The sequence below is a fragment of the Trachurus trachurus genome, assembly GCF_905171665.1.
Source record: "Trachurus trachurus genome assembly, chromosome: 10".
Lineage (NCBI taxonomy): Eukaryota > Metazoa > Chordata > Actinopteri > Carangiformes > Carangidae > Trachurus > Trachurus trachurus.
The window spans coordinates 12090561-12162649 of NC_139894.1; the positions used below are offsets into that span (position 1 = coordinate 12090561).

The 72089-nt window shown below is 41.8% G+C and overlaps 1 protein-coding gene across 2 annotated transcripts; it reads left to right on the forward strand.

Annotated features, from left to right (window-relative positions):
• Positions 1–1914: 1914 nt before the first annotated feature.
• rab28 (RAB28, member RAS oncogene family) lies at positions 1915–32859 on the forward strand. 2 transcript variants are annotated; one of them, XM_083980344.1, is made up of 7 exons: positions 1915–2377; positions 8027–8123; positions 11070–11158; positions 13175–13304; positions 26179–26282; positions 26371–26448; positions 31198–32859. In XM_083980344.1, exons 1-7 carry the CDS (start codon positions 2303–2305, stop codon positions 31288–31290), a joined length of 666 nt encoding a protein of 221 aa, XP_083836470.1. In that variant the 5' UTR covers positions 1915–2302; the 3' UTR covers positions 31291–32859. The 2 variants fall into 2 exon arrangements, with proteins under 2 accessions (XP_083836470.1, XP_083836471.1); XM_083980345.1 differs by lacking the exon at positions 31198–32859 and adding an exon at positions 28875–29144.
• The last annotated feature ends 39230 nt before the right edge of the window (positions 32860–72089 follow it).

Below are 72089 nucleotides of genomic sequence, written 5' to 3' on the forward strand. Positions count from 1 at the left end.
AACACCACATTATAAAAATACTCCATTACATATGAAGATGCCGGGCTCAGGATTTTGTTTGGATAGGACCATAAGCCATAGCTGGATAACCAACCAGGCTAAACGGGCAACTGACCAGAGCCCCCCTTAAAGACCCACGTTTGCTCCATATAATATCGCTGAACACAAAATTTGCTCCACTGAAGAACCAGTATTAACTGTTACTGGTCCCCCATGCCCTGTTTTGTCTTGAAGAGGGACCCTGCATAGCTTTAAGACCCTCATCGTTTAGGTTTCTATCTATTTCTATGTCGTTAATTAACATAAAGTGTGAACAAGGTAGAGTTCTAAACATTGTAGTAAGACTTTAAGGCTTCAAACAAACATAACTTTCACTATCAAATGATGTAAACTAACATGACAATTATTTTCTTTGATAATCAATTGCTTATGCAGTGTATAAAACAGCAAAATGTACATTATTATTTATTGAAGCTACAAATAACATAATTTTCTATCCCATGCCAGGAAAATAACAAATATCTACATTTTTGAAACCAGTGAGGTTGATTTTCTTTTGGCATCTTTGCCTTCAAAATTACGTAGAAATGAATCCTGAATAAAAAATATATAGCCATTTTATTTCTTCCAGTTGACTCGTTTATTTATCAATTAATAATTTCTGCTCTGTAGGCTACTGGATGTTTTGGGGTATCTGGGTAAATAATCAAACTGTCATGCAATGTGGGGGGGCCCTTAGGGGCCCAACAAAACATTTATTGCCCTGGGGCTGCTTAGGAGGTAAGTCCGGCCATGCAATTAGCAAAAGGTATATGGCTTTAGTATGAAATATAAAAAAAACTCCTTAGCACATGTAGCCTAACCTATGTCAGTTTGGCTGGTAGGCGTAGGCCTATATCCTTTTATTAAGTTGTTGCTAATGCTGTATTAAAAAATATAGGGTATTATTATGTTGTAGCTGGTTGATGTGGAGCTACTGTGCATACACTATACTTTATAGTGTTTTTTGTGTAGTCTAAGATGTAAACAGCAATGTGACTACAGCTGTTAAAGGTGTACAGAAAAGAAAATTGAATTTGAGCCCACTTTGGGTGATAAAATTAATGTGATAACTCATCTTTCAGACGTTGTAGGCCAAACTTTGTGCAAAATTCTATTTTTGAGTAAATCCGGGATGAAAGTGTGTATTTTTTTTTTCGCATTGGATAATGCAGGCGCACGGATTATACGCCAGCCTGTACACGATTCACCAGCCACTGATATTGGATCCGTAATCCGTCATTCAACGTCTGAGACACGCACACACACACGGAGCTCGGGCTCGCCCCAAGCTTTGAAAATCCCGCCCGCTCGATAACGACCAATCAAATTCGTTTTCCTCACTCGGGTAAACTCGTGTTGCAGCTCGTGACAACTCGGCGCGACAAACAGGACAAACGGCCATTTCTGTACACCTTTAAATAGGCTAGCCTACTAAAAAAAACTTTATTTATCTACATAGGGAAATTCAGGTTTCTGAAACAGCAACAGTTAGAGTTAGAGAAGAGCAGGAGACAGTCATTTAAAAAAGGCAAGCATGAGAGAGGCATAACCAGCTTCTGAATAAAGTATTACAAAGTATAACAGTGCCAGGTCTTAAAAAGAGAGACAATTCCATTCAAAAAGAACATGAAGGACATAGTAACATTTCCTGACAGTAAATAATTATTTCAAACTTTGCCCTTTAAAAAAACAAAAAACAAAACAAAACAAAAAACAGTTTTTAGGGTTATTCTTCTCATATCTATTAAATGTATAGTTTTTTAGTTTTTTCTTATGGTTTTCTCATGGACTCAAACTCTGACCTCCGTTACCAAGGCAACTGCAGCGCGTCACACACGGGACGCAACCACCACACAGCCACGGCGACTGGTGGGTTTCCGGTTCTGCTGTTTTCAACCCCCGTTAGCAGCAGAGCCGTGGTCGGGGGGGCGAGCGATAATGAAACACATCTACGACCTGAAATGCTAACGCGTGACCTACATCTCGTAGTTTGGTAGCTATCGGACCCTCGTTTTTAACCGAAAACAAATCAGCGCTACGTTGCGGTTATCAGCGGTTGTGTGAGTGGATCACGCCGAGCGGAGCAGAGCAGCAGCAGCAGCCTGTTGTGTTAGCAGAGTCAAAATGGCGTCCGTGTGCCCACTCAACGCCCGTTTAATCCATCTGTGATTATCTTGATAACCAGATAACAGCAACCGGTGGCTACTTTTTTTTTTCCTGCTGTCTTTTTTGGTTACAACCCATCGACACATTTAGCGTCATGTCGGACTCGGAGGAGGACAGCCAGGACAGGCAGCTGAAGATTGTAGTGATTGGAGACGGAGCCAGTGGGAAGGTGAGACCATCACACACACTACTTCCATAAACACAACGCCACTGAAGAAGAGACAAGAGACCAGTATAAAGCTTCAACGTAAAAGCAGATAGTGTTGTGTTATCTGTTTCATTTATTTATTTGTCCTGCTCGGTGCTCGCCGTCCTGACGCGTGCAACCTCTCCTCAGTCACCATGGTGATACGACGCTGATACAGCTAAGTTGGCTAACGTGCTAACAACACAGCAAGACAGTAGTGGTGGAGGAAACTGTCAGACCCGTCACTTTAATAGCTACATGTACCAGGACATCTGTGTCAATACAAACAAACACGCCATTGCATGAACTTTTCATTTGAAGACCTGCATTAACAGTCTATGATTAAAACCCACTAAGTAAAGTAAATGTATTTGTAGCTATAGCACAATTCATACACCAGGCAATTCAAAGTGCTTTACAGAGTCATAGAAATACATTGAAATCAAAAACAGAAAAATACATTTAAAAGAAAAGAAATAAATAAGACAATAAAACCCTGATAGAATGATTACAATCATTAAAATGCTATATTGAATTCAGCTAAAAGCTGGAGCAAATAATGATTTGACAGTTTGTGCAGTGCAGACCTCAGGTGTGCACTGTGCAGGCAGACTGTTCCACAGATGAGGAGCATAATAACTCAATACTGCTTCGCCTTGTTTGGTTCTGGTTCTGGGAACAGACAGAAGACCTGTCCCAGGCGATCTGAGGGGTCTGGATGCTTCATATGAATTTAATAAATCTAGAATATATTTTGGTCCAAACTGCTGTCCACTAGGCTACTACTTCACTGTTTGCGTTCGCCTATAAAAAGTACCAGTACACGTCCTGTAGTAAACTGTCCTCTGTGAGTGATGTAGCTATAGCTCCACATTTTTGTTGCTTTTTGGAGGTGGAAAGAGTTCAAACAGATTCTGCAGCAGTAAACAATAAAATACAGTGCCGTCCTTTTCTTTTCACCCAGCAGAAATCAAATGTTCTGATTCATCATTTAGGAGCTGGAGGCTCAAGCTTTTGCTGTAGTCAATTTTACATAATACTACTAAATTGACAGTTAATTAGGCACCAAATTGACTGCTAACTCCAGTTTCAGACATACACATGTATAAGAGAAATACAGTTTCTATCATTTTGTTGTTGAGGGTTAAATAGTCCATACTCCAAAGGCTTTAGCTTGAATTTCTTAAAATTAATTAATTGTTCTGTTGTTATTGTATTTTTTGTTCAACTGCATCAAGAAAATGATATTTAGTGAAATCCATTCTTCCTCTGAACATCTACATTTCACATTTTCTTCCTCAGCAATTAATACTGCTAATGCAGTTGTTAATGGCAGTAGGTCAGTTATGGAAACTGTGCTTAGTTGTACAAAAGACCTTTCTTTTGTAGGGCCTCCTGCTGTAATTAACATTGTTTAAGTTGTACTTTCATGAGAGGAAGACACACAGACTGAAGAAATAAGATTGTGAGTAAAAGTCCACATGACAAGATTTCATTTATAAATTTGCAGCTCACTTGATATCAGATGTTTACAGTGAGAGACATCTTTAATTGTCATAATGTGTGCCATTGACACTAAGGCATACATTATGTCTGAGCTGCTGGTAAGTCTTCTGAAACTAGTGATTTACATGTATGTAAATATTACATAATATAGTTTTCCTGAGGTTGCACATCCACACTGATTTTGTGTTTGTCCTGGCTGCAGCGTAATTAGGTATTTTATTTCACATTTTCTCTTCAATTCTAATTATGTAATATCAATTGTATGAACAAGTTAAACCTTAATAACTTTCTCATTTGCAAAGTTAGTCCTTTAAACTCAGTGGCCTGTTTAGAGAAGTTGATGGACATCTGCAGTTTTGATTCAGTCTCAAAGATAGCATAATGGATTTAAATCTGGCACAAATCCGTTGTTCTAAACCTATTAAGTCTACCCAGCCGTTAATCCACGTTGCGTGTGCTATTGAATGTAGTTGTAGGCTGCGTGCCTGTAGTGTCGTGTTTTATAGTAGCTAAGCCCACACACTTACTGTGAAGAAGTGATATATGATGATTTTGTAGTAATTTTTGTTACTCATCAAAATTAAATTATTGGCTTGGCCCATGTATGTATTGGGTAAGCTTATTATAACAGGTAAACTTAATGATTTTCAATATCTTCCCACACAGCCATGCCTTCTGTGTACAAACTGTGCAGATAATAAGTAACACATTTACAGGAGAAACAACATCAACTTAAGTTTTCTGTTTTAGAAAATCTTGTTTGAAGCAAAAATTCTTATTCTAAATGTTTTGAATAGGAAGCACAGCTGGATGACGAATTTTCACAGGCCCTTAAATTTATATTACACCTCGTGACTGCTGCTACTGCTCAATGAACCTGGGGTGAAAGTTACACACAGCTCTGTGCAGAATTACAGAGTATGATAGTTGATGAAGGCAGGCAGCAGTTTGCTCAGCCAGGCTCTTGCAGTGGGTGGTTTTGTTTTCTGTCAGTACACCTATCTTCTCCCGGCCACCCCTGTTTTGGCTCCAGAGTGAGGCTACATTCATGAAAATTATGTCTGGACACTTTCAAGACATGTTGCAATTAGAGTAAATTAACACTGGGAATGGAGTCTTGTGCAATGCTTTTTTTTTTTTTTTTTTTTTTCTTTTTGTAAATGTCTACTGAAAGCAAATACACCTTTCTTTAGTGCATTGTGTTTGTCTAAATCCACTCAAAGCCCTAGGGTGGTCTCATGGATCGGCGTTAGTCCCACTTCCCTTTTCAAAACCACTGAATCGTTCAGTATGTTCATTAAAATAATTTCAAAGATGTAGATTAAAAAGGTCTAACTCACATCCACAACAGTGGAATTTTTCCTAGTCGCACCGAGCAATTATTTGCAGCAAAGCAAGGAGGTTGTCATGACAATTCAGCCGCGTTTCTTCTTCACTGCATTTCAAATCCCCAAGTGAATGAGTGTGAATGTAAGGGAGAGACGTCAAGTGCTTTTCAGCTACACATCCCCTTTCGTAACTAATCTCTCCTTCCTCTGGGAGAAAGAAAATGAATGTAGCAGTAATGGTGAGACCCAGTGAGAAAAATGAATGTTCTCATTCTGGAAAGTCGACATTTTCTTTTTGGGGCGGGGGGGTGCAGAGAACACACACAACTCAGTTCCCAGTAGATACGCTACATTAATAACCCTCCTCACACTGCTGCCAGGTGTCAGCTCGTCACTGTCTGAATGACTTACCTGCTTGTCTGTTTTGGGCAGAAAACAGGAGCCCTGCCCCCCATTTTGAGTAGGCACCACTGACTGACATCTTGAATGCCGTTTCCCCCCTTATTAATGTCAATTTGCTCAGCAAATTGCAATGGGATCAGTTTTTCTTGGACAGCGTTTTCGGTGGTATTTTTGCTTGTGGTTGGTTGTCCATTCAGAAATATAGGGAGATGTGGGACGGCTTGTCCACCTGAGCGAGATGTTTTTAAAATATGGAGGCTCACATTTAGCCGGGCTCTTAAGGCACTGGGCCTAACTTATACACAGCTCTATTTTTCAACCTCACTTATAAGCCACTCGTTTTTTTTTGTAGTATTTGCCTTTTCTCTGACCGATACGATAAAAAAAAAGCTTCAGGTAGGCTACAGGTCCTGTACATTAACGGATACTGTGTCCCAGCAATTTTCTCTCCAGTTGAGTTCTTCATCCAAATAACAACAGTATCTGTCTTGACTGTTTAAGGAGAATAAAGGGCCAGCTTTGATACCATGCAGCAAAAATGCACTGCCTCTCTCATAAGAGTTGCATCACATGGACATAGTCAGCTTGCCATATTTTTTTCCTTCTCTCTCTCTCTCTCTCTCAGTTTCTTGTTTCAGTAGAACTTCCCCCATTTCCCGGCACTGGTATCATTGGTGACCCTGTGCTGTTCTCTGTTGGAGTGTCAGGATTACGCCAGCTTTTACATTCGCTGGTTAGTTCCAGTTGTACGGTGGAAAAAAAAGGTCTACGTTGAGGGAGGAGAGCCAAGCTACTGGAATGCCAAGACAAATGGCCGACTAGGCCAACGCGAGCATGTGGAATACATTTTTGCTGTCCGAGCTTGTTATTCCTGTGTTGTCAGTGATTGTTTGGGCTACTTAAATGGCCGATTTTCTCCTTGTTGCGTCAGTCACCTCTAGTAATTTCTCAGTCACTCTTGAGCCCGTGACATGCTCCGCAGGCTGTGATTAAAAAAATCTGCAGGTTAGCGAACTTTTAAAAGAATTAGGTGGGTAGAGCAGTATTCTGAACCTCAGGGGACGTGTTAATCAAGAAGGGCATAGGTAAAGGTCAGGATTACACATTCAATAGGGTTTAACTTAAATATTACATTTAAAAATCCAAGCTGGGATAAAAATAAGTGATTTTATATTAACCAGATTGTTTACTTGAACAGGATTTGGATAAACTGTCGGAAAGGGGTTTCCTAATTATATCACATTGGGTCTTATTTGAAAAATAATTTGGCTAAAGCTAAAACTTGTGAGCATGAATGGAGGTAGATAAGGGCACAGGCTCAAGTGAAAGCTTAGTGGACTGAAAGAAAGAATTTAGTTTTAAATCCTCTAACCCTCAGTGATTGTCAAGTACCACATTAAAATGCATTTGCTGCCACATGAACACTTAGGGAATCCCATTGCTTCACTTCTCTGTTGTGTTTATGTAAGCACACTGCTCTAAAGATAGCTAATAGACGTTCAGCACTTCACTTTTTTCCTATCCTCATCCATCAAAATGAATTAAACTTGGCATGTCAAGCCTGTGCTATGAATTCCCATGGATTTCAGGAGTGCCCCTAACATGCTATTTCTTTACTCCTCACAGACACACACACACACACACACAACAGTGACAGTGATGGAGGTTTTATAATTTGTGGCAATTATTAGGTCTGCAGTCTGGAGACATGACACATACCCTGACACCTGTTTTTGTAATTCACGTTGATTTTCACTGTCACAACTGTGGCGGAGCAGTGAGACAGCAGAGGAGGCAGACAATTACCTCAGAGTATACCTTCAAGTCCATCACATCGTTCCTGAAGGTGCTTAAAATGGATTTGTAATAATGAAGCGAACGTCCGGCTGACAGAGCAGCAGACTTCAAGGTTACATTGCCAAGGAATTATGGCTGTCCGCTGTTCTGGGAAAGAATCACATAGGAGTGTTGTGATATGATAAATTATACCCTTGTATTTTTAGAAATATTAAAAATTGAACTATTGTAAAAAGCTTAGTTTGGCACTTGGTCACTGTGAATGAAATCAAAGTTTCTCTACTTCTGCTCACCACTGAAATATCACTTTTTCAGGAAGTTCTTTAATATACTGTATATTTTCTCTGGACGTAGTTTTGCTGCATCTTGCATTTTGCTCCGGGCCACGCTATGATTTTCATTTGGTTTTTAAGTAATATGTGATATTGTTTTTACTGTGCAATACTATGCAAAGCATCGAGGTCTCTCCTTTATCCCGAAAGCATTTTCTTTTCAAAACACTTTAACTCTAAATGACATATCTCCAGTTGTGTTGATTGCTGCGGAGGTTTTCTGGCACTCATTCTCTGCGTCTCTCCCTTTTGTCTCTCTGTTTCAGACATCACTCGCCACCAGGTTTGCACAGGAGGCCTTTGGGAAGCAGTACAAACAAACCATCGGCCTGGATTTCTTTCTGAAGAGAATAAGCCTTCCAGGTGAGACACCTTCATAATCTTCAGGGAGTGTTCACTTGTTCGAAGACTCGACACGTCTGACACGCGTGTTGCAGAAGCACGTAGCGGAAGACTGCACGCTTGTGAATTCAATCAAATACAGAGGATAAGTTTTTGGCAGGGGTTGTCTTCAGACAGACTGGCTTGTCTGTTAGTGGTTGTTTGTAATACTGTAATATCAACCCTCAGGTTTTGGATGTTTGTGTGTACTTAACATTATCGGTGTTAAGCCCAGAATATTCATTGGAAGTCGAACAAAGAGCGCTGTTGTTTCCCGCCATCACTTTTTCTGTCATATTTTTATTTCTCATATTTTCTTGTCCCTCCACTTCCAGGCAAAGAGTTGAATGTGTCTTTTCTGGTAGCTCCTCATTGTAGAGTGTCTGCCACTTCTCAGGGTTATTCACTCTGAAAGCTCTTCTCTCCAGAGCAAACAGTACACTTTTTTTTTTTTTTGACTCCACAAGGCCAATGGACAGCTTATGTCCAAACAGGGCGAGCCTGGCTCATAATTCTGTGGGCACAGTACAGAGTAAATACATTAACATTTTATATCCATATCGCTGATCCCTGAGTTCAACTGATCTTTGTCCTGTACCACATAAAACATTCATGTTCTTATTTGTTTATGTTGAACCCACAGAAATAAAGCCTCACTCTGTATCCCCCTTAGATCTGTAAAATAAATGTTTATTGACTAATGCTATATTTAGGCTCCATTTTTACTTCCTACCATGTGAAATGGGAATTTTCACTATTTTAAATGGCATTTCTCAAACTCTGCCAAAGCCTAAGCTCCAGAAATCTGCAAAGTGGCTCCATTCTTTCATTACTAATAAAACAACATTAAGCAAGGGCAAATTAAGTGCTAAAAGTAAAAGTTATGCTGATTTGTGAGTTGGCTGAAGGATTCTATTTTGATTTTGTGTCAGTTTCAGCTTATGAGACTTAGGAGAACTAAACCCCCAAAAATGTTGTGGTGAAGTCAGAATGAAAGAGCCAACTAAAAGCACAGGCTGGGCTCAACTCCTCGAAACGAACTTGAACAAATGCTGTTAATCGTTTGACTTCTTTTTCCAGTAACTTTCTTTTTCCTGAAATAATCATTGATCTCCCTCAAGTGTAAAACTGTAAGCTTTGTTTTCAAAAAACGTCCTGTACATAACGTCTGCATCACCGGCAGGGCAGCAGCAACAACACACAAGGTCCAAACGCTGGAGTTGTTAAATGGCCCATTTTCTGGGGAATTGGGTGTTGATGAGCTGATGAAGAGGAGGGTGGCTCTGCGAGCTGGGTGGTCCCAAACTTCGTCAGGACCCCCCCACCACCACCACCACACTGCCTTGTAGTGCAGAGGTTGTGTGGCTCTCTGGGTCTCTATGGGGCCGTAAGGGTCTTTTGCAGCGGGGGGGAGAGTAGCCTATAGCCAGCGTTGGCCTCTTTCTCCATGAAGGCCCAGCTTGTCAAAGTTAATGTACATTTTCCAAACGCACGGAGAGGTGAGGCGAGGCCGACTGGCACACAACAGTCTCCACTGTGTGCGCTTTTTATAACAATACCTCTTCCAGATGTCACTGCCAAACCAATGAGGTAAAGGCGGTGAAGGCAACTGACTAGAGGTGAAATTTACTTGATAAATTCTGTCTTTCGGAAGTTGTGAAGCTGTGTGTGTCTGCATCAACTTTCACCCCCCCCCCCACCAAAAAAAGACAAATATCTTCTCAGTACGCTCCTTTTCTGACCTTATTATCAGCATTGAGGTTCATCTGAAAGTGCACTTTCTGCATCTTACGAAGCGTAAGCACAAAAAAATGTCAGTACTGCAGAGTCAGCGTGAATCTCCGAAACATAAATAAAGCCCGTGTCTGAGGATGGGTGGGGTGGGGATGGCTCCTTGACCGTTATTCATCGCACTCCTCAGCGTAGCTTTACATTGACACTGTATAGTCTAGATGTAGTGACTGTGTGAACCTCAGCGTTTCCTTTCCTTTCTTAAAAAAAAAAAGGGGACTCATAAAGGGGTTGAGTCGTCCAGCCGTGTCCACAGTGTACGCTCTGCTCCCCATCGCCGCTCCAGCCCAGCGCAGGGCCCTCATCACACCAACATAAACTCCTCGCTGTCTGGTCCTCCCTCCTCCTCCTCTTTTTTGGCCTTTTTTTTTTTTTTTTTCAACCACCCCTTTCATTTTCCAGAGGAAGAAAATATTTATTTGGATTTGGTTTTTGTGCCTGTCTTTCTCTCTCTCTCCCCCTTCTCATTCACTTCTCTTTCCATAGGCATGAGGACAAGAGTCTTCTTTTCCTCTTATTTTGTGTTTAATTATTGCTATTTTCCTTAACAGCACATAATTCTCCTCACTTTCCTAACTTGGCAGGAAACGGCACAATGCAAACAGCTCTTCACAGGCTAATAAGAAGTCATTTTTAACTGCCAGAGTATTGAGGATGTTTAAATTAGAGGGTAAGCGTACCTATTCACCTCTCCCACACACAATCTCCAGGCGGGATATTCTTGGATGTGAGGTGTGGGTGACATGCCAGGCAAAAGCGCCTAGCATTAAAGATTAATCGCTGATTTATTGTTTCCATTATGTATATCAACAACATGGGCTTTTATTATAAAAATAACTCACCTAAATAGTTACAGCTTGACTAGTTCTTCCATCGGGATTATAAGATTTGGAAAAACGAAGGAGTTCATGATTAAATAGGACAAAAGCATCCGAAATGGAAACCCACAAATTGCCCCATTATCACTTTTTTGCTTCTATAAATTATTTTAATGTCATTTATAAAAGAAAGAATACAAAGAAGAAAAACTGAACTGTGAAACATCCACAGCCACTTTATGCAGCTGATATTTATACATTTATGTGTTGGTCCTTTTTGATATTAAAGAAGGATTTCTGTCTTTTTCCTCCACTGTAGGCAATTTGAATGTGACCCTGCAGGTGTGGGACATCGGAGGCCAAACGTTAGGAGGGAAAATGCTGGATAAATACGTATATGGAGCTCATGTAAGTTCACAGAAACTCAAACATCATTCTTCTGTTTTTGTCTTATCTCCTTTGTATTTGATTCCTTTAACCTGAAGACAAATGTATTAGACTCCATCAGCTTCAGGAATGATTGGGAGTTTTCAAATGTACAGACATATGTTACAGATGCTTGTCACTATGGTGAAAAAGTCACAGGACTCTGGTCAGACTTATTATTACAGCTCTGGCAGCTTCATTCAGAGCCTGCCACTCCTTACCTATGGAGCCAAATAATATAACCTGGCTGTCATCTGGATTGACAGTGGGCGTAGCAGGTAAAAGGAGCTTTAAAAAAAAATCAGTGCATTCCTACTTTTTACAGACTTGCTACCATCTGATGTACAGACTGAACAGATGTTGATATTGCTGCACAACGTAGGCCAATACAGTGTTTTTATTTCTGATTTGTAAATGCATCCTATATAAATTCAACTTTAAACTGTTTGATAGGTCTCAGCTCGTACTTTAAAAAGCATAAAATAGGTACTGAAAGATTCCTACTAAAAGACTATTTACCCTCACTTCTTATTTCATGCTTGTCCTTTGGGAAACAGAACTGAAGTGACAGCTGAGCTTTATGCAAACACTATAATTATCGTCAGTGCGGACCAGTTTGTGAACGTGCCAGCGACATCGGCGTCCACATGTAGCTGTCTTTCTCTACACGAGTGCTATCTGTCACCTCCAGGACGCCTCTCGATTGGAGAGGGCTACTTAACGACCACGGTTTGTCTAATCCGCAGCCTCATACTGCAGCCCAAGGCAGGGAGGAGGCTCGTCACCATATAGGAGCTATATGCAAGTCATTTGTCATGTTTGTCTATAGGAGCTCACCAGACATTAGTCGGAGGTTCTTTTCCATTCCGCAAATAAACTTGAGGCTTTAAAAATAAAAGTGACATGTTTTCTGTGCCCAGCTCCTTCACTGTGCCCTGGTAGTGTGTATATTATCCATGTCTGCGGCACTTCCTCTACTCGCTGTCTCTCGCTCTCTCTCCTCTCCCAAGCAAAATGTCGTACATCAATGCCACATTACGACACTTTGCTCAGGGAGTTTCTCATCAGCGCCGTATAGGAACTTTCACACCTATTGTTCGCCACTGTGCGTCCTGTAATCAATCATGGGCCGCTTCGGAGACACTCGCGGTAATTGTCAGAGCCGTAAGCTGTCGTCGCCGGGGCCTCGCGTGTTGTGACAGTGCGTGTCTGACGAACAAAAAAAGAAAAGAAAAGGGCAACAGACACCCCTCCAGTCGTGTTGCATCATGCAGTAAAAAGTAGAGAGACATTCACCGCCACGGCTCACGCTCATTTCCAGCCCTTTAGGAAAAAGAGCAGCATGCAGTTTAAAGTAGCGATAGCAGATAGTTGAGCTATGAGATGATTTGTCTTGAATCATGCCAGCAGTCCTTGTATCTGTGTTTACTCTTTGATTAATTTATGTGTTCATGTAAACAGCTTCATCTGGTGCGAGTGTTTGCTCAAACATGGTCTGGTTGTTGCATGACTGTTGCTGCAGTGCATGCATACAGTGCTGGGGATTACTTAGGGAGGAGGAAAATGTCTCTGGGCAGACAACGTTCATTCATTAGCTCAGACAGTAGATAACCAAACCTGACCTCTACTCTGCAATGAAATTGGAGCGTGCCTACAAAAACTGGGAATTGTTCATACACAAATCCGCTGTTTTCATTTAAAGACGGATCCGTGGTGGATTCACAGTCGTACTTAGATCTTAGTAGTACTAAACCTAACCCAGGTTATGTGTTAGTAAGTACGTGTGTCCCCTTCTACAGGAGTCTGTCCCCTACTCTAAAAAGAGGAGCAGTGCCACCTACTGTTCCCATGCTCACTCAGTATTACTCATGTTGCTATGAATGAAAATGAGGGGAGGGAATATGAAATTAAGCTGTGTACTCACATCCATCCCTTTTTAAATGAAGAGTGTGATGACGTTTAATCACTGTCCCTCTGGCCCTTTTTGTCCCGTCGCAGGGTGTCCTCCTGGTGTACGACATAACCAACCACCAGAGCTTTGAGAATCTGGAGGATTGGTTCAGCATGCTGAAGAAAGCCAACGAGGAGTCTGACACTCAGCCGGTTATCTCCCTGGTTGGGAACAAAAGTGAGTATTAGACGGACATTTTATTTAAAACTTAACTTTAACCCGTTGGTCACTGAGGTTTCCCTCATTTACAGGGACGACGAGTTTACAAACGGCAACAACAGTGTATAAATACAATTACACTGAAAAACTATTAACAAAAGCCAAGACACCATACATTTAAAATCAGCAAAGAAGGGGATGGAGCGTGTATTGGAGAATATGAATACATGAATACACAAACACTCATAAGTCACTCCTTTTTCAGCAGGAAAGGAGCAGGGCAGTACTTTGAAAAAAAAAAAAAAGTAGGTTTAGAAAGAACTTTATCTCAATTTCTGCTGAGTAGCAGCAAATGTAGAGTGTTATCCTCTATTCATTTCACCTTTTAAGCATTTTTCTTTTTGCGTGTGTGTGGAGGAGTGAGTGTTTGATGGTAGCAGACGTGTTTGTTGGACCACCAGATAACTGATCTGCGTGATAAGCCAGTTGATAAGAGGTGAGCGTTTCGGAGCGATGGGAGAGCTGATGTTTGTGAACTCTTGGGAGTGACGGAGGATGATTTAAGATCCCCGGGCCAGTGGACGCAGGGCTCTGCTTATCTGCACCCCCCCCTCCCTCCCTCTCTCCCTCTCCCCCTCTCTCCCTCCCAGTCAGTACCCGTCTGCCCCGCCCCCCTCCCCCCTCCCGACCAGTCCGAGCCTGTGCTCCTGTCCAGAGTCGTTGGTTAAGGAGAGGAGCTCGACGTTAACCAGACGGCTCTCCTCCTATCAGCCTGCACCCATCCACCCATCTCCAAAATAAAGAGTAATAATGATGACTCTTTTTAAACATCCCCCTTGACAGATGTGGAGTCATGGCCGCCGCCGCCGCCGTGTTATTGTAAAGCGAGGCGTCAGAGTGTGTGTGTGTAATGGTGACTGTCCACCTTCCTGGGCGATGATGAACGGTCAACAGACTGGTGCCTGCACACAGGAAGCTCTCGCTAATGTTACTCAACGGGGACCATAGGTCACGATTTAATTCGCCTGTCTAGAGCAGATTCTCTTGTCTTCGCATCCGTTGCATCTCTCCTAATGCCCCCGGCTTTAACGGTGGGCGCCTCTGTATTTAGGCTAGGTTTTTTTGGGTGCGCGGGTGAGTGTGTGTACTGTAATATTTAAGTAGTGTACATCCCGCTGTCAGGCTCCTCACCCCCACACTCACACAGTCACTCTCCCCCTAATGGCTCTATTGCTGAGAATGGCCCATGTGTGTTTTTTCTGTTCCTATAGGCTGAAAAAAAGAAAACAGGATCCCACACAGATTGCCCCGCGAGGAGCAATCAATTACCTTGTGAGACTTTATGGATCCCAGGACCCTCCCATTGACTCCGTTTTTACAGGGAGGCTGAAGAAAGTTAGTCCAGCTATCTAGTTAGAAATGTCCACACCTACCGTACATTTTGTTTCACTTTTTCTTCTCCACATGCAGTTTTTCTTTTTTGCTTTAGTTTAGAGTTTCTATCTTTTTTAAGTATCATAGTATTTTCCTTTTTTTTTTTTTTCCCCTCCACCATGAGTACTTGGCACACGATAACAATAAGTCGAACGCATGAATATACTGCATTCTTCAGGGAGCGAAGTTCTTTTAAATGGTTCCCATGATGCCGGACCGAGTGAGGCAGCATGTTTGTGACAACCGAAATAGAAGTACAGACATAACAAGGAGCTTATAAAAACACTACAGATTTATGCCTCTGTGAGGGCTCGTCTTAGGGGAGGTTGTGGTGTTTCACCACTTAAAATGTTTAGGGTTTCCACTTTGATAAATCTAAGGTGAGCACTGTAGCTGTAGATACTGGTCAGAGCAGGTAGGTTTGTACCTTTTGATGTAGATTTAACATGTGGGTCTGTACATGTGCTGCTGCATGCATTGAGCTATTTCCCCCCCCCGAATTACCCTGTGCTTGCCTTCCAGATTAATTTGAACACTGTCTTCTTTACACAGTGTACATGTAATTGAGCCTATGGACCAGACTGGTTCATTAATGATGCTGTCCCCTCCTCTCCTTACTTACTCTGCCCTGACTGCCCTCCTGTGCCATGTCACTGCCGAGGGAACAACCTTTCCTTTCTTTGGCTTTGCATGGCCGGCTGGGGTTAAGTGTGCTTGTTAAGCGCCAGTGTGCTGCACCCCCAATGCCCTCTACACGCTGCTGCCCAGAGCCTTGTGTTAAATAATGGCACCACTTGTAACAATTCAGAGAGGAAGCCAATGAAATGTTTTATTGAGGGGCACACACACATATGTGCGCACAATTATTTATGCGGCGGCATGCACACACACACAGACATTCACAGCTGTGCACAGAAACATGCACTTAGGTAAAGTGACACACTTGTGGAGTTTCTGGGAACACATGGGTAATGGAAGAATGCTAAGCTCTTGCTCTGTTTAAACATACTATAACTGTTTATTATAGTGCAGCCCAGTGTAACACCGTATGGTACACAGGAACCTCTCAAGAGAGATGTTGGCTTGTTGCGCAGTCATCTCCTCCACCACCACTCGAGTGTTTCATTTTTAGTAGACTAATAAGTGATGTGTGTTTTGAAAGACATCCAAACGATAAATTCTGTTGCTCTTCGCCAAACAACAGCTGCATGTGGCCTGTTAGTGATGGTGTTAAGACGCTGATGTGAAAAATATGGCACACTGTTAACAGCTATAATCCCTATTTTGAATCTTTGTGTTATGATTGAACAGGACCATCATCATCGTTTTAAAATTACCGTTAGAAAATTAGCGCACATATTTTTCAGTAGACATTAAGCCTGCGTCGTTTATCAAACCAATTTGTTTTTATTAAGTGGAGATCGCAGGACCCCTGCTTGCTCCCCACCCATCACCCTTCCCCGTTTCCAGCGCTCTCTCCCTCAGGAACTCCAGAGCATCCATCATGGGCTCGTACAGCCCTTATTTGGGTGACTTAAATGGGTTCAGTTCTCTTAACCCCTCCTCATCACTCATGGCTTTTTAGAGGTTCCAACACCGTTCACTGCCGATCCACTCAGGCCTGCCATGGGAAATGTTTCCTTCAGCAGGGGGAGATAAGGACGGTCCCCGCATCGAGACATTATGTGCACTTAATTATGTCTTACCTGCCTTTTCTCTTCTGCTCTGTTTTGTCCCCCCCTTTTTCTTTTCTTCTCTTGCCCTATCTTCTCGCACCATCTCTCAAACATACTTGCGCATTCATTTTCATCCCTGTGCAAACACTAAGTCTTTCAATCACGCACTTACACCGACTCTTAAGTCTTATCTCTCACATGTGTAGACTAACACTTCTGCTGTAGCCGCCTTTTACTTACAGTAATGTCTTTTCATTGGCTCCGCGTCCCTGTTGTGTCAAACAACATGCGTGTGTTTGCTTTCTGCACGCTACAGCAGATCTTGCCGCATACCGTTACCCGTCGCACTTCTCTCTCTCTCCCCAGTTTTCCATCCATCCATGTGAAAGCTAAAAGCGAAACACGGATCTCCCCCTAACTCTCGATTCTCCTGAAGCATGTCTTTACCACCAACATTGTTGGTCTTGAGTTGTTTGCCCTCTTGGCAAGGCCCCGGGTGCAGTTGAAGCCCTCTCCACCCCCTCCTCCCCCCTCCCCTCGCTCTCTCACCCCCGTCACCTCCCTGCCCCTGTAAAGCTGCCACAGTTCCTGTCTGTTCAGTGTAGGCCTGCACATTTCTTAATAGAGAGATGCTCAGAAGTCCAGGAGCGCAGAGGAGCTCAATGTGCTTCTGTTTTTGGTTTAGCTCAAAAATGTTTTTCCTGGCTCAACCCACTCCTACTTAGGTCCTCTTACAACAAACTAAAAGGTCCTAATTGCCCCCAAGGGAAAGGTTTAGCCACAATAGACATGTGGTGGGACAAAAGCCCAGTACTCTTACCCCAGCACCCTCACCCCTCCCCAGATAGAAGAGATGAACACGTCAGCAGTGTCTGTGTTGCACTGTGGGTAGCGCGACCACAGGTTCAACACTGTTAAACATTATATATACAGTATATAGACCTAGTAAGGCACGGTGTATGGTCGGGTAAAGACCAGGAATGTTTACAGTTTACAGCAAAATCCAGCGTTTCCCGTTTCTCCTCACATTTTTATTTAAGGTAAAGGGTCAGCCTCGACGTGTGTATCAAATTGTCTCGGTAACCGCAGTGACTGTGGCCCTGCTGTCTTTCTGTAAAGTCTGGAAAAGATGGGAAATGGAGATTCAGGTTACAACAATGGATAAAAGGGGATGAAAGAGGAATTACAGCTGTATTACACTGTGGCTGATAAGTCACTGTAAAAATCTGCAGCTGCTATGCCGACACGTGTGTCCAGCTGCGATTAAGAAATACATTGAAGGGTTTATTTAAGCCTGCCCAGGTGGCTGATAGGTGGTCTTTACCACAACGGACGCCAAAGCTGGTGCTCCTAAATGCTAAACGAACAAAAATGCTTAGATTTAATTGTAACAACTGTTTGACCCAGCTCGCTCCGACGGCTGCTGCACTCATCTCTCTTGACTCTCATGCCTGTCGAAACATGGAAAGTCCTCATTCATTTTAGTCATCCATAAAGCAAATATTGTTGCACATGCAGTAGATGATCAGTCTTCGAATACCTTCTTGTGTGGTAAGTCATGGGCCATTTGAGTTGCACAGCACAGCTTAGCCACCTGACCTGAATGCAGCCTGGAAGCCTCATCATGCTCAGGCTGTACTTTATATTTCTCTGCTGCTCCACAACATTGATATGGAGGAATTCCTGGAAGGGGCCTTTGCTGACACAGGGTTGGGTAAATAACCGATTGATCTGGATCCACGTCAGGCATATATTATAAACGTATGCGAAATATCAACATAGAACCTCTATTTTTTGCAAAATCTACTTTTTTTTTTTTTTGTGGTGCGAAATATTACGTCACCGCCTCTGCACCCTGCTCCCTCTCGCTTCAGGTTTTCAACTCGGTCGATGTTTGCTCAGGCAGTCATGAGCAGAGCACTCTTTTCCATGTCACAGTTCACTGCTCTGGCTGCTGTCGAATATGTCGGCCAGTTCAACCCATCATTGCTCATAGGAAGACTTTATAATTATAAGTAGACTTATCGTGATGCGATGCATACAATCCCGAACGTTCCCCTGTGTGTCCGTGTAAGTATTATAGCCCGTAGTTACGCTGCCGTCTCACAGAGGCATGTATTACTGCTCGCCCATAAAAGTCCACTTAGTTTAACAGCGACAGGAGAGCTTGGAGGACATGGCCAGTGAAACCCCGGGCAGCGTCTTGTGCGGTCGGCTCAGAACTGGGTCTTTTGTTCACTTTTCATGAGTCCGGGGAGCCTGTTAACCGAGCCTGCAAGGCCCTCGGCCTCCGTGTTTAACTGTAGCAGCGACGGCCCCGCACTCGCAGCTCACAGCTCACAGCTCACAGCTCACAGCTCCCTCTCCGCCTGCTGCAGAGCTACTGCTGGACACTGTCACTGTTTTACATTCCTTGACCAGAAGAGGAAGACCACATTGTTTTACTAGCCGCTGCAGAGTATCTGATTATGTTTGAAAGTGTGAACGCGCGTGTGCGTGCGTGTGTGTTTCTTGCACACCGTTTCTTGAAGGAACGATCAAATGACAAGATGAGCTGTGATCAATGAGCTGTCGACAGAACACTTCTGCCCTGGTGGAAAGCGAGTCCCCTGATGGTCCCAGCCCATTGCAGGCCACCGGGGCAGGGGCGCCGCCGCACAAAGAGCGCTCTGTCTCTGTCAGGATTCCCCCGAGGTCTCCTGCACGGGCCCTGCTCACCTCGACAACACCCGGCTACTAACAGCACTTCATCTGTCTGTACTCACTCAGAAAAAGTCGAGTCATGATAATATTAATAATTTACCTTCAAACTTCTAATATCCTGATTATTATTTCTAATTATCCCACCACCAGTTTAGGTCAAGTTGTACAATGCCCATAGTCATTAACAGCCGTACACAACTGGCAACAGATTGCTGCAATATTGTGCAACTGCACCGATGCAGGAAGTATGTTCTGTCAAAGCCAAGGGTAATATTAAAATAATTTTAAGTTTCAGGTACTTTTGCATTAAATATAGATGTTCCAAGCCTCAGAAAATAAACGTTGCCTACTGTAAACAATATCTACACTGTTAAGGTCTAATTAAATGTGCAAGAGTGCCGTTTGCATAGTTACCTGACTTCTGAATGACTGCATAGTGTCTGAAGAGTAAAGAAAACACAACAGAGGCACTTCTGTATGATACTGTATTCCTGAATAAAAAAGCTGAGGAGAAGCCACTACTTTATATATATATATATATATATATATATATATATATATATATATATATATATATATATATAAAAGGATAGTATAGTAGTTATTGTTTTCATTTTGATCATGCAGTCCATATTTTAATACAGGTAGAGACTCATCACGCCCTTCATATTTCAAAACCCCCAGTGTTTACGAGCTCACTCCAGGTCATGTAAACCAGTTGGACTCAGTCATTTAAATGCTTCACATAAATTCCCGCCAGTCATTTTGTTTTATTGGCCACTTGTGCTGTAAAATTTAAATCAATGTCTAATTCAATCAGACATGGCACAGAATGATTCATTACACTGTAACTGACTTTTTAAGCTTGTAAAGTTTCCCCAATATCTTACACCAGAAAATTAAAGTGTAAATCAGATGTCACAATTAATCTCTCATGTTTGCTATCAGACTTTTAGAGGAAATTGCTCTGCTGCTGTTTCAAACTCCTGCAGTTTAATATTAACCTACGTGATAAAGTGTCTAAGTGCCCTTTGACGTGCTGTTTTTTTTGGTCACATTTATTTAAGTGGTCTAAGTTGTTGGCGGGATGTTACAGAGTGTGTTCAACTGAATGTGACTTGGACATTAAAGTGACCCTGTGGAGTGTGTGGTCACTATTGAGCATGTTTTCATTGTATTGTTTGTATTGTGTATTAGTACAAGCATGAAGATGTTTATTAGTGCCACAAGCGCAGGGGCAGTGGGAGGGTGGTGTGCTATGTGCTAAGAGTTGGTGGTGAATCTGCAATGTATAAATAAATACAAGGGGTGGGGGAATAAATCAATACAGCACAGTGTCACAATATTTTGCATGGTGATATTGTATTAATATACGGATGCAAAAAGAGATCTTAACAAAGTTTTCATTTCAAGTTTTCAAGTCATTATGTGCAGTTGAAAAAAACTGATCAATCGCAGTATATGGCAGCATATTGAAATATTTTTAATATCGCAATAATATTCTGTTGAGACACAAGTATCGTGATAACATCACATCGCACAGAATGTGCGTTATGATGTACCTCTGGTGATTCCCACCGCTAATAAAAACTGTTTTTGTTATTGTCTGTCGATTAGCCGATGTCAGTCATAGGTGATGAGTATCTGTATCATCCCCACATGCCAGTTTAATAAATATTAATGTAGATTAATTTAAACTCTAACACTAAAAACTGTAATTTTTCTTCACCCAGCAACAGGTGATCATAAAAGATAAACGTAATCGTTAAGATGCAGATATTTGAAACCTTAGTCACTTGCAAATAATGAAAATTAAATTTGAGATTTGAAAAGACCAACATTCTGACTTTGAATTTGGTAAAATAATATTGAATCCCAACCCTAGGCCTTAATAGGTAGCAGTGTGCTAGGACATGCACAATAGAGAGCAGATATACAGAATGTCTTGTGATGTGAGATAATGATTACAAGATGAACCCTGAGATAAGTTAGCAGAGATGTGTCAGACGTTTGTCGACAATGAATGGATTTCATTTGGTAACACATCTCAGTGTGTTGTGATAAACAGAGTCTGACATGTGGGGACATTGCGGCGATGTGAAAGCTTGCCGTTGGATCCTTCAGGACATACGAGACTGTTTTTTGCTTCAGAAGTGGTGACACTGCTCTTGTGTTTCTTAAAATTTTAAGCAGCGTGTAGCAGCAGCAGAGACTCACAGAGCCCTATTGAATGTCAGAGCCGCAGAATAGTTCAGGGATGTTTTTTAACTTAACGGAGCACAGCGCACACAGTCTGCTCAGACAGTTGTAAGTCATTTCATTAGGAATTGGACTTGGTTTGATAATCCTTGCCCTCGCTGTACAGTCTGACTTGGTTCACGGTCGTCATTGAGGGGGAAACTGAGGCAAACCCCTCTTAACAGGGTCTTAAAGGCGTAGTGTGAGGTAATGTTGGAAGTGATAGGTTCTCCCTTGGGGTTGATTAGGCTCAACCCTGTAACTTTCACTTAATGGGATATGACCCCTCGGAGCCCCGAGTCTCTGACAACACACACACGCCCGGCCATTACTACCACACACAGGCACATAGACACACACACAGTTCACACACACACACACCCCCTCCACCCCCTCAAACTCCCCACTGCACCAACTGCTGTTTAGTTTAAAGCGAGGCTGCCGGCAATTAACTGTGTTATGTCAAGCTTATTCTCTGGCTGTTGCTCGCTGGGTAAACTGTTCCAATTGGTCCCCAGCAGCCGACTCGGCAGAACAGTAAGTACGTGTCTGTGTTATCACAGCATGGTTTTAAAAAGCCCACTGAGGATCACACAGTACAGTGTAGGGTTTCAAGCTGGTTAGCCTGTGCAGAGCTATTAGCTTATTGTTTTTTGCCTTGGCAACATGTTGGCGAAGTCGAAGGGGAAAAATACATCCTTGAATTCTGCACATTGTTGACATAACATTTCCGGGCGAAAAGAAGTTAGCTATGACTTCTAAAGTGCATTTTGACAAGAAGCATCCAATCACAGAGGTTAAAACACATGTGACGCACTTAACCACATGCGAGAGCGAAAGATTGCAGCGTTGAGAAAACTGAAAACCTCCCACTTTGCAACTCTATAAACCCAGTAGCTTATTGTTGCTAAGGTTCGGAAATTACAGTCAGTTATTGCCCTATAAAGAACATTTTGCTTAATTTTTTTTTTTACATTTCTCCTACAAAGCTTTCTATACTACAGATACACTATATTTAACCCTGAGCCTATTTTGTGTCTGAATACTTTATATACCACATAAAAAATGCCCATCCATGGTATCTTTTTTATTTCTTCACTTTAACCTACTTTATTAAAACATTGGGCCCACAAATACACAGAAATAATCAAATCCAAATATAAAAGAAAATAGCCCCTTGATCTAACCCCACTATCCTGTATTTATTACCATCTGTATGACAGCTGTGCATTGAATCCCCAACGTCTCAGCTTCAGATATCTCCACCAACAGGGACAGTTCAGAAACCTGGATCAGGTGTTTACATGCCACAGTACGCTGGTCTCTATCAGAGTGCTTGTGGATAAGGATATGATGTTGCATGTAACATATCCAGCACATAACACCAACTATAAGTCACTTTGCCCACTAATGATAATTTTCATTTATCGTTAATGGTTTCTCGGTTATTTAATTTCAGTCACTGACAGTTGATACATAATCTTCTTTTCAGCGAAAGTGAAAAAGCGAGGGCTTTTTGGTTTAACAGCATGCTGTAGACAGATCAATCCAACCCAAAATCCAACCTCCTTACTAATTTCAATTTTTCAGTGACATAAAAACCTCTCCAAGTCTGTCTGGTTTCAGGATAATCAGGTCTGCCAGTGAGAGGATTCTTTCCATGAAGGATCTAAGCTGACATCCCCGCAGACACTAACTTGTGGACAGGAACATCCACATTTTCTTCTCATTTGATTGTGTTCCCACTTATGTAATAGGTCACCACAATAACAAACTGGGTTTTTTACGGTAAAAGCCTAATTTATCCGCCAGATATTAATCTCTAACTGTTGTCTTGCAATTTACCGCAGTGACAGGCAGACCTTTTAAATAAACACTGATGGTGACCGGAGCGAGGGAGGGCCATCACTCTTGACGAGTGATGATCCCCCTCCACTATCTCCATGCGCTTGGAGGCCCAAACAGTTTATTTCGTGTTTGCAGTCACTTCCTAGGGGTTGTTAAGCTGATGTACAGTTTGACAGAAACAGAGGGAAACCAGATCATCGGAGGAAGATTGTTTTGACCTGATAAGTAGAAATGGGTACATTAGGGAGAAAAATGGAGCAAAACACTGAAACTGTGGGATTAGTCTTGTATTGCGTTTACACAGACAGATGCCACATGCTGCTAAATTCTTCTGTAAGAATGTGTGGGCCCAGCTATGCTCTCATTTAGTGACTAAAAGGAGCCACGTGCTTTATCCACAACTCATGTCATGTATAATGATGCATTTTCTATTGGAACATATTTTGACAAAATACTGGCACCACAAAGTCAGGATTTGTCTTAATCAAACCAGATTATCTTCATTTGCGGACAGAGTTTGTCCAGTTGTCACAAAGATTAAATGAAAAAAAAAAAAAAAAAAAGTTTTGGCATTTCAAGGTTTAAGTGTTAGCACAATGACGGTTTGAACATCTGTAGCTGCATAACAACTGGCCGAAGCCCATCAGCTGATCAAGAAAAGCTGCACAACAATTACTAAATAGACCTTTTTTTCAGGGTTTATAGGAAACTGCTTTTTTTTTCAAGGTCAAGAATTAACTTTACACATGGAAACAATGCTGCAGGTGACAGATTGTTTTCTTGGGATATTGATAATGTCATGTCTATAACATTGTTTAGGTTCATTAAGTTCAGATTAGGAAATGAGTGTGTTCTCTATAACAGTGGTTCCCACACCCCAATGCCCAACACATAAAAAAAGGCATTAAAAAAAATTCAATTCATAGCCAGCTCTGCATTCTTGCATATCTGTGTGCTACTGTAGTCATCACAACAAGCTACTTGCAGTTTTTGCCTGTTAGTTAGGCTGCTGGCAGGAGGTCAAGTGCATTCTGGGTACATCTTTTTGTTAGAAGGATTTATTAAAATGTTTTTAATTAAAGTTTACACATGATTTTCTAGAATTCTACTATTTACATTGTGAGTTATTTATTTATTTATTTATTAGTAAAATAGCGCTTCCATTACTTTTTTCATGTTACGCACCCTCAAGGGGCACCTTGCACACCACAGTTTTGGAATCCCTGCTCAGTAACAATGAATTTAAAGATGATTGTCTGTTTTTATTTTATTTTATTCCTGCTTATCTCTGATTTCTGCTGCACCTGATTGGTCCACTGTTCCCACTGACGTTACATCTTTTTAACTTACAGTAACGTACCTTCCTCAGCTCTTGGGCCACTATGTTAATGTTGGCTAATCTGACTGTGACACATGATTGATAACCTTTCCCAAGTGTGCAGGATCCAAAGGATTAGTTGTGTTTACCTCTAGTAGCATGCTGGGTACCTCGGCTGTTAATGACTGGAATTAATAACCTGCTGACGCCCATGAGACGGCCATGTTTATGTACGAGCAGAGACATGACAGCCTGGCCTGGACATTGAGTAGTTGTAAAAGTGTCTTCCCTTACCCAGGACAGTTTGTGTTTACATGTCCCCTATGTATGTGACGGTAATATTTGCTTTTTGTTCTTTTAAAATTGTATTTTCTTTACCTCTGTGGATTGACCGCGAACATATTCGGGTCACAAAACTTATATTTTATATATATTTTATATTATGAATTCTGGGTTGGTGCAGTGTTTACATTTCCTCCTTGCTATGTATCTGTCTCTCTTTCTTTCTCTGCTTCTGGCCTTTTCCTCCTGCACACACACACACACACACACACACACACACACACACACACACACACACACACACACACACACACACACACACACACACACACACACACACACACACACACACACACACACACACACACACACACACAGTAAGGGGCATGAGAACAGGGTAAATCCCTGACAACTTCAATGAAACCTCACACAAAGAGCAAAACTCGGGGGGACGAGAGAAACGCAACACCGTACAGTAGCCTGACCTCCTCCAGCTAACATAGTCATGTATGCACCAGATAGCGGGCGTGGCCGCCTTCTTGCACAAAGCCAGAAATAAAGAGCGAAGCTATTGCTTTCAGCAGCAAGACCCCCAGGTGACCTTCCTCACCGACCCCGGCGTGACCCCATAGCGAGGAAGGAGAGAAGCAAAGCGCCTGGTATCAGTGCACAGGAGTCGAATGCACAGAGACGCGATCACAATAGGTAAAAAGGAAGGCGCTGTCATTGTGTGCTCGCACTAAATCAGCGCGAAGGTGACAGTCCCAGTTCTTGGGCCTGTGTGCCCACCTTAAAGGCCGGCACACTCATAAGTCAAACTGTTTTCTCCATCTGCACTCTCACGGTGAGTGTAGCCTGAAGACTTCGGTCATCCACATATTGTTTCTTAAGTATTTCTCTGCAGCTGGCCTGGTTTGTCTGTTTCGGGTCAAACAGAGGCTCAATGGCTTCGGGGTGCAACTGTACTAGACTTACACCGAGGAATGTGTCACATCGAGCTTTAATACCAGCTGGGAAAGAAAGCTCGGGGCCACTAAATTGATCATGTCCACTCTCAAACCCCCTGAGATGACGCCCCCCGCCCCCCCCTCGATAAATTAAAAGATACGACAATCAGTGGACTCGGTGCAGCTGCGTTTGAAAGCAACATAACAACTGAATTATGCTTTGTTTTCACGTGTCTTTATGTGCGCCGTCGTCCTCGTACACTGGGCAGACTCCCTCCATCTTAACTCGAGAGTAAACAGTTATCTTTTTTGTTTAGGTTCTGACATGTGACAGTTAACCCTGTAGCGAGTGCTGTGTAACCACCATATAAATCTATCCATCTATCTTTTGCAAGTTTTTTTTTTCTTCTTTTTTTCTCACATGTCACGCTGTGTTTCGTCCACAGTCGACCTGGAGCACATGAGGACAGTGAAGGCTGACAAACACCAGCGCTTCTGCCAAGAGAACAGCCTCGTTAGTCAGTTTGTGTCGGCCAAGACTGGGGACTCGGTGGGTACCAACTGGTTCAGTAATCCAATATAAAATATATATGAGTGACTTTCATAATGCTTATCAATTATCTTTTCTTTTTCTCCAGGTTTATCTTTGTTTCCAGAGGGTGGCTGCTGAAATTCTTGGTGTAAAGCTAAACAAAGCGGAAATAGAGCAGTCCCAGGTGAGCTAAAATCACATCATAATAATAACTTTATTTATAGCACCTTTAAAAACACAAGTATACAAAGTGTTTCACAAAACAACGTAAGAGCCAAGTCACAAATGCCATAAAACCATCAGAGATGGACCGCCCAAGCAATACAGCAACACAGGCAATACGAGAGAGCCCAACAACAAATTGAGACCCGGAGGACTTAAATTAAAATTCAGGATGCAGTTGATTAGATAAAATAATTAAAAAGGGGGGTATACATGATAAAAATAGAAAACATGGGATAAAAGACTGAAACAGAAACAGAAGAAGGTGTAAAGTAAAAGTAAGAGCATCTGAGTAAAACTGTGTGATAAAATAGATGATGATGATGAAAGAAGAGAATGACATCACATAAAAGCAAGTCTGTAAAAGTGAGTCCACACGGCTTATCTCTTCAGGCAGGTCGTTCCAAATCACACCAACATTTCTATTTAACATCTTGAGCTACATTTTAACTAGTTTAGTTTTTTTTCTCTGCTCTGGATTTATGCAGCCAGTGTGTCTAAATTTAGAGCTGATTAGCAAAAGAGTGAAAGTAGCTGGTGATGTATGTGGGCTCAACTTTTTACGTGAACGGCTGAACGGCTGAACTTAAGGGAGGTCACAGGGAGTGCGTTAGGTCAGTGGAGGTCGCCACACACTGTAAAGGACCTTTTGTTGTATAAACACGAGTTTGTTACGTCTGCCTCGTATGATGTCCTACCTGCCGCTGACGCTGCCCATCTGTAAATACGCCCACATTGACCACATTAACGCGTGAAGCCGGAGGTTAAAGGTAGGCAGTTGTAGGGGTGAGGAGGTTAGAAGCGGCCGTCTGATTTATTTGGTTTATCTCCCACCGTTTCGAGGCCCAAAAACAAAACAGGGTCTCAGCTTGCCAGCCAGACCGAGGTGCCCGGTGGTGGCAGCTGTAGGATTTACAAGGTCACCTCCCCCAGAGGCATTAATCCTCCGTCTGATATGACCGGTTGGAGCCACTCTGGCTGGGCAGTGGTTGATGAGCCTTGGGGCTACAGAGGGGTCAGGACCTCTGGAGAAGGGAGAGCATGTAGGGGAAGGACTGGACAAATTCTCAAGCCCCTCTCCTCTCTCCGACACCGCTGCTGACTGAATAGAAATGACCATCGACTAATGGAGCCGTCCATCTACTCTCCTCTTCCTCCCCTCCCCTTGAAAGCTCTGTCAATAAAGCAAAGTGCTTTAATCCAGGCTAATCAAGGCAGACGAGTGGATGGATAGAGTTTGTTCTTCATGGGAAAGGGCTGAGACTAGTTCACTAAAACACAAAACCTCACAATGTTAAGTGTTTTAAGTATATAAATGTGAATTTATAAACTTCTCATAGAGTTTCATAGAAAATGCAGCTCAGTAACAACCTCATTATGGTGGGCTACAGTCACTGGGAGGGAAAATTACTTTTTGCTCGACTCTTTTCAACGCTATTCAGTAGATTTGTCAACACTAGTTGTACAACAAAAAGGGACATTTCCAGAAACATTAAAAGCATTAGAATACCAGAAAAAAGAAAGGTGACAAATGTTTTGTTTTGTCCAAACAACAAACCAAAACCCAAAGATATGCAGTTCAAAATGATTGAAAACAAAAAAGGAAATCTTTACATTTAAAGATCAGGAACTGGATATTATTAAAATGTAAAATTCAGTTTATTGATAAATATAGCTATTGTTTTAGTTTCAGTCTGGAAAAAAAAATGCACACCACAAAAATTCAGAAAAATACAACACATATAAGTCTCATACTGTTGAGGACCGGACCGACTGAGTTTGCGTCACCGATACAGAGAGGAGGCTTTGAGCTCTTCGTGGCTCTGGGTCTCGCTGTGGGGGCCAGCGCAGTCTCATTATCAGTTGTCAGGTTCAGAGAGCTGAACATGAGGGTCACGACCCCTGACAGTATTATATCTGCCTGGCAGCCCTCTCCGTCATGGTCCTCTGTCTGCTGGATCAGATACACAGGCCGCGGATCACTCACTGACTCACCGACACCAGGCTTCGGCAGCTCGTTAATCAGACGGCCAACCAGGGCCTGGTATTCAGCCGTCTGTTGGCCTCTTCTGTGGTTGTTTAACAAAGGACCCAACAGTGTGTTTTAGGATGTATATACATCTATAAAAACATCAAATGTAGACAGATTCAAAAAGTTTTGCTCCATGTTTTTTGTCTTATTTTTGTTTCTTACAGTACATGTCTTGTTCATTTCTCTAACCCCACAACCATCTCCTCATCCTTTCCTATTCCTTTCTGTCTTTGGTCTCTCATCTACCTCTCCTACCTTGGTCCTTTATCCTCTTTCTTTCTTTTCTTTCTTTCTTTTTTTTGTCTCTTTGCTTACCTCCATCACCCTGACTGCTCTGACATGTTGAACCTGCTCAGAGGATCGTGAAGGCTGAGCTGGTGGACTACCCACAGGACGAAGGCCCAATTAGACAAGAAAACACCCAGCAAAGCAAAATATGTTCTGTTCAGTAGCTGGAAGTATGTTTGTACAGTTAACACAGATATATTTCAGCCCATCTGTCATATATCTGCTAGAAACAGTAGCTTTGTAGAAACAGTAGTGGAGTCGTGGTAGTGGATGTATTTAGTGCCTGTGGTTCAGATTAGACAATATATACAACAATATACTGTATGGTGTTATCAGAGAGGTTGTTGTATTTTGCTAAACTGTCCTATGAATCCAAACTATGTGCTCTTTTGGTGAGTCAGTTGAGATTGATGTAGTGAGAAAAACCCTTCATGATGGAAACAGACCTGACTTCAGTTTGACCTCCGTCTGGGTCAGGGCTACACAAACATTTTGACCAGTGTCTTAAATCATTGCCGGATTCTCACTGTTAAAGATTTAGACACATTTAGCATGTGAAACACGCACTACTGCCAGAAAAGTTAGATGAGAAGATCTAGCGGCTCTCATAGCTATCAGTTAAAGAGGAACTATGCAAGATTTTTTGCTTAACTATGCTACATTTTTACCTTAATTAAACAGCTTTGGAGTTATTGTGATGGTTAAATAAATGACTTGTAACCGAATGGAGGTTCTTTGCCTTCCACCTAGTGTTGCCCTCGACCTGGTGTCCCAGCTCTCTTTGGCACCATGACACAAATGCGCCCAGTAACCCATAATCTCTTGTTTATGACAGATAAGACTACACAAATATATACATTGATATAGCATTATAAAACATGATATGATATTATATAACATTATGTACCACTCCATTGATTAATTTCTCGCCGGCTTCGTTGAAAACAAATGCACATGGCAGGAGGAGGGTTAGCAAAACAGCGGAAAACCAACCAGACTTGCATAGTTCCCCTTTAAATATCAAGCTATAGAGTGCCGAAGCGGAAGCAAGAAGTAACGGCCCCATGGGCCCTCAATTCGAAAAAAGGCTCCATAGAAATGAACGGGAGTCCACTCCAAGATTTATTTCGTGATCCGTTTGAATTGTGCCATGACAAAAAAATATGACCTCTACCTGTTTAAAACATCACGTTTCACGCAGAGAAATCAGCAGTTCGTTGTAAAACTATTGTAAAAAATTCTGAAGAATCCGTAACCAGAAAGACTACAAGTCGCGTAGGTGACGTCACACACCAAATGCCGCCCTTTCCCATGTCAGTTGGTGACGTATTTTTTGTGGAACACCAGATCTGTAGTCCGCAGAGCGTCGTCACACAAAATACATTCTTCTGTTGCCGTTTTACCAAGGGGGCAGTTGACGGTCTGAGAAATGAAGCTCACTTCCGCGTTCAAAAAGCTGCAATCCCCCCGGCTGTCGCTGGGGGCTGGCTCCAGAAGGGAGCAACTCCAATTAAGCCCCATGTTAAAATAGCCGATTTTACAGCTTAAAAAACATATTTACAGCCTGGTACATTTTATTTTTTTGGTCTCAATCGATAGTTTCTACCCCCGCACACACTCTGAGGGGGGTGAATTTTTTTTAAACTCTACCGTTTTACTATTATTAGGTTTAAAGTTCTGGCCAATTAGGGAGCAGAACCGTTGAGTGACAGGTCCGGCGACCGCTGCTACGAGGCCAGTGGGCGGGCTCTCGGCCGGCCAACGGCCGCACCGCTCCAAATATGGCAAGTAGAATCCAACATGGCGCGGTTCAAACCCCCGTAGTAGCGGCACAAAACAGACTCCCCCAAACCAATGGGTGACGTCACGGACGCTACGTCCATTCTTTTTACAGTCTATGCGTTTTACGATAAACTGCTGATTTCTCGGCATGAAACGTGATGTTTTAAACAGGTAGAGGACATATTTTTTTGTCATGGCACAATTCAAACAGATCACGAAATAAATCTTGGACTCCCGTTCATTTCTATGGAGCCTTTTTTCGAATTGAGGACCCATGGGGCTGTTACTTCCTGCTTCCGCTTCGGCACTCTATAGGCGGGAGACGTTATCTTAGCATTAGGACTACTGCACAAATAGGCCGGATTTTAACATCTAATATTTTGTACAGATTCATACAACAACTGATTTATTATTTCACATTAGAGATGCTGGGAAGTGAAGCCTCTCTGTGCTCAGCTCTCAGTGCTTCTCTAGTTTCTACCTGCATCTCTGTGGTTTTGTTCCCTGTCTGTACCTTGAGCCTCATTGTCACTGTGATGATTTGACTCTTTATTTATATCGTTGTGGAGGTTTTTTCTTAATTCTGTCTGTGTGTTTGCATCTTCTCAGCGTGTGGTGAAGGCAGACATCGTGAACTACAGCCAGGACTCCGTGACCAGGACAGTCAACCCCCCCCGCAGCTCCATGTGTGTGGTGCAGTGACCCCCCCACCACCACCACCTTTCCCACCACCCACGCACACACACATAAACACACATACGCACACACACACACAACTAAAATGTAAAATTGTCTTCGGTCAGTATTCCTTACTTCAGGATTTTTGAGAGGGCGACTGAATGAAAAGTGCTGAGAGTGTGTTTTCTGTATTTCCTGTGTGTGCTCGTTGTTCGGGTGAGATGAAGAACAGACTGTGCTGTTTTCGCGGCCTTGGCCTCTTGTTCAGACATTTACAGTAGCAGAGAAGTTTTCTAGAGTGGTTTACCAAAAAAGGATGTGGGACCTCAATTTTTCTTTCAAGTTTACACGCAGCTATCCTTTTATTTCTACGAATCATTTTTAATATCTATAAAAAAGACTACATGTTATATGAATCTGATTGTCTAAAGGAGATATACAACTATAATCAGCAACTCTAGTATTTGAAAATATTTTTATATCCGCCCTCCTCTGCTATTAGGGACACTTGTGTCATGATTAGATTTGCTGCAGTATATTTCTAAAGATAACATCATGGACACCTGTTGAATCTGTCTCTGTCCCTACGACTGCAGAATGGATTCACGATAAGAAATAATGGGACGTCGACAGGGAGTTAAAACCAAATGTTCTCTCATGACTTACTGTAGTGAGAGTTTCTTCTTTTATGTCTGCGGTGCTCTCTCAGTTGAACAGAAATGGGAAGTTGGCGTTAAAATGCTGTAGTGGACCAAAATGAATCTCTGTTTTTGATTCGCCAATTAGGGGCTTGCACTAGCAGTGCTGTGAGGTGAACTGTGTACTCTTATTTTACATAGAAATATTAAAGTTTTACAGTCTTAAAAACAAACAAAAACAATCAAGATTTACATTTTCTATTCTCTATTCTTCAGATTGTATCCAAATCATTTGCATCACCACCAATTTCATCAGTAGTTTTCTCCGTTGTCTAGATGTTTCATTACGTTTGCTGGGTCGGTCCTGATGGAGAGCAGTTCAGATGATAAAGTTGATAAAGTGTTGATAAAGCTAGATGAATACGACTGAGTGAGTGTTGAACTGAACACCAGCTGAGCTGAGATGTGTAACATTTTATTAGATCTCTACGTAGCCTTATTCAACTGTCCGTTATAGAACAGAAATTTGCATTGAAGAATGGCTATGATGCATAATTATGTTTCATAGGATCTTCATCTTGTCCACATTCTTTTAGCTCGATTTATTTACAGTTTGTGTACGAATAGAGACGACTGAGATACGTATTGTATGTTCAACCTGTTGTGTCAATAAAGTTTCCATGTGATAGTATATGTTGGTATGATGGGATCACTCTGGTGTCTACCTACCGATTTATATGCCATATGTGTAAAATATGTGTTTGTACAATAAAAGCAACCTCTGCTTCATTTCAAAGCTCCTTTCATTGATCAGAAATCATCACTACAGGTCCTGTAAATTCTGATGATGCAAGCAAGATGTACGCTTAAAAAAAATTATGAATGTACAGTTTAAAGTGAATGTTTAGTTGATGGTATATACAGCAACACAGTTCTGTGTTTCAAAATAAAAATGCTACATGGAAAACAATGATTTGTATCTTTGCATCTTTGAATACATAATTTTGTGTGATATTGTTTAACAGAGTCAGCAGGTCTGTGAAAGTCTTTCACAATGTTTGTGTTTAGAAGGTGAAAGTGGTTAGAAGGTGAAATTATCATGTAGTCTTACATCTTTACGCTACCGAAAGAACTGAAGTTTACAAAAAAAAAACGTCAGGAGACATTACACACCTAGCCTACACATCATTTTGCAGCAGGAAGCTGTTTGATCCTGTTTCAGGTTCAGTCAGCAGTGGACAACTCCTGTAACCGGGGAAAGCAGGTAAAATGTAGGGCAATGGGCAACTTAAACCGAAATAAATTAATCATTCAATTACTTAATCAAATCCTTTAATCTGCCACTCATATGGGCTCTGATTACATTCATGTTATCATTTATATCTTAAAGGAAACTGGCCCTTCTGGCTTGACATCATACTTTTGCACTACATAATTGCATTAGAGCTGAGAGAAAATTACTCAGTAGTTCATTTTTTAAGCAGAAACCCTTCCCAACCATGATAATTTGCTGTTTTCCTTTGTATACTTTGTATTAACTGCACATCTGTCCCACAGACCAAAGTGAGAACTTAGGCTAAATGTCACGTCGGTCCCCGGGAATCAGAATTTAATTCGCTAAGCCATGCATGTATCCTGAATTAGCAAATGATGTTAGTTTGAGCGGTGTAGTTTTACCAGAATACGAACTCGAACTATGAATGTGCGCACTGTGCAGAGTTTCTCATTACTCAGCCTTTGTTAGCTTATTGCCGCGTTTGGGCCTTGGTGTCATTGCAATTTTTCACTCGGTGATGATAATGTAAACCAACAGGAACAGGCCCCGGAGGTGCTCATGTGAGCAGCAGATGATGGGAACCGGACTATAGCTGATGAGGGCATTACAGATTAAGCATCCATGTGTTGAAATTTAAGCATAAGGACTGAAACTTGACCACCCCAGAGATCCCCCTCCATAGAGGCTAACCTAAGTCTCTGGTAGCTAATGAGCCACCTGGTCTTTGTTCAGTAAATCTTCACTGAAACGGCCCCTAAATCCACTCTGGACAGATGATACAAACGGCTTTATAAATGGTTGTAAGCTGTATTAATTAATCACCTAAGTAGTCCATCCCTTTGTTGCTGTCACACAACTATAAGAGGGTTCTGGTTTTGGGTTTAGCCTTTTTTTTTTTTTTTGGCCGAGTCAATGTCACTGAAACCCGCTAATGTATCCAGAAGGATTAAGTGCATTCAAAAGCGTGGAGACAAACAAAACGAAGGCGGTATCTTTACGGGAACATTTTCATTTTATCCTCATACCCAGGTGTTGTTAAATGTCACCGTCTGTCTGTCTGCTGCAGGGCTGCTACGAGCAACGCTGGGACTTAATGGTGAATGAGGCGGCCCAGCTGGGGTCATTCCAGCACACGTGCATTGTTTCGCTTGAGTGGACGTCTTAGGAGTCGTCTCTGCTGAATTTTTGTCAAGAGCTGTCACCGACGCTGACAGGCGAGTCTTGCCCTTGGCTTTGCTGCTGTTTAGACAGGTGTTTTTGCAAAGAAAACAACTGCAGCCCCCCCCCCCACCCCCCTGTTTCCAGCTCAGGCTCTCACAACAGAAGACGGAAAGGGAAGAGTATCGCGGCTCGGGTAATGCCTGAGGAGGGTGAGGCGTTTGACAGATTAGTGAAAGTCAAGGGCGATTTCCATCAGAATGAATTTGTCCGCCTGTTTCTTTGGTCTGCTCCGTGCGAATCATTGTGTGTGTTGGGTGGTTTAGGTGTTTGCTCACTCTCCATTTGGGTACACATACCTGGAGTAAACAGACAAACTGTACCATGTATTTGTTGATATTTAGCTAACCACTGTGACACCTTAAATTTGCTCACTACTTTGTAGTCTCAGAATAAGTTTTGCTCCCTCACAAAACCAAAACACTTCTCTTCTTGCCTCTTGAGCTGAGAGAAAAGTTTTCACTTCAGTTTTAGTGGGCGCGAGTGAGTCTTTTGCTTTTTTGTATTTCTCTTTCCTCTTCCTCACTGTCTGTGTTTCTCATTGCCGAAACTCTGCGATGACAGTCTCAAAAAGCCACACATGACAAGCTGGTAAGAGGGCCATAGTTGTGGGCTGAGCTTTTTTTTCTCTTTTTTGTGTGTGTGGGCAGAACGGAGCCAACACCCTCGTGATTACCCACTCACCCTCTTCCGTTTTCCACCTGTGCAGAGTGCCAGACCCACAGCGTTGAGGGAGTAGGCAGGACTGAGTCAACCCGTATGATGAGCTCCAGTCCCCCCGGTCCCCACACTGGCTCCTATTCTCTGTCAGAGAGCAGCGGGCCAGACGGCAGCGAGAGGAGTGACAGGCTAAAGCAAGGCAGGGCCTGCGCTGGGCCAGAGCTGGCATCCACTTATTGAGAGAGCCAGCAGCGCTCATGGTTCCCAGGGTACTTCAGACGTTTGCTCTCCTCCGTTTGTCTGTGGGTGTCCCCAAGTATATGAGCGTTGTGTTGGTAGATTGTGATCTGAGAAGTCTGCTGCGCGTCTGGTTTACAGACGGGACTGTCCCGGTAGGTGCCGTGTGTCTGCTCCGCCTGAGAGGCACATGATTTATTTTAGGGGCAAGGATGTGGGCATTCAGAGGGGTCATATTTATAGTCCGTTGGTCGGGTTGAGAAGATGTGCCAGTAAAAGCACAGATTCTGAAAAAGAGGCATGGGGACAGAAAACTTAAAGTCTCCCTCTTTAGAGGCCATGGATGACTGCTATTTCCAGTGGGCTGTAATGAATAGCACTTAAAACTGAAAAGCTCTTGTATCAGATTTTAGATGGAGAGGGGAAAGTAGGGGGGCAATGAGAGCAGTAAGAGCAATAACAAAGCAAGAGCCTCTTTGCAGAGTGTGTGATATCCTTTCAATAAAAAAAAAACACACAGGTGGTGTTTAAGCTTTTGACAAAACACTACAACCATCATTTAAGAATGACCTGTAATGATAGACTGCTACTTGCTGACCCATGTTAAAGGCACAGTCCACTGAACTTCTTTTGAGGCCTTTTGAATATCAAATACACACGGGTCTTAAAGTACCTCACACCACTCTGGGTGTTTAGTGTGTCTGCTCAGAAATCTTTAGTTTGCTAATAAATCGCTAATTTCTCAACTACAGATTTGTGGTTAATGTGGAAGTAATGTTTTTTTTAATTTTTACATGGTGTGGAAAAACTCTGAGATAAATTAGTTGAACAAAAACATCACTCAGCACCTACTTTGATAGCAGATTAACTGTATTAATTGCAGAATAGTGTGAACAGTTTCCCAGATGTAATGATTTGCTCATTTTCTATGATAATAAATTATATTATTTGGGTTTTAGTGTGTTGTTTGGACAAAGAAAGAGCTGTGGTTTTAGGTAAATATAATGATATTTCATTGATAAATCTTTTAAATTGAGACACTCTCTTATTTAAAACAAGGCTGTAATAACTGTAGCTTACCCATTTGTTAGTTAGATCAGAAATGATTCCAGCACATTTTATGTGACACAGCAAGAAAAAGTGTAATAACTCATAGCTACACAGTAAGAGCTCAGTCTCACTTGTATTTGGCTGAAAAGTAAAAGCAGCTACTGGGCAACATTTTGGATTTAAAACCAAAGCCAAAAGGGAACTCGATAACGTTAATGAGACAAACAACAAACCTGATGACTGATGATGGCGGAAGCGTCTGGAGGTCAGTGTACAGATACTGAACTGAACCGACAGGTTTGTTTTTTTCTTATAAAATGACCCATGCAGTATACGAGTTAAGGATGGGATGGGATGGGTATTATCTAATTTGTGAATTCATTCTTTGTAACAAGGGGTAGACAATATACGTTTCTGCCCCCTTTCATTCAAGAGTTACAGTATTGTCATTATTTTTTTATGAGTTTTATTTTATTTTTTGTTTTTATGCTCGATAAATGAATGAAATAAATAAATAAACTAAACTAAAACTAAACTAAAGTAATAAAGTAACAATATGACATCACAATCACACATACTAAAGCAATGTTTATGTGGATAACTGGCTCTTAGAAATACAAACATCTGTAACTATCATTCAATAAAAGAAACTTTTCCTCAATCAAAGAAACTAAATTGCTAAAATACCGAAAACAAGAAAACATAGTTCATCTGATCTAAACATTTTGATGTCAGCTTCGATGCTTTGGACGCATCTCGGGCAGTGAAGGGTTAACACTCAGCCCTAATTACAAATGTGTCAGTTATAAATCTCCTCCAGTCTGACTGAGATCCTGTGGCACTGGCAGACGAGCAGCATGTGCGCTCATTACAACGAAAGGTCAGAGGACGTCTCTTTCTCGAGGAGACGATGATAAATGAACTTGCCTTTTCAGGGCTGATAACTGAGAACTCTCCTGACTTGCAGACATTAATAGATCATGTGCTTGATAAAGGATCGGCCCCACAACAAAGGAAACACAACATGTAAAAATGACAGTAATGATCCAGCACCTGAGCACTCACCGTGTCCTCGCCAGACGAATCCCGCCTGAGCCTGCCCCTCCACGGAGACGTGGTTCCTCCTGTGTGGGGCCGAAGTTTGGTGTCACTACTTACTTACTTACTTACTGCATCTGTTGGGAGATTAAAAAAACAACACATGAAAGAGTTAATGAGCACAGTGAAAATATCAGGATGGGGCAGATTACAAAGCCATTACTCAAGTCTGCTCCTCTGTCTCTTTTTCTTTGTGAATCATCCCTCATTGTTCCCCAAAATACTTTGGGATACAAAACCTGATACGAGAGCCATTCAAGTTTTTTAAGTGCTATTCATTACAGCCCACTGGAAAGCATTTATCCAAAGATGACACTTTGGGGCTTTTCAAAAGGACTACTTAGGAGGAGATGCTGCAGCACTTTGAGACACTACAAAGTGTGAATGTAAGATGTCGACGTTCCACTGTGGCATATTTTGAGGTGGGAAAGCATGGCTCTGGGATTAAGTAAGTGTCTCTGTGGAGAAACACTGGTCATAGCCAAAATGAATTGAGCGTTATTTGCTAATTACAGAGGGCATATCCCTTCTGGATTTGTGGAAGTATGCTAATTCCATGTTGATCTGTACCTCAAATTATGTCCCATTTAACGTGCGACAGAGTGGAACTTTCACTCCACGTTTGGCTGGAAAACTCATTCAGTGTGGAGCCTCGAGAACGAGTCTCCCGCTCAGGCAGCGGCGGCCACCACCACCACCACCACCACGGAGAAACAATAGTGTGTGAGGATGGTATGTCACACGAGTACAAGTCCATCTTTATTGACGTCCGTGAGTGACTGCTTCAGGTGTTCGCTTTCTCCACAGGGACGATTGCTCAAACTGGGAAAATGTGTCGAAATGTGTTGAAATATATGTGGTTTGTCCATCCAGTCTCTCTCCATTGAACAAAAGGCTCAGGTGTCTTTAGGAGGGAAAAAGAAGAAAAAAAGAAAAGAAATCATGCTTCATGATGTGTACAGAGGGCGCATATCATCAGTGAACCTCCACAATGTCAACTTTTTCAGGAATCGGGAAAAATGGGTTTTACTTTCAGCTTGATGTCAGTGTATTTCTCAAGTTGTCCGAAGGGATTTGAAAGGTTTTTCACATGGTTTTTCCACGAAGAACAATAAACAGAACGCTACATTTATCTGAAGCGAACATGAAAATCAACAAGACTTGTAGAAGTTTTTTTCACAATATTTGACGAATGAAGCAAATGAAGGGAATTAATTACAGTCATTTTATCCAAACAATGAATGCCAAGTTAAGAATAAAAGTGATTTGTATCCTTTCAGATAGTCGCTGTGTCATCAGGTTATCATAAAGTATCAACATCTTGCCGAGGACATGGTGGACTAACATTGAACCCTCACCAATCACAGCTTTTTGATGTATCTTGGGGATCGACCTCCCTGCGCCACAGCATCAAGGTAGGTGTGTATGTAGTCACAGTTTTATGAATGTAAGAGGAACTGGAACCATTCATGGTCACTCGACGGTGAAGGTATGCCCTGGCTTTTTTTCCCTACAAGACTATGAAATTTAAATTCAAACATCCTCTCTTGTTGTTTACAGACGTGCACGGAAAAGAACCTCTTCTCGACCCGAGCTTTGGCTTGGTGTCACGCAACCTGCTGGGTGGGTTGTCAAATCAGGGGAAGCAGGAAATAAATTCTGACATGCTTCCTTGGGGATACAGCGTTGGTTGTTTTCCATTATTGCACCCAATAATTTTTTTTGTCGTTAAGCGCCTGTTGAGCCATTTTCAGGCTGATATCATGTAGTCTGATCTCAGTAGAAGAGGATGTTGAAAGAAGCTCTGTAACTGAAGAGAAATGTAAAGGGCTGTGTTGGTGGGCGTGTTGCTTCAGGTACTGGTGAGACAAAGAAGCGTGATTTCTAAAGTCCAGTATCAAATGCCAGAACAATAGAGATCGGGGAAAATGTATCGAAATGTATCGCCTTACCATGATGTACAGTGTGGTCTCATTACAGAGGTCAAGGATCATCCATAGTCAACATGTTTTTCGAGACAAAAGCAAAATGACACAGTAAAAACGCTTTGCTTCGCTTCACTGACCGTCCTCCATGAACCAGTGTGTGCGAAATAAAACTATCAACACTGATTTTCTGTGGTCGAAATCAGGGTTTAGAGAAAAGTTATGTGCTGGAACCAGAATATAAAACTCAATCAAGAAAACACTTTTCTGTAGTCGGGACAAATCTCACCAGTGAGACGAGATGAGGTGTTAAGGACAGCTAAGTGCATTTGGCTAACGACGGACGGGTTGGACCTCCAAACCTCAATCAGAACAAGGTCGAACATCATGAGAGGGAAGTGGACGATGGTTGGCTACGTCGCACGGGAGTCTGTATCCCAACATTTACTGTGATGACAGGCAACAGCAGAAAAACGTTTGTGAAGTGATTGATCAAATTGTTCAGCTCAGTCATTTTGTTGACCTGGTTTGCACTACATACAGTACAGTAATTGTCCTGCAGCTATATTTTAGAGTTGCCATGATTTGTTTCTCATGTTGTTTGCCATTTATTTACAGATTATATTGGTTTTTACACTAAATTTTTTTTGTTTTAAACATTTATTTAGTTATTGAATATGAAACGTCTTATTTTAGAGTGTTAATACCACTTTGCTGCATTTATGTCTTTATTTTCTAAATATTGAATCAAACCAGTGTCAGGAACAGGAAAAAGAGGAGTGAAGCGCAAAACACAAATCACTTGTTGTTTTGAATGAACCTCAATGTGTCGAAATTAAATCTCATTCATGTCTTAAACCTACAAAAGACAATAACACTCTGAGACCGAATTGTACAGCTCTGGATTTTATCTTTTGTCACATCATTCACAGTAGAGATATGATCCTCATGTTATAAATTGTATATGTAGGCTATTAGTACTGTACTGTAGTACTGTTTACTGTATCGTGCAATGTCTGTATAGGGTACATTGGTACTGTTGAGAGTGCGTGATGCTTCAAAATGTGTGTGAATCAGTGAGTGAATGATGTTATGTGAGTGATGTATATTGTTTTAGTATTTATTTATTTTATTCTCCTGTCTTTTTTTAACGAGTCCGTATCTGACTGTGCACTTTGAATCTCGTTGTACACACAAGTACAATGACAATAAAGTATCTTGAAATCTTGAAATCTTGAAATCTTGAAATAAAGTAATCCATCAGTGTATTTGATTGGCCAAAAAGGCAGCATGATAGTTGAACACTTAACTTCTCGTCTGCTCTGAGTGGAGCGGTCCTGTTGAAATGAACTAGAAAGCTACGTTTGAGCTGCAACTCTTCAGCTGGTAGGAATCCATATCTTGCTGAAGGGCACCTCAGCAGGGTGGATTTTGGCTGTCAAGGAGAATTGAGGCCAGGCCCTCTGGCTGAAGCACTGAGACACCAATCACAACACCACCCTGCTGGTCCAGCCAACAACAATATATAGTCAAATGTGGGACTGGCACGATACAGAGCAGCACCTAAAATCAACGGATTTGTCTCAAAAAAAAAAAAAAAAAGTTTGAAAGAAATGTAACGAGACAGAGCTTGGGTCGTTCCTCGGCGGTAACAGACAACGTTCTCTCGCTGGATTGCCAGCAACAAAAAATTGTATGTTGGAAAAAAGCAGCCACCTCATATTGAGAAGCACGAAAGCGTTGATATAATGTGAGGTGACGTTAGAATTCCTTTCTCTGTCCAACACAATGTGGGCAGTGTGGAAAACCTGGATGGTGTGACTTTTTTCAGAGTATCCATCACAGCGTCAGAAACCCTGCAGATCTCACTTATAGTACGCAGCGCTGTTAATCAAAACCAGCCTGCCGTGGGGGCTCGAAGGTCATCAGCCAAGGAGGAGGAATTACCGATGGAAATAAAGGTGCTGGACCGGCCCAAAGGTTCAACCTTTAAACATGCTCGATGTGGCGTTTCGAGACAGGCTGCGTTATGAACAAGGCGGACTTGTTCACATCTGATTTAAGGGCTGCTTTTGTCATGACTTGCGCCAAAGAAGGGCTCATGCTTTTATTGGCTGTTTAGTCTATTTCCATTTCTTGACCTGCATTGAAAGTCCACTAAAAGTTAATAAGTCTTTAATGTTTTCTTACTTTGAAAATTGCCTATGGACAGAGTGGAGCCTGTGATTTACGGACTTCAGCCGCTCGAGTTTCACATCAAGAGCCTATTTTTTCCTTTCTGTCGCATATTACAACATATGAAATCACTTACAAGTAGCCACTAATTCACAGTGATCTGTCAAAGCATTTTAATCGAGACACGGACTCATTACAGACCGCGATGACATTGCATGTGCGTGAGGTATGGCGTGCTGCCATAACCCGGAGAGAGAAGTGCTGCAGAGAAAAGTGTCACAAAAGAAGAAAAGGACCCATGAGGTCAGGTTCCCGTGTGCAGGCTGTTGTGTGAAGTGTCTGCTGATTGCCAGGCTGTTCTGAGGACGCTGCTGGACAGGGAGGTGAGAGGCGGGTTAATTACTATACTGAGAGGGAAGGGTGAGATGCTTTACAGAGTCCTTTGTGGACCGCGGTCTTGGGTTTCCAAAGCACGGAGAGGTTTCAGCAAAAAGGTGGCGGTGAAGATGGCAAAAGAGTGACGCCGTACGGGGCAAGTCGTCACATCCATCACCGATGAGAGGAGACGCCGGTTCTGCGTGAATCGCATGACGTCACCAGCGCAGTCGCAATGTTTCCACAATCACTCGCAAACTAAGAATAGCTCCAGATAATTAGATTGATGTGCTATTTTTGTCTGAGGATCATCCGTCGGTAGTGACGAACACTCGTTGTTTCATCCACGTCAGGTTCACTTTGTTTACATCCGACTCCAAGTGTTCAGTCAGTTTCATCCTCATTCAGTTTTTCCTTTGGGTTGTTTTTCTTGCTGTACAACATGAAGATGGCTGCCTTCAAAAGTTGACTGATTGGCTCTGTTGTTTTCTTTAAAAAAATATCCATCATTGAGGATTTATGTGATCCAGAGGTCTGGAGGTCGGGCTGCAGCGCAGCGAGGCCCAGAGGGACCGATGACTGGAGCATGAGGGTGAGTATACTGTACACGGCCTGTCGTCCTGTATGAATCATATATCCTCATCATCTTAATGATCTTAATTCATTATTTACAGGGACAGACAGAACTGTAGCTGCCCAAAATGTCTGGAATGAGACCAGGTTGTTAAATAGTAATTTAATTTATGTGGTTAGAGAGAAGAAAATATTGTTTGGACTGAGGCAGACGTAACTAATTACACTCAACAGAGTGAACTGTGTGGGCACTACTGTGACTGCAAAGGCAGATTATGTAATACAAACAACTGCAGGACTGAATATTAAAGGTCAGGATCAGTTGTTAAGAGGCTAACATCTATTCTCATCATAATCACTGTAAAAAATAATGTTAAAATAGCCTTAGTTACTGTATTTTAACATTAAGTTAAGTTAAGATAATTTGTTAGCAAACAGTCCAATATTCACTCCACTCTTCACAAACTCCTGAGGGAAACATCTGTGTCTTTAGCAGCTGGACTGGCTGGTATGTTCACCAGCCAGTTGCCAACTGTGTCAGTCTGCTGTAAAACAATAAAGGTGTCGATGAACAAAAAACAAACTAACTAACAAAAAAAAAGAAATGAAATAACTAAAACTCACTGCAAAGTCCTGAGTGACATTTCTCTGTGGGTTTGAACTCATTTACTCCTTCACATGTTAGGGGTTAGGGCAGTGATTTTCAACCTTGGGGTCGAGACCCCACTTGGTCGCCTGGAATTCAAATGGGGTCGCTTGAAATGTCTAATTGAAAAAAAGAAATTACTGACATATATATATAATTATTATTATTCTTTTTAAAATTATGATTAAAAACACCACACGCAATCTTGAACAACTGTATCTATACCTTCACTTTCTGGAATATAAATTGTGTTAAAAAATATCTGAGCTGGTGCACGTGATCGCAGGGTGGCCAGAAATTTGTGATGTCAAAATGGGGTCACAAGACAAAAAAGGTTGGGAACCACTGGGTTAGGGGGTTAGGGTTAGCTTTGATGTCGCCTCATAGATTTATAATTATGAGGAATAAATCTGATTATTAATGAGTGTCCGGCCACAGGTCTACAACTGTGTAGGTGATTAGAAATACACCTGCCCACCACATGTGATCACACCTGACAGGAAGTGTTGTATTTGTAAAACTGTACTCAGTCACTTCTTGAGTATTAGTCGTCTCATACAGCACCTGCCCCACTAAAGACCCATGGCAGCGCTGCTTCCCTGCCCATTTCTCAGTTTTTGCACCCCTTGCACAAATTGTCATTTTCCTCACCAGCTCTGTGTCTCACTCACTCTCGTGAGCCGCACGCACACACACACACACACACACACGGAAATATCATTAATACAATCCAAATGGTTTCTCTTGGATATTTACTTTATTCCTTATTTTTGCCCACGGCTTCATGAATCCCTTCATTATTTTTCCAGTGGAAGGCCAAAGGGAGGAAACACTTGATTTACAGTCCCAGAAAGCCGCTCCAGCCTGTCTCTGCAGGTAGATTAACAAAAGCATAAATGCTGATATTTACTTTTTACTATTGGAGTTCCATTAAAGGTTTGTATGTCTTGAGACCACTATGTTATGTCTCGGTTTATTTTCTTGCCCCTGAACACAGCGCCGTGTTTTTTGGAGTTCATTAAGTAAATGAACAGGTGTTTCCCCCCTTAAGTCTTCATACACAGCTAATGAGCCAACTTAAGTGTGTTTAAATTATTAGGCAATTAGGGACGGGAAATGTAGAAAACGCTGAACACAGGAAGACATTAGGTGTGTGTACACGCACTGCTAACTCGTACAATGTGGAGTTTTCATGTGTGTGATTCAGAGGAAAGTCAGCAAAGCTCTTTTTGTGTGTTTTCAATGCTAAATGTATCATTAGTGATTATGCACTTATGAAAAATGATGTTTGTGCTGCTCAAAACTAACCGCAGCCTCGTCCGTTCATGTTAATTAACTCCTTTATTAACGTAAAGCTAATGAATAAAAATAAGCTGCTGTTTGCTCTGGTCGTTTGTAACAGTTGAGGGAAAATAAAAACATCTGTGGGGGAATTTAATTTTAGTTTGTCTTCAGGTAAAATGCTGCTGTTGAGTTTGGACGCACAGAGGATTATTGTTGCAATGATTTAATCCTTTTTATAAACCGGCTGCTTCTCAGTATTACATAAAATAACAAGGCATTATGAGAGAAATAATCACATGAATAAACACAAGGTAATTATGAAACTGTGAAAACACCAAAATATTTTTATTCGCTGTAGGGACAGTGGAGCTGAGGACAGTGGGTTCACCTCTTTGAAATGCCTCCAAATCTATTGATGTGGCACTTTCTACGTATATTAATGGTCAAAGGTCAAAATTCATGACTAAACACCTTCAAAGCATCTAGAGTACATCAGACTCAGCTGCGTGTTTCTGTTGACTCTCAATACGCAAATGGATGCAGATGAACATGCTGAGCAACATACCAGCATCATACCTGAGCTGCCAGCATGTCAGTAGTTTTACAGATGTCAATAATGAACACCTGCAGACAACAGACTCACACAACCGTCTATACAAAGACAACAGTCTGGGCTCCGAGTTCACAGAGTATGAAGAAGAACAGCTTATCTGACCAGGATCAAGAATGCTACAATAGAAAGAAAAAAAGATACAGTTTTGTATTCTTGTCCAACACATGCAGAGCACTGTGGTGATTACAGTCACATATCTACTTGCAAGTGAAGCCACACAGATGGTAGCGTCTTATTTTTGTTCATCTGTTAGGTGGTTTTTGCTTTGGTCTGAGGCGATGTAATAGGAATAGTAGATGTAAAAGATGTAGAAGACGGTGGTTGGTGGTAATTGTAGCAGGAGTAGTAGATGTAATAGGTCTGGTATGCTTGTCGTCGATGTGGTGGGTGTGATAGGAGTAGTACAGTATGTGTGGTCGGAGTAGTAGATGTAGATTTGGTAGGTGTGGTAGATGTGTAAGGTGTGGTAGGTATAGTGGGTGAAGTAGGTGTAGTAAGAGTAGTAGGTGTTGTTGTAGTCGTAGCATTAGTGAGTGTACTAGGTGTGTAGTGGATGTAGGTGTAGTAGGTGCAGTAATTTCTCACGATGGCTGAATCATGGATTGAATAGTGGTTTTGGTCTTCGGATGAACAGACATTTAAAAATGGAAACAGCTGGAAAGGAACTTAAACAGGATGAAATAACATCCCATATATTACTGAAAATGTATTGGATTATTCCACTATTTGACGTCTATGTTTTAACATTTGTCAGAATTTATCCATATGATCACTTATTTGATACTGAACACTCTCTGTCTCGGGTTCACTGTGATCTTATATAAAGGTTAAACCACAAAGTTAATACCTGAGCGCTGATGAAACCTCATGCAAGCTAAAAAAAATTCTTTTTTTGCTGTAAAAAATGTTCCACTTATAGTTCAGCGCGTAAGACGAGACGTTTTTCCGAGAAGCACTTCATTAAGCTGATTTAGCCTCAAAGACGCACAAAGAAAACATTGGACGTGCACGCTGACAGCGACGCGCTGGTCGGTACTTCATCAGCTCGCTGTGTCTCAATAATTCACTACAGCCACAGTTGGCGAATGAAAAAGAGAAACTATGTAGCGCTCTGGGAGGAAAAACCTGATCTGCCTCCTAACAAGGGGGAAGTGTGAATATGACAAAGCCTTCCCATCTGAAACCCAACCCAACAAACAGCCATCTGTCATCATTATAAGTGGCGCCTGATGTGCTGCACTTAAGAGGCACCTTGAATCTTTTATGCTCCACCGCCAATTAAGCTGGGCCAATTATCCTGTGAATTATTGAGTCAAATTTGGAAACCCAATCACTTATTCATAAACAGACCAATAGCTGTGTTTCATAGTCAAAGGTGGCTCTGATGAAGAAGCTGCAGCAGCACCATCCAAAGTGTCTTCTCTGTGTTACTAATTCATATATTCTGATGAGCTAATCTTGTCTCGGTGTCAAGCTCGCTGCCAACGTCTTCCCCCTTCGGCGACGCCAACTCTTTGGTTATTCATATTCCTGGCCTGGGACAATGGGAACCTCTTCAAACTCCATAACAGATAATCCTCTCGCCGCAAAAGTCACCTGTCTCAGGTGTATCGAGGGAGAATGTCAGCTGAAACATTATCGCCATGATGGGACCCTGCGAAAAATATTTCAGTCCTTTTTGTTTCGTTTGACAGGACTTAACACCACTTAGAGGCGTTCTGACAGCTCCAGGAGTTACATTTTCCACCATTATGTTCAGGGGTGTGGAAATTAAATCATGCAACAGGGGATTTGATGACACGTAATGTGCATTTTAACAGGGAATCATTAATATCTGTGGTATCCTGTGACTAATCCCAAAACTGGTACAAAAGAAGCAGGGTGGTGGGGAGGGTGTAAGGGGCGTTTTCTGTGTCCACCTCATCATCCGACTTCCTGCACTGGAACAAATTCACAGGAGAGCCCTGAGAATGAAATTAACCCCAGTGGGAAGAAGGTGAACAAAATCCAGCGAGACAAGTGGACAATGGTCTGCAACAAATTTCATCTTCATTGAAATAAAGAGGCTTTTTTTCTCTCTCCACATCTTTTGATTGCTCTTGCAGGTGAGCAGTGATTTACAGTCATTGTAAACTCTGCATTGATCAAAGCCACGCATGCATTTTGATGAAGAGGTAAAGCATCTTTACTCCCGCCCCGACTCTAGGGACAATAATAAAAACATGTTTTTGAAAACAAATCGCAAAAAAAGGAAGAGGTGAAGGAAGAATCACAGGCGAAGAAGGCGAGACTGAGGGAAGCTGAAAGATGAGACAGATGCAGCCGCCAACAAGTGGAACAACGGTGCACAATTAGGAGCTTTTTGTGCAAGGAAGATGTGAACAAATAGTGGTGCAAACAAACAGACATTAAAGACGCGCAGCTACGAAACTTTAAAAAAAAAGTATAGAGTGAGTATGGTGTAATGGCAGGAGGTAAAACCTGGAGATGTGTATCTTGTTTAGGCCTGAATGAGCATTTAAATGTCTCTTCTTGAGATCAGACAGTTGTGAGATGACATGAAATAAAGGGAAGAGCAGAAGCAATCAGACACTCAGGATGTTTTCTTGACGCATCAGCAGGGCCGTTACTAGGAATTCTGGGCCCCCTGAAAGAAGTGGGCCCCTGTCCCCTGACTTTTCCACTTTTTTTCTTAGACTACATACTGTATATATTATTAGTATTAGTCAGAGTCTTATGCAGAATAATTCAGTCATACAAAGATTAGACTACTGGGGTTTTTTGCGGGCCCTACACGACGGTCCTGCACATCAGCATCTGAACTCCCTCTGGGTATCAGGCTGATTTTTTTTTTTCTAATCAATTGATTATTTTTTAATGCCCGAAAAGTGAATATTGTTTTAAAAGATTAGAATTTCTCACTTTCCAACTTGACGTTTTCACTTTTCACTTTATACATGACTGTGACAAAGAAAAGCATCACATCGTCACACTGGAGAAGCTTGTAATTTTCTTTCCATCCTCAAATTGATTAATTGACTAATCGTTGCAGCTCTAAAATCGGCTACTCCTCATTTTTGTTTGAGTATCTTCTTTTCTTCGTGCTATCAGGTGGACTTAAACATGCAGCCTTTCCTCACACACAGTGTATTTACAGTTGCAGCAGCAGCATCTTGTGACACCAGCAGACACCAGAGTTCACAGCCTCCACCTCCTCCCGTCAGCCGATCCACGAGCAGCAACCCACCAGCTGTGAAAAGTGTTACCCGCGTCCAGGTCTGGCCGCGCTGCTGCCGGTGACTGACAGCAGGTTTAATATTTGATGAGGGACTTGCGATGAACCAAAGGCCGGTCTCTCAGAGTGTGTGATGCAGGGAACACCCAAACCCCCAGCTATTGTTATCCCCCCTCGTCCTGCCCTGCTATTCATAGAGCGGAGGATATAGGGTTCTCTCCCACTCCGAGAGTTTCACTGAAGAGAGAAACACAATGAAGTCAGAATAACAAAGGTCGCCGTGGCCTTCTCTTCACTATCATGTGAGCTCCTCCATAACGGGATTGCACAGTGATGGACAGTTTAAATGAAGGAGAGGGCTCGGCTAAGTTTCCTGCGGATATTACTCTCCTCATGCAGTGGCAACTCACATTATTATAAAGCACACAGAAAAGTTGATGTTGATTTTACCTCCATGTGCTCACAGATGTTGAAACTTTGATGCAGAAAACAAGCTGCACGTCAAATACGATGTGCAGGCAACAGGTAGATTTTTCTTGTTTGCATATCATTCCATATTAATATGATAGTAGGTGCAAAGCAAACACACAATATGCTGCAACCCCTTGCCATATTTGGTTACCAAAACGTGTGACTTACTCACAATGTCACATGAACAGATTAAAAAAGAAGAGAACACACTTCACAGGTGCTGCGTCAGTGTGAGTTGCACAAATTAAGAAAACTGAAAGTTTCTTAATTTGAAATTTGTCCACAGTTTTTCTGTTTTTGTTTCTTTGTCTTCCTGTTTTGTTTTGTTTACGTACATTTAAAGTCTCCTGTGATATCAGCGGCTCATCTTTCTCTACCTAGTTTAAGTACTAAGTTGAAATGGATGTATTAACTTTTATTTTTTTGTTTTTTATTTTTTCCAAGTCATATATTCAGCTATAATTCAGATAATCCCAGATTTGTCATTGTAGCAGCTTCATCCTCCTCTTCAAAGGCTTTGATAAAAAGAAAAAAAAGGACACTGGCAACTGAAATAGGAGGAAACAAAGCAAGTTCGGTCAAATTATTTCCAGAGAAAATGTAAGATTGCTGGTGTTAGGAAAAAAAATTATATAGAAAATCTGTTTAATTGTTAACACACAAATTGGTTTAAGACCTGACAACTTCCTCGACTCACAATTTGTAATTCAATATAGTAATTTACCAGTGCATTGCCACGGGACTAAAGAATCATGCTGCCTGAAAATTTGGTCAAATTCAAAAAAATAAAAGCATACCATCATAATGTTTCTAATATTTCTAATGTGATGGTTTATGTCAGCGTTGGTCTGTGCATGAGGTATTTTAAAGAGGGGGAGTAACATCACAGAAGAGAGTGATGATAACGTCCTTTGCCGGGTTAATGCTGCTGAGCTACCGCTGAGCGATGGTGATGCGGCCGAGCTCAAAGACGGAGGTGAAATATACAGTATCATATATCCTGCAGGTGTCTCTCTGTGGCTCAGCGTGAATCCGCGGGATTTACTGCAGGACTTAGAGGTGCACTCTCTTCATACCACCTCTGGCAGCGCGCCTGGAGGAATCAACAGCATCGACTTTTTTTTAATGACTGTCAGGACATCCATGAGGGAATTTTGGCAGGTTGGAAAGAAACACTGAAACTGATCCTCCTCCTTTTTTTTGTTGCCTTTTTCTCTCAGCTCTTAATCCATAAACCTTCCCCCGAACAGGCCCGTCTGGCATCTGGTCTCCTCTCCCCTCTCTCTGGACTCGGAGGGTTTCTCCTCTCGCTGCCTGTGATTTCACTTTGCCCGTCCACCTGTCTGTCTGTCTGTCTGTCTGTCTCTGCCCGTCCTCACCTTTGCTCTCTTCACACCTGTGTTACATCTATTGTCTATTTACAGTTTCCCTACTGCGTCAATTTGAGCTTCTATAATTATTCAATTACTGAAATGATTATTACTCAAATCGTTGCCAAAAAATGATATGTCAGAGATGCTGGGTGTTCACTGCCTCAAGTTTCTCATATGTGATGTTTTTCTGGTTTTCTCTGTCATGTATGATAGTGAACTGAATCCTGAAAAAGACAAAACACTTAAATTTGCATGTTTTTCTATATTCTGATATGTTATAAAGCAAAAAAATTAACCAGTTAATAATGGAAAAGAAACTGTATGGATAATGAAGAGAAAGTTGCAGTTAGCTTAGACCTCCCAACATGGCCGAGTTTTTTAAGGCTGCAAAAGATAAACAAAAAAAAAGTAAAAGAAAAGAAAGAAAGACAAAGCCAGAGCTGGTGTCACAGGTGAGTGTGCACAACATGAGTTTACTACCAGATAAATGGAGCAAATTAGTCTGTGGGTGAGAACAAAGAAATCATGCAACACAAATGTTATAAGAGCACTAACTGGAAAAACAGTGTCTCCTTTGTGTAGTGTGTCCATCAGAGGGCACTGACAGGTTCATTTTACAGCTGTAAAACATCCTCAAAATCTGTCTCACAATTCTTTGATGATGAAAAGGATCCTGATTAAAAAAGTGTGTATTTTAATGATCAGTGTAATAAAAATGAAGGTTGATTGAATTAAAATGACCAAATACCCAGTATATGTCAGTCTCTAATACAAATACAGTTTAAATAAGGTTAATTCATTTGTTAGGTTATTAGTGAATTAGGTAAATTGTTTTGAATTAACTTTATTCCTAACAACAAACCAGACATCCAATATCTATAATCACACACAAGCAGCTGAGTATGACATATGGTCACTTTAAATAGTAAAATATGGTCTGTATGTACCTTCAATATCAAATTTAAAATGTCTACGGCTGTGTTGAATAATAAGGAAACTGATTAATAATTTACACCGATCAGTCACAACATGAAAACAGGTGACTGGTTTTAATGTTGTCACAAATGATCCAGAACGAACTCTTTAAACAGCTCATGGCAATTATACGTTATGTTATACGGAGGATTAACCACCACAAAAAAAACCCCACCAGACTAGTTTTAATCTGTTTTATCTTCTATAAAAGAAACGATGAAGTAGTTGTGTTTCTAAAGAGCAGCAGAAATTATCTCTCATCCTCAATGTGATGAATGTTTGAAGTGAACGGGGCGGTTTCTCCTGGTTGCTCCTCCCAGTCAGGTTGTTGTGTTTGTTTAACAATACAAAGCGGCTGATTGGAGAGATTGTGACGACTCTGACACACACACACACACACACACACACACACACACACACACACACACACACACACACACACACACACACACACACACACACACACACACACACACACACACACACACACACACACACACACACACACACACACACACACACACACACACAGCTCACAGCTCGTCTTCAGGTGCCACTTATTTCCCTCATGAGTATTTTTTTTCTTTTCTCAAACGCTTCTTCTCCCAGGAAACATGCCAGAGTCCTGCTGCTTTCTCCTCAGCGCCCTCGCAAAGCCACAACACAAACAGCGGCGGCCATATCGGGCCCCAGCTGCCGACATGTCTGCTCAGCAGCGTATTTATTTAAACCTGCCGCTGGCCCTGGCGGTCCCGCGAAGGCCTCGCCGGGGGCCTCCCCGGCTTGTTTGAGAATCCATTCACACCTGCGCATTAAATTACTGACACTGATGTTACTAGTAATGCTTGGACCGGCTCCCACTTCTGAACCCATAAACCTGCTGGAGCTGGGAAATATTGGACGAGGCGACAGATTCAGACATGATACAGGAGGTGTTGTGTTAGATAAGCAGTGGCCTGTCTGTGCTGTGTTTTTATTTTCAGGCCTCACTAATGTTTGTGTCTGGCTGTTGTTTTTTTGTCGCTGTGCTGTGATTGAATAATATCACATGATGTCATGTCGCACACACAGTCGGGGTTAATATGTATATTTTCATTGTCAGTGGGTGAGGATGACGTGAGCGTGGGGCGTTTGGACGAGGCTGTAAAGCCCCAGCGCTCTGACAGTAAAACAGAAGACACTGTCGCCTCAGGGTGGGGGCGGGCGGGTGACACATTGTTTGACTGTTACCTGGTTGCTAAGGACTCAATGGCTTTTGAACTTGAGAGGTGTGGAGGCATGAACACCTGCGCGGCCCCCCCTCTCAGAAAACGCCTGGATACCTTTCACCTTGTCTCACTCTGCGGCACTCAGCGAGGGAGCGAGAAGAAAAGAGGAGCGCAGCGGAGAAAGGAAAGTATCCGAGAGTTGTCAGTCAGGGGTCAGGGGTCAGAGGTCGGCACGGAGGGGGTATGTCAGGTGTTAAGTGGAGCAGACAAGCCAACGGAGGGCTTGTTAAACGCTTACCTGGCGACCTGCTAACCTGTGGCCAGGTGGGAACACAAAGCACCAGGGCTTTGGTACAAGATTAGCCAAACAGGATGGAGATCAGAGGAGACACAGCCGAGAGACTGAAAGATGTTATTAATGGAATAAAAGAGCAGAACATTTGAGGAAGAGGAGAGAGAATCAAAGGTGACACAGAAACCAGGACAGGAAATGTGATCAGAGCAGTTGCAGTGACACTGAAGAAATAACTGGTCACTGAAAGTCAACTATGACGCAGGTGCTTTTAAGACGAGTAGGACAAAAGTAATGCAGATAAAAAATGTCATAACCGTGCTGAATATGTCAGTTGGTTTGATTCAGTGACCTATGCCAGTGGTTCCTAAACTTTTCACACTACCAGGTTAAGTCATGTTTCACACTGTCCATCAAATAGAGTTCATTTTTGTGCACAAAAGGTTTTGCAATGATGGAAAGTCCTCAGCTTTGTTGTAGTCCATGGAGCTTAACTAGACGTTCAACTTCATTGTGGTCTCATCTTTATCTTGCATTGAATACAGTTGCAAAAACCTCCTATAATCCGAGATTAAAGGGGAACTATGCAAATCCGATCACTTCTCCGCTGTTTTGCTAACCCTCCTCCTGGCCATGTGCATTTGTTTACAATGAAGCCGGCGAGAAATCAATCAGTAGAGCGGTGCATAACGCTATATATCATATACAATGTTACGACGTGTATATTTGTGTAGAGATTACAGGTTACGGGGACGGGAGCTTGGACACCGGGGTGGCGAAACTGATCTTGCAAAATTGTTTTTCAGCCAAGAGACGTGGGGTGGGAGGCAGAGAGCCTCCAGTCTCCTTTCTAACAAGTTACGTGTCATTTATCAAACCATCACAGTTACTCCAAAGCTGTTTAATTGAGGTAAAAATGTAGCATAGTTTAGCTAAAAATCCTGCATAGTGCCTCTTTAAATTTGTTCAGGTGAGAAAAAATATCACCAGGCCTGTAAGAAACTCTTCATCATGCAAATGCTCAGACAGTTGAAAGTTATAGTCATAGCAATGTGAGTGAGCACCTCAGACTGTAAGTTTATTTATATGCCAGTTTCAAAATGTAATAAGGCTGTTTTGCAAATCTTTTTTTTCTTCTTTTTTCACATACCCCCATCTGTTTGTCCCTCAGTCCCCCAGTTTGGGAATCACTGATCTATGCAGTAATCTATAGTCGTGCCCAAAAGGCCCATACACTTAAATAACTTCCTGACTCCAAAATGTCTCATGGTGATTTTAATATCTTGATCTTAGTGTTTCTTAGTCATTTTATCATACATTGCAGTGGCATTTAATGCTGGAGTTGAATATAAATCTCTAATATCCATAACCTTCTACCTGTCGGTGCCAGAAGATCATTTTATCTTGTCATTTTATTTTTTCCCTTTGTGATGGAATGAATTCATGTGACAAAGGATGAAAAATAATGATCTCAGCTGATGAGGACAAGGTATGATTTTAGATTTATGAGGTTTCACCTGTTGTGTTTTGATCCTGATTGAACTACATAAACATCAAAAGCTCTCACAGGTTCAATCTCTTCATTCTGATGCAATACAATAAATCAAATACTCACAAACAGATATTAAATTGCCTGGAAAATATTGGCTGTAATGTTTTCGTCCGGGCTCCGGTTTCCTTGTCCATGTTGTATTCTGAGCTGCACTAGTTTAAATCACAAAGGCATTACATTTAAAGGTTAAACACGGCATCGCTGCACTAATCCGCAGTGTCAGTGACATGCGATCGTCTGAGCAAACAGTCTGGGTCCAATTTAATTAGAACGCAGATTATCAGTGTGATGCTGTTCGAACAATGTCCCGCTCCGAGACGTTTATAACGGAGAATCTGGCTGCGGCCCGATGAAAAGGCTTATTTGCTCTTGTGTGTATTTGCTCTGTGTGCATCTCTCTAAGCCGACACAACATTAATGATGATCTCTGACAGACAGGTGGGGGGAGGCGTGGTGAAAGAGGGGAGGTTCTCTTCAGCGAGGTGAGCATTGTGTGGGGTTGGCATTCAGCTCTCTGTCCAGCTGTCCATTATTTATTGATAGCTATTGTCGTGTGGGCACAGCATGGAAACGCACACTGTTGAAGTGAGAAGGTAACACTTGTGTGGGGCCGCCTGACCATCGAACTGTGTGAACACATGAACAAAGAGATTAACCACAAAATGAACAAAGCAAAAACAAGGCAACACTGCTTCAAGACTTAATTTCAATTTAAAAAACAAAACAAACTGAACTTTTACTTGATATAAAGTAGATTTATTTCTATATGTGGATGCGACACTGCATCAAATCAACCCAACAAACCAGTTGGTTCAGTCTCTTCACTGCTTTATTATTAAAACCACATCTGATGGCTTTGCCTGCATTAATAACAAGTGCAAACAGTTTTATGTGCTTTATTATTATTATTTTTTATGTCTTTAGGCACCAGACTGATGAGTTTTCAACAGGAGACAATACAGCACACATGTGTAGATGATGAAGGTCCAGAGCACTCGTGTGAACTGAAACACTTATTTTCTTTCAGACAAATATTCCAACATGATTTGTTTGTTAACGCTGCCAGAGCGATGGTTTTAATTTAAACACTTAATAATAATTGATTCTTTTTGTCCGCGTGTTGTTATTTTGTTTATTTATTTATTTTTACTTTTTTGTTTGTTAAGCTGTGGTTTAGTAATAATTCTCATCATCTTATTTATGGTTTATATTTGGACATTTATTAAAATGTGTATCTATCCATTGGAGCAGAAGCTCCATGTGGATTTAATAACATTAACAAACAAATTGATGTTGATATTGGAGGCCACAGGGTTTTCAGTGTTTGATGTCATCATATTGTAGACAACACAATGAATATGATCTACAAAATATGAGCTGAAATAAAGAAATATAATGTGTACTGTATGAGTTAAATAAATGATTAGACATAACTGGATTAGTCGATAAAGATTCACCACAAAGTTCCAGCAACGACTAAATGAAGCAGATGCAAGTCTTAATATACTGCAGTATTAATGTTTGTACTGTGGAGCTACAAGTATAAGTTGATACTACTGCAGCTATTTTGATAATCAATGATGATCAATCAGACAAAGCCTCTTATTTGTGATGATTTGCTGCTTTTCTGTTTCTTTTGCGACACTGAACTGAACATTTTAATGTTTATTAATCTATGACAAGACATGACATGTTTTATGATGAATGAGTAATTAACAAATCAATGCTGAAGAACTATTGGAGTCGTCCCCACACCTCATGTTTCTCCTACGCGGGGACAAAGCCGTGGTCAAACGCCACTCGGCCTCGTTCAGAGACGCCATCATGGAGCGGCTGCAGGTGATCTGACTGCAGGTCATCTGGTTCAGCTTTGATTCGTGTCTCTGTCCTGTTTCCCCAAATGTTACCAACTGATCCATACTCAGGGGGGGGGGTTTTACTAAGTGAGCAGCTATTGTTCGTGTGATTGTGGCCCCCCGCTCTTAAAGTTCTTCAAACCAGGAAATGTTTAAACGGGGCTAATTAGCCGTTATTCCCTGCAGTGCGTGGCTCTGGCAGTTCTTGTCTGCGGCTGATCTGACAGGAGTCGTGCCCTCTGGGCTCCTGCGTATCAATTATGGGGCCTTTCACGGTTTGCCGTTCTGGAAACATTAGACAAGCTCAATCCCAGGTTTGCCCTTCAGTGCTTTTGTGCATGAGTTCAGCTTTGAAATCAGACCAATACAGTCATGTCGTCTTTAGGAAGGTATTAGACTTAATACAGCACACGGCACAGCGGGGGAAGAAGACGGATGAACCCGGACCAGCAGGGTAGTTTTGGATCAGAGACGATGTAGGACAGCGACAGCTCAATGCTTCACTCTGGGACGTATAAACCTTCTCAGTGCCATCGCTACACACACACACACACACACTGACATACATACACACACAGACACACACAGTGTCAGACTCCCTCTGCTGCCTCTCCTCTGTAAACACACGTCCTCCTGTCTGTTTTTCCACCTCATTGTGAAATCAGACGTCTCCATCAAGCTTCTAACATCGACCCCCTCTGCCCCCGCCCCCCCTCCACATCTGGAAAAGTGAAAATCAAAGCTGTGATTACTGAAACACTAATTCACTTCTCAGCGTCACAATTACTACACCAGACAGATTGAAATGTTCTCACTTTAACATCTACCTGATCGAGTGGATATGAGTTACTGACGCAACATTCCCAGACATGCACACAAAATTCAAAATATATAGCCTATCCATATTAAAAGATATGCTGAAAAGTATAAAGCACAGAGCAATGGTACATATACTACACATAAAGCCTGAGCTAGGCCTTTAAAGTTCATAACTAAAAATAACACACTGCACATCCAACACTAAACATAACACTAAACTCATGACAACAAGGATTGATCCATGTTTTAAAACTAGAACTGGCATTAATAGACTATTTAGAGGTGGCAGCACCTGAACTATCACTCTCCATTTGAAAGAGCACACATTAAAAAACGTATATATATAGTATATATTTGTAGTTTTTCAGTTCTTTAAAAGCAGCACTAGTGTGAACATGACAAAGCACCAGTTATTTTGTCTTTTGCATGAAAAAAGGAAGACATTGTGCTGGAGCTTTTTCCAATTTTAATTTGTCCTTGTGAAAAAAGTGTGCCTCAAATTATCTAAAATGTAAGATAAACAAGAGTCAGACATGTGTCACCTTTTTACCAATTATCATTAATAAGAGCCGTATTTCGAGGGAGAGGCTCGAACAAAAACACTCGGCGCTGCTCCTCACTGATGAAATTAAGTTGTCATTGGAGCGTCTGCCTAAATCCTGCACGCTTACGGGAAAAAAAGAAAAAAAAAAGAGCGCTCGGAGTTCAGAGTGCCATGTAACATTCAATTACAATTTAACAGACGGGTCTCTATTAGTCGGTGTCCATTTCAGGGTTGGAGGCACGAGGTCACGACCAGCTCCTCTGCAAGTCTCAAGCAGGTGCTTATGTTAGACGCGATTTAAAAAAAAAAAAAAAAGAAAAGTCCAACCAAACAGAAAGATTAAGTCCAATACAAAACACACCTGGCCGACACAATCTCCACATCATCCTCTACATACTGGAGTTTGTCACATACAAAAACACTCACACACACACACACACCGGAGTGGAAATTCAAGCTGACAGTCAACATCTCAAATAAATATATTTCTCCGTCTTTTTGTTTTAAGATATTAAAGTAATTTCTATAATTGTTTGAAACAAGTCCACTTTTCCTAATTCCCATCTGTGTCCTTGACAACGGGGTCACAGCCGAGCCCTCTCCCGGGCAGCTGCGCCAGATGGGGAAGAGAGTAGAGGAAGAGTGGGGGTGAAAAGAGAGGGAGAGAGAGAGAGAGAGAAGGAGAAAAGGAGAGAAGGAGGACCTCTGTCAATGTCAAACAGAGAATTAGAGTTATTTCTCTGCCTTTTGAGCTTTACCTGTCCACTGCCCTGAAATGACAAGCTGATACCCTCAGGCAATAAAAGTCAGCAGCAGTGGAAACAGGATGGGAAAATCTACCCTTGTTTAAAAAACAGTCTGAACTCCTGTAATTGCACAGAGCACTTCATGGTTAATCAGGAGGAGGAGGAGGAGGCGTTGGACAGGACAGGAGGCCGTCGTGTCCAAACAGAATAAGATGTCGACTTGTCCACTGCAGCTTTAGAAGAACAGGAGTCAAGATAAACAACGCTGATAAAAGAGTCTGATGAATGACGGACAAGCGAGCAGTCGTCTGCTGCTTTTACACACTTTGTCCTTCACTGACACTAAACAATATGAGACACAGTCGTAGCTGTATCTCAGTAGGTTGAAGGGAATATTTGTCCCTCACACACACACACACACACACTTTTCTACGTCTGTTGCTCCACACAGAAAAAAATACTTTTAAACAAGAGAGAGGCCTTTGTCCGAACAGCTGCATTTACAAAGAGAACTGTCACTTGTAGAGTCTGTGACTGAGCTGTGAGCTCTGAAATGTAAACACCAGACATAAAAAAACAGGTTCAAGTTGTTTTATTCTTCAGCCTTGTATGTGAATGTATGTGAAGCCTGGATAGGAAACACTGTTGATATCCCCCTGGAAGTTATTATTGCTATTTTATTATGTATAGTTTGTTCTTTATATTTTACTATTTTATTATGTATAGTTTATATTCTTATTCTTTATATTCTTATACTATATGTTGTTATCGTCAATGTATGTCTGTGTAATGCTGCTGCTGCACTGTAATTTCCCAGATTGGGATCAATAAAGTATATCTATCTATCTATCTATCTATCTATCTATCTATCTATCTATCTATCTATCTATCTATCTATCTATCTATCTATCTATCTATCTATCTATCTATCTATCTATCTATCTATCTATCTAAGTAAAGTGAATCCTGCCAGTCTCTTCTTCGAATTCACTGCACTTACTGCACTTAAATGCACTCTTAAGGTACTTGTACTTTATTCAACTATTTATATAAGTTATGCTACTTTACACCTGCACTCTGCTACTTTCAACAGGAAATATTTCAATCTTTACTCAACTGGATTTACTTGACAGCTGCATCTCTTTGTTAATTTGCAGATTTGCATAAGAACTATAATCATATAAATCTTATAATAAAAGCAGTCTCACTTTTACCAGCAGCAACATAAAGAATGACATGAGCACTGCTGGAGAATTTATAATGCAAATGCAGATATATACATATATATACAAAACAATAAAAGCAGGATTTCATGTAAAAGTATTTTATAGTGGTATCACTGCTACTTTTACTCAAGTAAAACATCTGAATACTTTTTCCACCGCTGATGCTGGTGATAAATTTTCTGTGGTTTTACTGAGGTAAACGACTTTTACTTCACCTGAGCGTCAGAAAATGATTTACTCTTCGATGTGGTGCCGTCAGTTCAAGTGCACCATCAGGTAACATCTCACTGAGGCTGCGTCGTCACCACGATCGAGGACAAGCAGTGAAAAGTAAATGCAGATGATGAAATGAACAGAGACCCTGAGAGTTAATGACAACATGAGGAGAAACAACATTTATCAACTAGGAATAAATGTCTATTAATTCTTTTTAAAATAAAGGCAACAGCCAAACCCAGACCTCCTGTGTGACTCCACCACAGCAGTGACGACAGTGGAAATGATCCACGGCACAAATCCTCCTCTGGAATGTTTTCAATGCTGAAATAATTGATTATATTTGGAGCAAATTCTGCTGAATAATACAGTAACTGTCAAACGCTGCCTAATGTCGGGGCTGTGTGCAATTTTGAATAATTAGCTATTTTGGTTGTGGGAAACTTTGTCCGGGAAAGTATAATTTGGCAAAATAATCTGAAAATAAAATGTGACATAAAGTCAAGCAGACAACTAATGGTGTTAGACACAATTTCATGACTTCAGACAAAAAAAAAAAAGGTTTAAAAAGCAGAACATGCTAATTCTCCAGTTAGTTTTTATCTGGTAGGAGGCGACTGTACTGGATAAATGCAGTGTGGTCTGTGTAGGGCAGGCACCTTCAGAGGCAGAGGCACTTGGGGATGAAAAAAAATGGATGATAACGGTGTAAGTAGGTGTCAGAAAATATTCCATAAATAAACAGAGTGTGGCTAACTGGAGACATTCTCCACGCACACACACTCGTTAAAATAAGGCTCTTAAAACAACAGCGAGGCTGCTGGAGCCGGCCCACAGGCGACGCTAACCAGAGTAGCTCTCCCTCTCTCCTGTGACAAAGCACTTGAAAGGTAACATAATAGGGGGCGAGCTCGCAGAGATAGAGCAGACTACACAGTCGTCCCCCTCGCGTAAGACGTTTCTCAGCCACTCTCTCCCCGCCGCCGTCCTCTCACCCAGTCGCTGCTTGGCGCTATACGACTAAAATCTGGTTCTTATCTTGCAGAAAGTCAAATGTAACCAAACAAGTGCAGGGGAAAAGAGAAGGAGAGAAAAAAAAATAGCGGGCACCGGTCTGCACGTGTGCAGTCCCAATAGAAGTATGAAAAATAAGCAGGCGGCGGGCTGACGACATCTGGAGCCCCCCGTGGGGATTCCTGAAAAGGTCTGAGCACTCCTGCTGGAGCTGCAGTGTCAAACTTGGGAAGAGGAACTTCAAGAAATCACTTTGCTTTCTTTAAGTTGGTCTGAATTCAATCAGGTTCACCTCAGAAAAAAGATCCTGACAGAGTCCATTGATCATTTTTGGTTTGGGGAGCAGATTTAGAAGTGAAGCCTTTTCCCCCCACTGTCGACATTTAGTTGGATTCTTTGTTACATTTATCTACAAACCAGGCCTTTAGTTATCTGATAGAAAGGCATGAATATGACAATGCTACTAAAGATTGTTGAATATCAATTCTTTATCTCTCTCTTGATTGTGTTTTCTATAATATGTCAGAGAAGTGAAACATGACCAGTTCCTAAAAGGCCACGGGTGATGTCATATAATATTTTGTTTCGTCTACAGTCAACACTTCAAAATCTATCTCATAGGACGATCAATTATTTGGCCTTTTTGCTTTGAAAATTACTTTAAAAATCAAATTTTCTTTCCATTAACTAATGAATCAATAGTTTCAGCTCAATAGAGGCATTTGACATTATACATTTTTTTTCTTATTATTTAACATATCAACTGTGTGATAGTCTATATTTCCCCTATTCAGGAAATCCCATATGACACTGAAACCAATAATAAACTGAAAACAGCCCATCTTTAGTCAATACCACATCAGCGTTCTGCTCTAAATACTCAAATGTGTGTTAATCCACCATTTAAAATAGTCCCAAACAAAACATTTTTAGTTACAGGTGAGTAAAATCTGCTAAAACTGCAGCTGTTGATTATTACTTTGTGGTATCTGTCAGCTATATGCAGACATATATTACAACACCTGTGTTTTTCCTAACCCAATCAATACATCAATAAACACTTGTATTTGCTTACTGCTCCATTATTATGTGCCGGCAACACTTTTATATTGATAATAAATGCTAAATCAGGAGACTTAGTTCATTAACTTACAACTGAATTTTAATCACGTACGACCAAGAACGGTCGTCTTCTGCAGACAAACTACTAAAATTATATACCAGGTATCAAAACAGTTTCTGATGGATTTTTTTGATAATTAACTAATTGCTTCATATCTAAACACACACATTAAAGAAATAGAGATGTCAACAGAAAATCTACTGAAATACAGGTTTACACTAATTCTTCTTTTGTCTCGCTCACTCTCTCGCACACACACAAACGCACACACACGGGCGTCAATGCTGTGACTTGTCATACTCCATTACAGATGCAATCAGCCAATGCCACCTCCTCCGCAGCTGGCAAAAGTCTCCTCCATTCATCACTACATCTCTCCTACTTGTAGACCTCTCCCTATTATTAGTGTTAATACAAGGCCAGAGGACATGGGAGGGAAACGGGCCTGGCAGCGCTTAAAAAGCCCAAATGTCAGACTATGACATGCTGCCAGCTGCCGGCAGCTTTGATATGCCGGGGCTGGATGATGCTTATTTGATCGTTTCATTAGAAAATTTGGTCTAGGTGTCAAAGAGGTTCCCTATGTCTGTGCTGCCGCTATTAGGCTCAATTATAGCTGCCAGAAAGAGGGAGAACTGAGCTGGCTCTGTGCGCCCCATTCAGAGTGGCCTTAAAGAGCACACAGAGTCACAGAAATTGCTATTCATACCACTTAATGGCTTATGAATTAAGTTTTCCTTCTAATTATTCATAATTACGCATGCATACTGAAAAAAAGAGAGGAGGTAATCACATATTTGGCTTCAATGGAGAAATTTTCTCATGTTTCAATTTTGACTAGAACAGATTAAAACTTTGACAGCATCTCAGATACGGTTAAATATTTATGATCAGAGTTACAACAATCAGTGAATTCATTGATTAGTCCAGCGGTTCCCTCAGTGGTCGTTTGTAGTACTACAACAGAAAAGATCCCCATAAACTATCATCTCTGAAACTGGAGACAGGACACCTCCAGCTGTCAACAAGATCAATCAATACTGTGTGTGTTAATGTGAAAAACATCATATGTGTGTGTCTGCAAGATGTTTTTATGTGTGAAACATCAGCTGGAGGAGAGGACTGTGGGCAGAGTGGGCTGCATGACATGGAAAAAAAAACTGTGAACGAGAAAACATTTTTCCTTTCATGGTTTTTCGGCAAATTAAATTCAGTTTACAGGATGTTGTGTGTTTTCAGATTGTACTCTGTTCAGGTAATGTTCACTTATACAGGAAGATAAAACCTGTCTATAGATGCCAGGCTGTGTCAGGAAACAGAAATACAGGAAGGTGAATTAGTGTTTGGACTTTTCTGATCCATCTGTGCAGAAACTGATCAATAGAGTTGATGCTTCTTCTGTTTAGTTACATGATTTGGTTCAGACAGCTCAGAGCTGTGTGGGATAAACTGTATTTATACAGTAGGAATATCAGCAACAATGATGTCAACTCTCTTGCATATGAATCAAAATTATGGAAAAAAACCTATCACAGAATTTATCATATTGGACATGTCATTGCAGCAGCGTCATTATCGGGATAGAATAAATAAATTCCTGCTACATACTGTACGAGTGATGTTTAACTTTTATAATCTATTCTAATGTCTAATGAACAATTCATCAACAGGAAATTAACAACTAGTAAATTTGAGACACAAGTGACATCCGTATGGACGTGAACTGAGCATCTTTAGGTTGTGGTGCGTTGGTTGGATGAAATAAACTGATGCAATTACGTCAGTTTGAGTCTGGGAAATGATCATTTTAATGGTTTCACAGCACTGGAATGACAAAAGGATTTGTGGGAATTGTCAACGCTTCTTTTATGATTAATTGCAGGTAAATAAATAACACAGACTGTAACAATGATATATTTGCTCTGCATGTTGTACAAAGAAATGTTGACCCCCGTTTACACTACTTATAATATGAACCCCCCCCTCCCCTCCTGAGGAACAACAGTCAGGGCCATATTACCATTTCAAATGTCGATTTTCAAAATTGCTCGCATGACGTATGTGCACATACATGCAGCCCTTTTTTTTTATTTTTTTGAAACCACTTACAGATTAGACGTAATAGACGTGCCGGGAAATGTGCAGCTGAAGGAATGTCGACCACATGTTCAAAAATAAATAGACCTGTGAGAATTGAAACAAGCACTCATAAGGTTAATCAAACCTAATTTCTTCATGGTTTCTCTGCTTTGGTCCGCCAGCATTTTCCCTGTCATTTTATTATTCTAGTTTTCTTTCTGGGCAACAGTAATCCAGGCATAACTAGGCTCTGCCACACCTAATTTAGCTGCAAACAGACGTAGAACAGAGTGAGAGTGTGCATTTCTCACCTTTTTGCGTGACACTTCTTAAAAAAAAAGAAAAAAAGAAAAGGCAGCATACCAGCAACAGCATTGGGGGAAATTAACTAATTAGAAAATCGAGGGGCGGTGGTTTTGGACTGGCCTTGAATTACGCAAAATACTTTTCTCCTAATTCAGTGTTTCTGTGGCCAGAGTGGTGGTGCAGAAATCTCTCCTCATCTGGAGAAACTCTAACCTCCGACTGGTCCAGAACAAAAGAAATCAGAGGTTAAGAGAAGAGGAGGAAGAAGAAGAGGAAGAAGAAGTGAGGTCTGAGCCTTTTCTCCACTCTGAGTTTTTTCTCCACCACTCGGGGTGGCGTCTCTGGCATGGCACCGACCCAGGCTGAAGGAGTGTTAAACCTCTCAGGCTGTGGGGGGAAGAAATGACAGGACTCCCTCAAGCTCCCCTCTGTTCTTCTAATGGACTCCTCTGTCGACATGGCGGGGTTAGAAACATCATAAGTTCATATTCCCCACATGAGACTTTTCTCTTTTTTTTCTTTTTTTTCTGCCTTCCCCCCATTTAGCGGTGTTGCCTTTCAGATTCCTCAATGGCTCCATCTCTTTTACCCAAAGAATCAGAGTCCTATCAGTGAAATCAAAGGCGATTACACAGCTCACTAGTCATTTAGGATCTCTGTGGCTGTGGTAAGTATGTAATGCAGGCCGCAGCCCCAAAGTCTCTGTTTATTCAGTGAAAGTGCTCTGTAATTTATTTAAAATAATCTATTTTAACAAATAAAGAGGTCATTGAGTGAGTGCATTGCTGCAGGCACACATTTAAATACCTCTTTAAGAGTCTGACTGGCTGACAGGCTGCCGAGCTGGCTGGACCCAGAGGACGCAGAGGCAGGCCTCCTGCTCTGAACAAAGTGATTCACCAAAAAGTGAAACGCAACATCACATGGTTCACGAGGGGAGTACTTGCCCTCTGCTGATCTCTGAGCGCTGATCATCGCGGCGAAGCCCCTTTTTTTTTCTTCTTCCTCTTCTTTATTGAGATGTTTGATTCGGATCCAGAGGGCTTGTTTGAAGAGGGGGTGGGCTGTCGTGAATTTTTCAGGGTGTGTGTGTGTTGGGGGGTGGGTGCCTGGAGTAAATATGACAGATGGGATTACAAGGGAACCCTCTCAGCGATTTCGAAGGGGCTTGAAATAGAGCTGGTTTTTCCTGCATACCAGTACATCTCCCCACTTGCTCTCTGTGGTGGCTTCAGCGGCTCAGGTGCACTGTATCTACGTTATGTCTGCCTGTCTGATGGGATCTGACTGCACCACAGAGCTGCACGGATCAAAGCAAGTCAAAGAGAGGAGGCCAGTCCAACTGTAAGAGGCCCAGTTATATAAATGGAGCCAAAGTACTTTGCTTTATTTGGACTTGTTTGGGCTTATTTGTTTGTACACCACACAGCTTCATACTTGGCGAGATGCAGGGCACAGTTTTTCCTCCCACTTTAAATACCTACACTATGCAACTTGTTGATGCCGAGTTATAAAACAACTTATTTCCATCATTAATTCTTATACATTATGTTTTTAAAAAAATATTTTAGCCAACAATAGTTTCATCAGAGATTCCATGACAACCTTCAATTTAGAAAAATTTCATTTTCCACGGCATAATCTGGCAAATCCATCCTGGACCGTGAGCGCAGCACACTGGCTGATTTACCCCACCTATGAGTCACATACATTCAGGTGACGTGTGAGGTTCAAGGGCTAACAAAGTGGCTAATTTTTGAGCATATATATATATACATACACTGAGAGGGGGGAGAACGAAGAAGACTGACATTTCACCAAACTTCTCTACAAAAACATCAGCGGACCATGACTGGCATCTGGTGCAATAAGTGGTTGGTGTGTAGCGAGGCTCTTCTGTTCTGGCCAAAGAAAACCCGGGTTAGTGTAACCACCGTTTCCTCGAGCGGCTCGAGGAGAAGAAGCAGGAGAGAAGGTTCGGGAGGTTTCGCAAGATGTTGTCATTCCTGTATACATCTCCGTCCTTAGGTACCGCAGGTCTCTGTCCGAGAGAAAACACTGAGATTTGAAGTCCTTGTGTTCTTGAGTCCATCTGTTGTCACTCATTTCCCGCTATCTGTGGGTTCATCCTTCCCCCCGGTCCTGACAGATAAGGTCTGTGTTAACCTTCTGAACAGTGAATGGCTCCGTCTGTATTGGCTGACATTGTGGTTTGGGTCAGCGAGTCAGGGTTAGGCTGATGGATTACTTTACTAATGATTTTGGCCTGAGAGTGAGCTTGTTTTAAAAGGCAGACATTCGGCGAGTCAGTTTGAGTTTCATACGATGTTATGGATTGGCGGAGTTGTGTGTAGAGCTCTTCTTCAACGGCCAAAATCGACGCTTGATTATTTAATGTTCTTGTTTTACAAACCGGGCTTAATCTGCAGAGCAAAGAAACAAGAAATTCAATCGGCACTGCTAATTTTAAAGACTTAGAGTGGGCTCCACTTTTTTTTGCAAACAAAAACCTGCAGGCTGAATGGACGGCGCTCTCACCGTAACATAATATACCGATTCACATTTGAGATGTTTGCATGTACTGTACCACCAGCGGAAGATGTCCTCCGTGATTGAGCCCACCCAGACTGCAGTGTTGTGAGGGAGCGTGCCCCTTACCTCCCATTGGGGGCAACAAGGTCCTGTGTCCACAATTCAAGCAGGGCTGTCACTCACAGCAGGGGAGAGAGGTTTCTGTCTTGGGGTCAACACTTATGTTCTCCAGCTAAGAAAGCAAGGCTGGTCTCTCAGAGGACAGGCAGCAGTTCAACACAGCATGCTTTGTGTTGCATCTATACAGGTCAGAGTGGAGGAGCTCAGAGATGAGCAGAGGGGATGTTGGAGCAGACAGTGGAGAGAAAGAAAGAAACTCTCCGGCTTTGTGGTGAAAATGTACAGTGTTGAAATTTGTGCAGATAATTCATGGCCGGTCCTCCTTAAACGTGGACAACATGACAACATTTTGATCAGAAGTCCTTCTTCCTCAGCTACAGTAAAGGTGATGGGTTCAATGCTTTAAACAAACTGGTTCATATTGATCATCTAAAGTCAAAAGATCATGAATGAACAGACTCATAAAGATTGACGAGGTGCTCTTAACTGTACAAATGGGCATCACAGGAAGTAAAACTGGACTCACCAAAAACACCTCTACTTGGGTTCAATGTTGTAAAAGTGTAGCCTACTTCATGAAGAGTTTGTAAACTGCAACCAATAATTTAATTAATAATATATATAAATTATATTTGCATTGTGGACTTGTTTCATTTCCTCCTTTGATGAAAACTAAAATATAGCTACTGTAGGCTAAATTATTTCAACTCCATACTTCACAACTTGTGTGGGAAAAAAAACTTCTTTGGCCACTTGGGGGCAGTATAAGAGGATCAGATTAGCTAACAGTTGCCAATGTACACATCCACTTTATTAGTGTTTAACCTATGTTTTTAGCTCTTGTTTGGTCTTCACCACCCCTTTCCACACAGAGATTTTATCTGTTGTTAATAAAATATATAGATTAAAGCAGCTTTAATTAAAGCAGAAGTAAGTGATATATTTGTGTTAATATAAGTCTTAAATAGTTATATCTTCCGACAGCAATCACTTACATAGAGTGTTTGGACCGAAACACGGGTCTGTCAGTCACTCTGCTCTGCTCTGAGCCGAGGAGAAAACATTTATCGTATCCTACAGTTTTTATCCAATGAGGAGAGAGAACGGCATGCAGGGCTGTGTGTGCAGCCAAGGGACGCCGTGAATGTGGCGACGTAGGGACGAGGACTGTTATGGTGCGTTCAAGGAAACTCGTGTTTTTCCGACCGTGAAGTCGTACCAGTTCGATCTGGTACGAGTTCACGGGTCGGAAGTTACGAGTGGCCGTTATAGTGACTTTCACCGGTAAAACAGGTCGGAAAAACACGAGTGGGTTGCCTGGAACGCTACAAAGTCGTAAGTTGTGACTTGAAGCTGTAATTTACGATTTCAAAAGCCTGCCTGGAACGCAGCATTAGCGAAAACGACCGGATCACTCACTTCTGCTTTAACACAAATGTTAGGGCTGCTGACCTAACGCCACATCGTAAAGCTGTTCTTACAAATACTAATGATTTAAAAGTCATTTATTACTTCATTAAAAGTCATTAGTCAGGACTTACAAACTATTTCTAAAGTATTCCCCCATTCAGTCGTGGTGTATATGTGTTTGTATTGACAACATTTCAGACAGGTTGCAGTTGCCCTCCGCACTTGCACTGATGACATCATATCAGTTTCACTTAACAGCAGAGTGTCTGGTGCCAATTTGTCCATCTTTGAACCTGTAATTGAGTTAGCCAGGATTAGCATGCACAACAGTCCTTATATGAGTCTCAGGAAGATAAAAGAAGAGGACTGCGAGCGGTGGATCGACACATGTTTAGGCCCGGTGTCACCTCTTAATGTAATTTGGCACATGCTGCTATGTGCTTCTTCTGGTGTAGAGTTTCTTTTAAGTGGCTAATGCCTGCGGTGGGTGAGCACCCATGGGGGACAAGAGAGGTCAGTGTTTTGGGTGGAACGTGTGGAGAAGGTGTGGGGGATCTTCCTGTCATTCACCACTCATTCCTCTGAGCCCCGCCGACCTTTGACCTCAAAAGCAGACGAGCCAACAAGCTCAGCCTCGTTGACTGAGGTTTGTAAGAAAACGTTCGTCTTAAAAGTTGGATTGAAGTTGTGTTTTCTTCTCCTACAAGGCGGTAACTTCATCTAGGATGATTAATCTGTTGATGATTTCCAGGATTTGTCTATAAAAAGTAAGAACATACTTAAATATGTTCCCCAGTATTTCCCAGATGGCAATCAAATTGTTTCTTTCAATAGCCCAAAGTTTTTAAAAAAAATCAAACTATCAAATATAATGCAAGAAACAGCAAATAGTTAATATGTCACGGTGGAGGAGAAGCTCCTAAACTGACTTATTACAGTATTTGATGTCCACAGACAAGATGTTTTTTTTTTACAAAGCTGGACGTCGTCTTTTTCTCTTTATGTGTCCACAAATGTTTGTCTCTGTGTGGTGGAGGTGAAGAATCCACGTCACCCTGACAGGCGGTTCGCATTAAAACGTCCGAGCTGCGCAGGAAAGGTTAAGATAATGTCCAAAGTGGAAAAAATTGAGCCGTTAACTTCAGGCTGATCCTGAGCAAAGGACGGCCAACTATTGGTCACCCCGGGGCGTCCAACGGCTGCCGCTCAGAGCCTCTCTGCTCCAAAACTTTCCGTCTCATTTATTCCTCCTCTCCCTCCTCTTCTACAAGTACAGATGTAGCGGGAACCTTCAATCAGCTTCATGATGACACAACCTCTCCGTTTTCATGCTCCTCTGTCTCTGTCCAACGTGCCACCACCACGCACGGCACGCACAAACACACACACACAAGCGCAAAAAAACACAAATTGCATGTGCACCTACACACACACTTAACGCACTTTGCCCAACTGGCAGACATCTGTTGATAATTATTGCCCAGTCTCAGCAGAGAACTTGTGATATTTAATATTTCCTCACCACTTGAACAAATAAGCTATAATAACTGCAAGGTACTTGACCACAGGAGTAGAGGAGATGTGCAGCATGAAAGGAACTGTGTGCACTTTGGTTGAATCTGCGTTGTTTCCATAGTATTCTGCCCTCGGTATATATATATAAAATAAAAAAAATCTACTTGAAAACCCACCACCCACCGACATTCACACACCCCCAAAACCACCAAAACTTAAACAGTGAACAAACATTATAAATCCCTGCTTAAAAGAAGATATAAATAGTTATAAATACTCACAAACACCACTCACACATACTGTACACACACACACACACACACACACACACACACACACACACACACACACACACACACACACACACACACACACACACACACACACACACACACACACACACACACACACACACACACACACACACACACACACACACACACACACACACACACACACACACACACACGCGCGTGAACCCACCTACACACATTTAAAGCTGATGCGCTGTGGAGGTGTTGCAGAGCTGCAGAGCATCAAGAGACATTCACAAAACACTCATTAACTTCCTTTACAAAGCCGCCTTTGTGACCTGCCAGACCCTTGGCTACTCTCCCCTCTCTCTCTCTCTCAAACACACACACGCACACACGCACACGCACACAGACACACACACAGTTTCTAGCCCAATGCGAAAGTACATAAACACTAAATGGGATTAAAGTTTAAAGTGTTACAGCTACCTGGACAATTTTTTTTTTTGCAGAAGGGCTCCAAGCAGCCTTTTAAGAAAAGAAATAAACTACTTTTACAGCAAATACACTGAATAATGTCTGACCTGTGCCTGAAGCCCACCATGCAGACACATGAAAAGACTTCAACATTTCACTTTTAGGGCGATTCTATATTATTTAATTGGTTTCTGAGGAGCAAATCAATGGCATATAACAAAGACTTGGATTGACACCTCAGCCCTCAGAGATAGCCGTGTCCCCTGAATCAACTGGACGTGCTGGCGTTTTATTTCCTCATAAATTACATATTACACTAATCTAATACAAATTGTGCTCTCAGTGCACGACTGCCTTTGCAGTGGATGACAAAGAAAATAACATCTGAGTCAAGCTTGACGTTGAAATCCAGTAATAAAATGAGAAAGAGGAATTAGCACCCAGAGGTGCTCCAGTGTCTTAAAATGTGGTTGAAGTAAAATACATTAAATTAAAGTCAAGTACGCTTCATAATATGAAATGCACCTCTGCTTCTCCAGAAGTACGGGCCAAGTCTCAACGCTCTACGGTGGTTACATCAGTTCCTGTGCAGCAGTGAGAGAGGCAGCTCGTTTATGGATAATTTAGGGTTTTATTTTTGTACTTTTTGTACTTTATTTCTATTGGTAATGATAACACTGTGCTCACCAAAGTAACAGTGGGGATCCGGGAACACACTGACAAAGTTTCAGGGAGGTTCAGCATTTCAAAAAGCACCATCAGACAGGTTGGAAACTGTTGAGCCAGATCATCTAAACCACTGAACTTAGGACGTCAGACCGTAAACTCCTGATGGATGATGAAAACAAACTGGTTTGGTCGTTGTTTTTCTCTTCCAGTGAAGTTTGTTTAAACCCTTCAGGTCTCCTTGTGTTTCCATCCCCGTCCGACTTTCAACAGTTGGTGGCGGCAATGCACAAAGAAACTGAGTAACGCACTGTAAGAGACATGGAAGAAGACTGGAGGCTAGAGAGTATGGATGTAATGATGTGATTACAAATAAAAATTGGTTTTGGAAAGGAATGAAATGCATTTAGACCTCGAGGATCCACACGGTGTCTTTTGGTATGACTTTGACTTTAATGAATCAATCAATTAATTGTTTTATCAAGAGCATAATCGACAAAGACGCCAACTGCAAATGTCTTCGCTGACATGAACGACGGTGAATAAATCTAATAAACCATAATGAAATCATCATTCAAAGGTGAGGTTGTTTGGTCTGACAGCATCTGAATCAGCAGATTCTCCACCAGCAGCAGCGTGACGAAGCTGCTTTTCCACAGTAATGAATTTACCACAAGGCACGTCTTCCTGCCCCGAGCCCGGATCAAAGTGAGGGAGCTGCTCGGGTTTCATCGGGCGAGGAGGAACCAAGTCGAGGTAACTCAGCCCGCTTCACTCCCAGCAGATGAGTGGAGAGGTTTTGGGGAAGAGGTCAGCCACACACCGGGGGGATTCCCTGACAGCAGCTTTGCCAAAGACCACCAAGGTGATGTGTAAGATGAAATGACAGGCCACATTCTTCTGCCGGCTGCCCCTCTCCCCCTCCTCACCCCCCGAGGGCCCGGAGACAGAGAGGGTGCTGGGTGAGGGAGGATATCGATGGCATGTTTCACTTTACTTTGGAGTTTTTGCTCTGAAGGTGTGTGGAGATATCTTCATGCTCTCCG

Bases quoted from the DNA above. Each gene is read 5' to 3' on its own strand.
- rab28 (XM_083980345.1), top strand. From the start codon at position 2,303: ATGTCGGACTCGGAGGAGGACAGCCAGGACAGGCAGCTGAAGATTGTA. The intron at 13,305-26,178 runs GTGAGTATTAGA...TTTCGTCCACAG, and splicing joins CTCCCTGGTTGGGAACAAAA to TCGACCTGGAGCACATGAGG. The intron at 26,449-28,874 runs GTGAGCTAAAAT...GAACCTGCTCAG, and splicing joins CGGAAATAGAGCAGTCCCAG to AGGATCGTGAAGGCTGAGCT.